Source organism: the organism of the source record quoted next, unplaced genomic scaffold (genome assembly GCF_019419815.1).
Source record: "Pyrus x bretschneideri cultivar Hongxiangsu unplaced genomic scaffold, Pyrus_bretschneideri_v1 Contig160, whole genome shotgun sequence".
Taxonomy (NCBI): domain Eukaryota; kingdom Viridiplantae; phylum Streptophyta; class Magnoliopsida; order Rosales; family Rosaceae; genus Pyrus; species Pyrus x bretschneideri.
The window spans coordinates 26,711-98,799 of NW_025999458.1; the positions used below are offsets into that span (position 1 = coordinate 26,711).

Here is a 72,089-nt window from a genome sequence, read left to right on the forward strand (position 1 = left end):
TAAAGTCGAGGGCAAAATTGTAAATTTATTTATTTGTAGAATGCTCCAGATTTTTGGAGCAAAATTTGGTGGATCCACATGTGTGGCCCAGATTAAAAGAAAGAAAAATGGGCGGTGGTGATGAATTATAAAGGAGAGAAAGGAGGGGTATGTGAGACCAATCTGAAGAGGAGAAAGAACTAAGGTGGCCAATCAGGAAAGAAAGAAAGGAGGGTAAAAGAGAGAGATGAATGGCACCCGACCTAGACCTCCATCCCCTTCACCCATATACCCATGGATCCGACCGGCGGTGCCGCTGGGTTCAAAGCCATTTCTGGCGATTCTCACCCATTTTTCAGGTGATTTTCACCCATTCACCACCACCAAACCTCATCACCATATACCAACATCCAATTCTAGCCAAAATTGACACGAAATGGTGGAGATTTCACAAAGAAACCCCGTGGGTGCCGCGAAAGACTTGCCCCAAATCCACCAATTCCGAAATGTTTTCCTTCAATTACCACCACCAATATACTTCCCTTGAGCCTAGAAACAATGCCCAATCATTAGTTAGAGCGTCGGAGTCGATTTGAGGACGAATCAAGTGTCACCCTTTATAGGGTTTCTGACGGATCGAGGGGAATTTGAGGTGTTTCCTGGCCAAATTGGCCTTAGTCACATGTATGAAACTTGTTTTACTCAAATCTTCATTCCTATAAAATTTGGTAGATTTTACAAATAGTTGAATTTTCCGGCAAGTCGAGGCGGCCAACCGCCACTTGCAACAGTGCGTGTGGCGATGCATGGGCCGAGACGTCCCCTGACGATTTGTCGTTGGTGAAGTTCGATTGACGATTTTTCGTCATTTGAATGTAATTCCATGAAGGTCCGCCGCTTGATTATTATAACAATCAACGATCTCACTGTTGGATCGTCACCAAACTTTGATACGTTATAATACGTAATATTTGAGGATATTAGAAACTAACGGATTGTGAATCCGACATACGGATCTTCAAAAATAGGATATGTAAGTTGTATATTCTATTGATAAGAATTCTAAGACATGATTTGATAATTGTTCGAGGCGGCAATCGTTCGTGACGCTTTGATATTTGTTCTAGGGAGTTGTAGAGCAGACTCCAGGTGAGTGGGCTTTTGGTTTTCTATATATATATGTATGTATACTTTACATTTTTCCCATAAATTATTTTAAATGAAATGTGATTGAAATGCCATGTCATATTTGCATTATATTTTAGTATATACATTGGTGTAGTCATGTATAATGTTGCATGATGCTGTGGAGTCCAGGTAAGCTAGGGGTGAGTACATTATGATGTTAGTGGTTGTGATGTATATGGTTATGCCTGGATGCATTTGGTACTCATTATCTTGCACCTCAATGTTAATGCTCCGCTTGAGGTCAAGGCCAACCTTCACGTGATCGTTCACCTCCCGCACCGTACGCTTACCTTGGATCCAAGGTAGGTGCTAGCCTATCGTACATACCACATTAGGTGGTTCCAACTTGTAGGTGACTTGCGATGCTTCGCACAGCCTTCACGTGATCGTAGCACTTAAGCGTATTTATTTACACCTAGCCTATCGTATAGACCATATTAGGTGATTCCGACTTGTGTGCAGGTTTAAAGCCGTACAGGTCACGTTAGGTGACTTCGACTGGCATATCATTTTACATTGATTTATTTCACACGGCTTACTTATTTCATTGCTGAGATACTTGACATGGTATATACTTGGTTTTCACTACTCTCGAGCATGATTTCTATATACGTATGTATTATTATTTTATGGGAAATTATACGGGTTTTAGGGCGAGTGGTTATAATGTTTTCAAAAAGGTTTTTATTAAAAACTTTATTTTTTGGCCCACTCACCCTTGTTTTTGCGCCCCTCCAAGTTTTAGCTATTGGAAGTTCGTATCAACGAGGATTTATGGCGAATCTTAATATAGGTGGCTACCTCTGAGGGTATGATCCTTACCCACACTACTGTACTTTACTTATGCTCTGATGTTGCGAGTGAAACGGGCTCGTTCCTGTTCGCAGTGCACTCTGGTTCTTAGGCACTTTTAGGGCTAAATTTATTCACATTGTCCACATCATTATACTTTATGGCTTCGTCACCTTCCAGGTGTCGGCCAGCACAGCTCAATTCGGAGTCCTAGTGGATATTTTGGGTCGAGGTGTGTCAGTTTGGTATCAGAGCATAAGTTGGGCAGTATTGCATTCATCACAAGCATGATGTAAGCATTTTTGGTTTTTTAGCCTAATTTTCAAATTTTGTTGCCTCGTCGAATATGAAAAATGTGTTAGCTTTTCCTAAGTTTTGGGGTAGTTTTGTCAACTTGTTGACATTTTAGAAGAGCACTTTGACGAATACCCTTAGATTTAAAGTGAAGAAATTCCCTGCCAAGGAAAGATGTAGATTTGAGGCAAGTTGATGGCCTTAAGCAGGGCTAATGTATGAGTAATTGTGTATCATCAGAGACTTTATCAACCAATTTCATCCCTATCCTCCAGCCATCAGTATTAAACTTTTCAAGATTAGAAATCTGAAATAGTTTTGATTCCTTGGCAGTATCCGTTAGAATACCACCTATTAGAATTCATGCGAGTCTACTTTTGTCAAGACTCTAGAAATGTCTCATGTGATGATGGTGCTAAAGTGGTAGCACTCAACGAAATAACATCTTAGGAAAATCACTTTTGGCCCTGATAGCTCTAATACTTTTGTGATGTTACTTTTCAATCATCAAGAAACCTTGTTAGCCCATTCTTAAATTACATCTTTCTACTTTTGGTAGGAGACAAAAATGGAATTGTTTAGTCCTTCGGCATAATTCATCATTTTTGAAATTTCTGACTCTTTGATATTTTAGTCTGCATCAACTCTGTTCATACCCTCAGTTTCACCTCCTGGTATTAAAGGTATTTTAGTTGATTTTGAGCCATTCGTCTGTTCCCCATATCATTTCTGATGTTGAGAAACTGTCCAGGAGGATCGCTTAGACGTCGAAACTTCCAGTTCAGATCATCAATCCTTAAATTACCCAATCAACATTCTATCGAGCAAATCGTCATTATCGGTGATTTATTATTCATAGAGCTATTGCTGTAACAAACTATTGTGAATTTTGAGTCAAGGAAAAATCTAAGTTTCCATCTGTCAACCCTCCTTAAACTATTGTTCAAATTGAATTATCTACCACCCATTTCGTTGCTAGTGCATGAGTAAGTTAAATATTTACACGTGTTCAGACATCGAAATTGTATATTCAATCCAGATATCTTGTACTCTAGATTTTGTGGACTTGTTTTGACCCTCAAATTCTTGAGTATTCTTTTAGTCTTCTCGACATGGTTTCTAGCTCAATCATTAAGGAATTCACAATAGGTCAACTTGGCAAATGTGTGCACCTGTTTCATATCAATGCTAGCAGAAATCATTGGAGTATAATCTTCTTACGAGTTTATTAGATTTACCAAAAAGAATTCCAAGTGGCTTTGAGGATTAAGTAGTAATTCAGCTTGATATTGGTGAAGGTATGAACATAGGTTGTGAGCTTGGTGATTGTGGTGTTAATTTTTAAGTGTGGCTCGAGACTGCTACTGTCATTCGAAGGATGTCGTCAGAAATATGGTTTCTCTAATTTAAGCTTTCATATTTTATACCCTTCGATTTGGAGAGCAACTATAGTGATAAGCCATGAATGAAGCTTTTCGCAATATGTGTTCGCCTCTACATATATTTCCACTGCTTCATTCCAGGTTCACATTGTTGTGGGAATGTGGACGTCGAAACACTTCTAGCAGATGGTTTGGTACGTTCTAGGATAGTATGGTATGGCGATCGAGGCATGAATCGGGCGATCGAGGCATACTCGCACATGAGAAGCAAAACGATATTTTGGCATCCGCGGGAACTTCTCACTAGCTTATTGAGACAACAATGGGTGATCGGCATTACAACATGCAGACTGTAATATATATGGCTTAATTGTTGGGTTCACTAAGCAAGTGGGCAAGACGACTCATCTACGGCAACACTTATTAGTTACCTATGGTTCGGGCTCATTCTCGAAGTTCGTGACACGAAAAATGTTTGGTGAGGTCCATTTTCATTTTGGGTTTTGATTTTTCTCATACAAATATTTTCTCACTAAGTTATTCTATTTATGTGGGTATTTCTGAAATTACAAATTTTGGGTGAGTTATTTGCACTCTTGGTGTTCAACCTTATGGGTTATACGAGTATTATATTACTATGTTATTAAGGAAGGAAAAAGATATGAGATTGGAGGCATGAAAGAGGAATAATTGCAATCTGATTGCGACGGAATGGCATTCTCTTTGATGCAACCACACTAACTTGATTTCTTTCTTATGTTTATATAAATATGTTCCTTCCTATTTTCAACTATCATCAAGTTATTTTAAATTTCAGGGACAAAATTTTCTTAAGGGGTTAGAATGTAACGACCCGTCCCCAATTATTACGATTTTTAAATGTGAATTTACGAAAATGCCTTTCGAGGCAAAGTGTTGACTTTTGTTGACTGTCGTGTCGTGTCATGTAAGGTTCATTTTCTTGGCGTATCCTCGTAGTACTCGTTGCTACAAACACGTGGGCGTAAATAGATTGTGATTTGGAGTTATAACAAATGGGTTATTAACGTTTAAAGTCGAGGGCAAAATTGTAAATTTATTTATTTCTAGAATGCTTCAGATTTTTAGAGCAAAATCTGGCGGAGCCACGTGTGTGGCCCAGATTAAAAGAAAGATAGATGGGCGGTGGTAATGAATTATAAAGGAGAGAAAGGAGGGCGATGTGAAACCAATCGGAAGATGAGAAAGAACTGAGGTGGCCAATCAAGAAAGAAAGAAAGGAGGGGAAAGGAGATAGGTGAGTGGCACCCAACCCAGACCTTCATCCCCTTCACCTATATACCCACGGATCTAACCGGCGGTGCCGCTGGGTTCGAAGTAATTTCCAGCGATTCTCACCCACTTTTCAGGTGATTTTCACCAATTCACCACCACCAAACCTCATCACCATAAACCAACATCCAATGCTTGCCAAAATTGACACGAAATGGTGGAGATTTCACAAAGAACACCCCGCGGGTGCTGCGGAAGACTTGCTCCAAATCCACCAATTCCGAATTGTTTTCCTTCAATTACCACCACCAATATACTTCCCTTGAGCCTAGAAACAATGCCCAATCATTGGTTGGAGTGTCGGAGTCGATTTGAGAATGAATTAAGTGTTACCCTTTATAGGGTTTCCGACAGATCGAGGGGGATTTACGGTGTTTCCCAGCCAAATTGTCCTTAGTCATAGGTACTTGTTCTACTCGTTGAGATCTTCATTCCTGTAAAATTTGGTTATTTTTAGAAATAGTTGAATTTTCCGGCAAGTCGGGGTGGCCAACCACCACTTGCGGCAGCACGTGCGGTGGCGCATGGGCCGAGACGTACCCTGACCTTCTTGGGTTAAATTTTAATACTCTTATTCCATTGGTGAAGTCCAATTGAAAATTTTCTGTCATTTGAATGTAGTTCCATGAAAGTCCGCCGCTTGATTATTATAGCAATCGACTATCTGACCGTTAGATCGTCACCAAAATTTTATATGTTATAATACGTAATGTTTAAGGATATTAAAAACTTACGGATTGGGAATCCGACGTATGGATCTTCCCGAATAGGATATGTAAGTTATATGTTTTATTGATAAGAATTCTAAGACATGATTTGTTAATTGTTCTAGGCGGCAATCGTTCGTGACACCTTGATATTTGTGCTAGGGAGTTGTAGAGCGGACTCCAGGTGAGTGGGCTTTTGGTTTTCTATATATATATATGTATGTATACTTTACGTTTTTCCCAAAAATTGTTTTAAATGAAATGTGATTGAAATGCCATGTCATACTTGCGTTATATTTTAGTATATGCATTGGTGTAGTCATGTATAATGTTGCATGATGCTGCGGAGTTAAAGTAAGCTACAGGTAAGTACATTATGATGTTAGTGGTTGTGATGTATATGGTTATCCCTATATGCATTTGGTACTCATTATCTTACACCCCAATGTTAGTGCTCCACCCAAGGTCTGGGCCAACCTTCACGTGATCGTTCACCTCCCGCACCGTACGCTCACCTTGGATCCAAGGCAGGTGCCAGCCTGTCATACGGACCACATTAGGTGGTTCTCACTCATGGGTAACTTGCGATACTTCGCATAGCCTTCATGTGATCGTAGCACTTGAGCGTATTTATTTACACCTAGCCTGTCGTACAGACCACATTAGGTGGTTTTGACTCTGTGTGCAGGTTTAGAGCCGTACAGGTCACGTTAGGTGACTCTGGTTGGCATACATTTTACATTGATTTATTTCACCTGGCTTACTTATTTCATTGCTGAGATACTTGACATGGCATATACTTGGTTTTCACTGCTCTCGAGCATGATTTCTATATACGTATGTATTATTATTTTCTGGGAAATTATACAGGTTTTACGGCAAGGGGTTATAATGTTTTCAAAAATGTTTTTATTGAGAACTTTATTTTCTGGCCCACTCACCTTTGTTTTTGTGCCTCTCCAGGTTTTAGCTGTTGGAAGTTCGTATCGACGAGGATTTTTGGCGAATCTCAGTATAGGTGGCTACCTCTAAGGATATGGTCCTTACGCACACTACTGTACTTTACTTATGCTCTAATGTTGCGTGTGAAACGGGCTCGTTCCTGCTAGCAGTGCACTCTGGTCCTAAGGCACTTTTAGGGCTAAATTTATTCACATTGTCCACATCATTATACTTTATGGCTTCATCACCTTCCAGGTGTCAACCAGCACAGCTCGATTTGGAGTTATAGTTGATATTTTGGGTCGGGGTGTGTCACAGAGAGGAGGGTTACAATACTTGAATGTGAAACACAATCTGAAATTGCTCCTAGGGTTGAAAATGTGACTAGTACTCCTAGTACTTCCAATGTCTTGTCACCAGCAATGCAAAGTGGAACTTGTTGCAGAAATAGCTAACTCAGTCAACTTCGACATCATCTACATGTGAATCATTTGGTAGCATTGATAGAAACATAAGTTATGTTCAACCTTATGATCACGCTCCACTAAAATGGAGAAAACTGGACGATGTGCTTGCAATGCAATCTGTGCATCTTAGAACCAAAAAAATATGAGGATGCAGTGTAAGATGAATCATGGATGAAAGCAATGAAAGATGAGATATCTATGATAGAGAGAATGCAACTTGGGATCCTGTTGATCGACCTGTTGACAAACTTGTGATTGGGGTTAAATGGGTGTTTAAGACTAAACTTAATCTTGATGGGATTGTACAAAAGAACAAGGCAAGGCTTGTTGCAAAGGGATATGCTCAAAAGCCATGGGTAGATTATAATGAAACATTTGCACATATGGCCAAATTCGATACAATTAGAACTTTGGTTGCTTTAGCTACTCAAAAGAGTTGGAAACTTTATCAGCTTGATGTTAAATCTGCCTTCCTCAATGGTTGCTCCAAGAAAAGGTTTGTGTGGAACAACCTGATGGTTTTGAAGTGCAAGGAAGAGAAGATAAGGTGTGTAAACTACACAAGGCATTTTATGGCTTAAAACAGGCACCTAGGGCTTGGTACGGAGAGATTGATACTTATTTCTCTCTTTGTGGTTTTGAAAAAAGCCTAAGTGAAGCAACTCTTTACATCAAGACAAAGGGAGAGTTTGAGATATTGATTGTGTCCATCTATGTAGATGACATAGTGTACACTAGCAATAGTAAAACCATGCTGGAAGAGTTCAAATGAGATATGATGGAAAAATATGAAATGACTGACCTTGGCCTACTTCATTTTCTTAGTATGGGGATTATTCAAATCACTCAAGCATATTTATTTAACAGAGAAAGTATGTTGCTTCTTTGTTGAGTAAGTTCGGTTTGAGTGACTGTAAACCAATTTCCACTCCACCAAAGATGATGGGAGTGGACCAACTTGTGAAGAACAATATAGGAAAGTGGTTGGCAGCCTGTTATACCTGACAGCCACTAGACCCAATATAATGTACGTTGCTAGTTTTCTTCCTAAACTCATGCATAATCCTACCAATAAGCACTATGGGACATCAAGAAGGGTGTTGAGATATGTTACAGGAACCCTAGAATATGGGCTGGAATTTGTGAAAGGAATGAATGTTGTTCTGATCGGATTTTGTGATAGAGACTAGGGTGGATCGATTGATGACAGCAAGAGTACATCTAGATATGCCTTTTCTTTTGGCTGTGGTGTTTTTTCATGGGCCTCAGTTAAACAAAACTGTGTAGCACTCTCAACAGCAGAAGCTGAGTACATAAGTGCATCTGAGGCCACTGCATAAGCAATTTGGCTTAGGTTCGTGCTGGAGGACTTTGGAGAACTTCAAACAGAAGCTACCCATTTGCAGTGTGATAACACATCTGCAATAGCAATTTTTAAAAATCCTGTGTTCCACCAGAAAACCAAACATATTGATCTAAGATATCATTTCATTAAAGACGCTTTGCAGGAAGGAATCATCGACTTGGTGTATATTGTCCTACAAATAAGCAAGTGCAGACATCTACACCAAAGCTTTGGCAAGGGACAGGTTCAACTATCTCATAGACAAACTTGGAGTAAAGTCAGCTCAAAACTTAAGGGGGAGTGTTGAATTGTAAGTTATGAGCTATTTTAGGAATAAGCCTTTTCCTAAATTGTGTATTCACTTAGTCTAGAATATTGACAAGTGTAAGGCAAAATGATGTAAGCCTATGAATGCGCATGAGAATCCCAGGTTATGATCAAATGAGTGGCTAAGATCATTTGGTTGTAATTGTGAAAATTCCAGCTATGTAACTAACTGGGATACTGACATATATTGCTCCATCCCCACGTTTTCAGTGTGAATGAAATGGAAACATTCCTCTACTAATTTGCAGGGAAGAGAATATCAAAATCACTCTTTTGTAAACCACTCTTATCTTCTTCTTCTTCTTAGATCATCTTTCTTTCTTTGAATTAGAAGTTTGCATCTTATAATTTCCAAGAACACTAACAACATCAACAACTGAAAAAAGGCAGATTTTATCAACTTAAAATAATTCTGTCTAAATATCCATTGATGAGAATGAGTTAATTTCCCACCTCCATAAAAAAGTAAGAAAATACAAGAATAAGGAAGAAAGGAAAACTTATCTTTTCTGTGGAGAGTCCAAATCCACTGAGAAACTGTCTTCATTCACAGCCCCTCCTTGAGACATGGTTGTCTTTCTAAATTCTGTTTCTGGTACATCTGATACTCTAAACCTGTTTAGTGTTTACCCTTTCTGTCTTATTACCCATATTACTGGACTGCGTCACAGATTGATGGGCATCAGTAGAAACCAATTCAATTTCAGAGTTAATGGCATGTGAAACTTTCTTGGATGGTGAGCTGTTTTATTCAATAACTAAATCTACATTGTTATTGACTTGAAAACCGTGCATGCTGTCCTTTTTCGACCTGGACTTATGTTGTGAGGAAAATTCATCATCATGCACTCCACCTTCATTTTTATCTTCTTCACTCTTATCTTCTTCACTCTTTCCAAACAAATCCAGGTAAAGGAGGAAAGTCAAAATAACTTTGTGGTACATGTTTCGTTCCATCTGCTTTGCTCCCTAGCTTTGGGGAGCTGCAGTTATGTGGCCCTGAAGTGTGCATGAAACAAGAAGAATCATATGCTACATTATTTGTGCTCTCCCATACACTGACAAGGTCAGCTGAATCGCTAGAACTCTTTTGTTGGCATGCATTGATGTATCTGTACAATTATTCTTCCTATTACAATAATTCTATAGTTTGTTAGTATTATCAAAAGATGAGACCTGGTTTGCCATCTACTTTCATAGCACAAGCAAAATATCAACAGGTTGAGATCGAGTGATATGCATGACAAGCTGTCACAGTTCTATTGATTTCATACGTGACTTGAGGAGAACTTCCTCACATCACATTGTTGAACATGGAGATTGACCGTGAGCATTGAGGTCATTTTAAAAATAGGAACTCAAGCCACTCAAGAGCCAAATCATTCGGTTGTTAACAAATCTATACGAGAGGTATAATTTGTTTTATATTGTATTTTTGTTTTTCAAATGTAGTTTTTGATAATGAAAGTGAAGTTCATTAAATTGGTTGATAATGTAGGTGGGAAAGGGCAGGGGCATGGGAAAAGGTAGAGGCATGAGAATAGTAGTATCTAGCTCACAGCCCACTCCACAAGTTCAAATGGTACAATCAATAGTCCTTTAGTTTTTGTATTGTTTATTCTTTACTCTCTTTTTTCAACAATAATTTGTGTAAATTGTGATAGAAGGAGTATGATTTGGATTTTATAGGGTGACTAAGCGTAAGCTGCTATCATTTTGTTTTTAACAGGTACAAGGCTGCATTGGTGTCACTTCTCAAGTAGTGCCACCACAATCACAATCACAATCTACCAACAAAAGATATAAATCACCTGTAAAGAGAGACAAATCCTGGAAGCCTTGAGTATGGAGGGAGTTTGTAGTTTGGATGTCATTGCACAAATGGAAGAAACAAGCTACAACCATCTCTTTTCTTCTTTTCTGTGAATTAGAACAGTTGAACATTGATTTTGCAGTTGAACATTTAGAGTTTGATCTTGTTGTTAAACATGTGGATATTGTTTTTTGATGTTGAACATTTGAATATTTTGCAAGTTATAATGCTGATCATGTTGAAAATCTCATGTAATGGAACATGGTATCTCTTTTTGGTAATTCTATTGATTTAGCCTTGTCTGCAGATATATCATACTTTGGACCATCCATTTCATTTATATTTAAAATGCACAATGTACAGTTTTTTTCCAAAAATTAACATAAGGGAAAAAGTCAGGGACCGTTTGCGATGATGTACTTGAATTTGGCGCCAAATCATTTTTAATAACGGATGAAGATTTGATTTCACTGCCAAAATCAGCAACATATGGGTAATTTTTTTTAGGAAAATGAGAGATAATGTGAAAAAGTAAGTGGAGAATTTGATTTGATAAAAATATTCTCAACTTAACAAAGTTTTTTAAACCAAAATGATGAATGATGAACAATCTCAGAAATCATTTCTATTGATTTTAAATCTCAAAAAATAAAATGATACGTTATACAAATTTCAAGACCATTTTGACTAAAATGCCATTTTTTAATTCCTTTTTTAATAGAGCATGTCATGAAACTGTAAAGTGTCTCGCTTTCCTACATTTCTCTTGGTTTCTGAAGGAAACTAAACTTCACACACATTTTTTAATTAGCCTATCACACATCCTTCTTTATTTCTAAACAATGAGTTGAATAAATCAATAAAAACAATGAACATGATTAAAGATAGGTGTATAAGAGGAAAAAAACATAGTATGTGTTTTATCATTTTCCTTTCTTAAAAGCCACGTTCTCAACTTATTCTTAATTTGAGCATGAAGTTGATACAACAGATTTGCATAAAATGATGTTTTGTACAAAACTACCAAAGAGTACCTGTGCGTTGCGGTGGAGTTCGAAAACATTATTGAATATGTAGATGTCTTGAAAAATATATGTGCCACAGAGTGGTATTTATATACATATATTACATCCATGTGTTAAGGAAGTGCTATTTACGTTCATATATTACATGGAAAAAATTGGGAATGTTGGTATGCCATCCTTAAGGATTGTCTTTCAAGAGCTATGGCTCTATCCCAGAGATTGTTTTATGTTTACAACTATACAAAGTTAAAACAATCCAGTTTTGTTTCACTAAAGACACCTAAATCTGTAACTCTGTTAATGACGTCTCCTTCATTTTGTACGACAACGTTGAACTGAAAATCAAAAGAAGAAGGAAATTAAAAACAGCATTTGATCACTTATGAATTGAATCACACTAAATTGCATATGAATTGAATTGAATGAAAATCTAAAGATGAAGGAAAATTTGTCATAATTTCGGTACACAAACTTTCACCATGCCAGATTTCATTTGTAGGCACCAAAACAAATTCATAAAATTAAGTTGGGTTTCTCATATTCTCTATTGGATCTTCACTATGCCAGATTTCTAAATTTTACATTAGGCGGGATTAATATGCACATCTCTAGCAGTATATAGTTCCCCTAAATTGATTTTTACTCAACATTTCACAGTATCAATGTAAATATGAGAAAACATAACCATCCTTAATCACAAACAGAGCAATACTCCAATGTCATGTATGTCACAATGCAGAATTCACTCAACTGAATGCGTTTCTAGTTGATTATATATCAAAACTAAATAAAACTATGAAGTATATGAAGATAAAATACATACCTGTCTAACAAAATCCCAGCATAAGGAGGCACATGGAAGTACTTAACGTGTGTTGCAACTGCCTAGCTGCTGAAACTCTTTCGGACCAAAGGACCCTGTAGACTACTCATTAGCAAAGACATCATGGTGTGTGTGCTGGATAATTCACACTAATAAAACTACAAAATCAATGAAAATTTTCACTCTGAAACTTGATCTGCTTTCATTGAAATAGAATCCAAGATCGTATGTGTTATTGCTAAAAAATAAAAAATAAAAAAAAAGAGAAGGTAAAATTCCACATCAAGCAGCAGGTATATAAATGCTCTTCTATGTAGATTCACCTATTAGCTCTGTAGTAACTCACACACACCATGCATATATAATGAATCACTTTCTTTTTAGCAAACAAAAAGAATATCGCGTATTATGTGTAATAAGACGTCCAACACCAATTAATATTTAGCAGAAATGTAAAGGTTGTTCATGTAAATTAAAGAGTTATGAATTAATTATCAAATATAGTCATGATCAAGCCCTCCTCTTTAATTTTATGATTAAAAACAACAAACTAACTCACATCAATAACAGTAAACTTTCAAAAGTGCTTTGTGTGTAAAATATGTACACCAAGTGAACATCGAAGCAGCTATCCATACATGTATATATATAAATAGAGGTAGAAATATTCGGAACTTAGCAGACCCTCTGGAGAGAAGACCGGGTTCATAAGGAAGACCATTACAAAGATGCCACCGAACCGGTGAAGACTAACAAACTAAAAGCTTGTTGACATCAATGTAGCCATATAAGAGAGGGTTTTGGGTTAACATTTTGCTGTGTTAACTTTTGATTAAATAACCGGTTGCTTGATACAATTTCTGTATGTGAGTTGTTTGCTTTTATGCTTTGATTGAATCAACTAAATTAGATAGTGCTGCATTTCTAGATGACCTCTCAAGCTTCCGCATCACAACTAAATTACATATATTCGATGCAGATGGCAATTTTAACTTTCTAGAATTGTGGAGTAGTGGTTTCTGAAGCTAACCATATAAGAAAATACGATTGGACAAAGTTGCATTCAAATTGAAAAAAGGAAAATAAGTCAGGAAACTGAATTTGTAAGGAAATCAAAGACATTTCGATTTGGTCATTTACATACAGCAATAGTAAAAATTACAGAAAACTATACCATCTCGCTTCGTTCATCTCCTGCAGGTGCTGAAATAGCACTTGGTTCGCGAGTTGGCGGTGCAAAATAAGAGTCGGGAACTGTTGGAGGGAGTGGAATGATTTTCTTCCCTTTCCCTGCTGCAGGCAAACATCAAAACCCACAACCAAGTTCACCAAAAATGCACAGAAAAATACCACTACCAAACTCACAAATTTAATCTAAGCATTCTACAAATCTAGAAAAAAAAAACACTAGATCTCAGATAGAAACGTCAAAAAACCCATAATTTAATGAAGAACCCTCCAAAGCCCTGAAATTTAAACGAATTTCTTTACAAAATCATGAAAAATTTACTAAAATTCAATTATATTAAATCACAAATTTGAATAAGATCTTCACATGCAATGGGCCTAGAAGGTATATCGGGTGATGATGAGTCATTTGAGACCAACATCGAGGCCAGACATCACCGGAATCGTCGGCGATTCCGATTACAAAAGTCAGCAACTTCGTGTTCTTGGATGAAGCAGCACGCTTGATTTAGGTTAGAGAAGTCAGCGGCAATGGTAGAGGTTTGTGAAATTGCGAGAAGCCGGTGGTTCGGGAAATCACGAGATTCGATGAGGTTTCTTAGGCAGCATCGTTCTTCTTCGATGAAGAGAGCTTGTAACTGGACGTGGAGTCGGACTAGCAGTCGGGAAGAATAGCTTTATGTTTGGTAAAAAAAAAAAAAAAAAAAAAACGACTACTGTTAGATCATCTCCGACTCTTGAATAAAAATTTAAAATTTTTAGCTTAAAAAATTCAAGTTTTAACCCAAAATAATTTTTGTGTTCCAACCATTTAATTAACCTGATATTATAAAAGAATGGATTTAAGATAAATTTTTCTACTCCAATTTTTTCTTTTTTTTCAAAGCATAGTAATAAGTGCACATTTAATGAAAATTTCAAATGGCAAGTATACCCCCATGTGTAGGCAAAATCCTAGCCCTATAGCAAGCCACTCCTCTTATAAATACCTCCATCTCCACCAAATTTTAGTAAGCTTTTTGTTAAGCATACAAGTCCTAAACACTTACTATTTTTAGAGAAACTGACTTAGGCATCAGAGATCTATTAGCCAACACCCCCCCCCTCCAACAACCTCATGAGACGTGAGGTTTTGGCCTTTAATCAAAAGTGTTGATTGTTTTGTCAATACAAATTCGTAGAGACTAAAGACGGCAGATTTTCACTATCACAAATTGTTGGTTTCATTGAGGGCTTGATTCAAATACTAGAAGAAGGCTCTTGCAATTTTTTTTGGAATTTTCTATTACGTTTGATTTCTCGTATGCTCCTAGTCATTGAAACTATTCCTAATAAAACTCCTTGATTAGTCATTGGAGAAAGAATACACACACTTGGACACTTGTTCTGCCACCTCATTCTCACAACATTACTGGATCTAAATGGGTGTATCGAGTTAAATACAAGGCAGATGGCAGTTTGGATTGATATAAAGCATGACTTGTTGGTAAAGGGTTTCTTCAACAACATGGTATTGACTACCATGAAACATTTAGTCCGGTCGCTAAATCAACAACTATCTGACTCATTTTATCTCTAGCTCTCCAGTTCAATTGGTTGATTACTCAATTGGATGTCTCCAATGCCTTCCTTCATGGTACACTTCATGAAGATTTGTATGTAGCTCAACCTCAAAGATTATAGATCCTCTCAGACCTCATTTTGTGTGCAAGCTTCACGAGTCTATATACGGTCTCAAACAAGCGACGCGAGCTTGGCACGATGAGCTCTATTGTAGTCTTGTAGCTCTCAGATTCCGTTCCTCTATAGCAGATCCTTCACTCTTTGTCAAGGTTGATGACTCACTCACTTTTATACTTGTTTATGCTGATGGTATTCTGATTACAGGTAACTCTTCTTCTCATTGTGAATTTTTTATCAACAAGCTCAATACTCAATTTGCTACGAAGAATCTTGGTCCGTTGCACTTTTTTCTTGGTATTCAAGCTCATCGAACAGCAGACACGCTCTTCTTGGTTCAAACCAAGTATGTCCAAGACCTCCTAACAAAAGCCAACATGCTAGATTCCAAACCATGTGCATCGGTTTCATCTGCTTCTAAACTTGCTCCTTCAAGACCCTATCATGTACAGATCATTGGATGGTGTTTTACAACACCTTACATGGACAAGGCCTAACATCACCTTTTTCGTTAATCAAGTTTGTCAACATCTTCAGATCCCAAAACAACTCATTTCACAGCCCTCAAGCGGATTCTCCGTTATCTTAAGGGGACTCCAGATCATGGACTTCTTCTCACCAAAGGTTCTACAAATATCACTACTTTTTTGAATGCCAACTAGGCTAGTTGTCCCATTGATAGTCTTTCTACATTTGGGTTCTACATATTCTTTTGAAACAATCTTATTTCATGGAGTGTGTGGAAATTTTCAGGTCGACGGGCCGAGGGCCCACTCCAACAACAACGATATTGTCCCCACTTAACCACCTGCACAATCCTCAGGTGTGGGGTTTTATCACAAAAGGCCTCGGTGTTAATTAGAGAGGGGTATTTCTATTTAAAGCATTCTTCTCTTCTCCCTCTGTCCGATGTGGGACTGGGGGTTCCAACACTCCCCCGCACGTAAGACCCCACTTATGGGTCACACGTGAATTTCCACACTTCGACAACCACGTGGAGCCATGTCGGGACTCACCCAATCACGCTGGGCCAATGGGGACCCACCCAAACACGTGGCATCTTTGGCCTACGTGGACAATCACGCGGGGCCAATGGGGATCCACCCAATCACGTGGTAGTACGGGCCCGTCCCCTGGCTCTGATACCATGTGGAAATTTTCAAGTCGACGGGCCGAGGGCCCACTCCAACAACACCGATATTGTCCCCACTTAACCACCTGCACAATCCTCAGGTGTGGGGTTTTATCACAAAAGGCCTCGGTGTTAATTAGAGAGGGGTATTTCTATTTAAAGCATTCTTCTCTTCTCCCTCTGTCCGATGTGGGACTGGGGGTTCCAACAGAGTGCGAAGAAGCAACCAATTGTTGCTTGGTCTTCAACCGAAAGTGAATACCATTCTCTAGCCCAAACAAATATCATGGATTTGCTACCTCCTCAATGACCTTCACTTCTATCTCCATAATCCACAGCTGCTCTTATTTGACAACACTAGCTGAAGTATCATGGATTTGCTACCTCCTCAATGACACCGCTGCTCTTATCTTAATCTTACTTAACGAGTCGGGTCACACGTACATAGATTGGCATTTAGATTGCACAGGTACCCTGTCGTGCTTCCTTTACACACAAGGTAAAGCAATTTTTAGCACAAAAAGAAAAACAGAGAGAAGTTGGAGAAAAGAACATGCTTCCAGTTTTTTATTTTTATTTTAATACAAGCGAGAATCAGAAGGAGGATTAGACATGTTTACTTACTTGGAATAGAAGAAGTCGTGAATCAAGTTTTAGGAAAAAAAAGAATGGGATTGTGATCAACTAGTTCCACAGTTTATCTCATCCCTAATTTTTCAAGGAACTCACACTTTTTACGTTTCCATATGTGCTAAACAAGAAAGTTTCAATACCGATGTTTTAATTAACGAAAATCAGTAAAGAATCACAATAGTTCTAACTCTTATTCTTGGTAAGTAAACAGTTAACTTACAATTTACCTTGCGATATTTCAACTTTTGTAAACTTAATTGTAAATTTGAAATTTATTTTAATTTTATATCTATGCTAGAGAATCTGTCTGCTAGAGGGAAAGATATCAATGGAACCAGATGAAAAAAGAAGGGAAATAATCTATCTTGTTTCCTTCTCCTCAATGTCCTCGTTGATAGTGGGCAAACGAGTAAGTTTACATACTCCTACTTAAACAAGGAGTCAGGAGTCCATCTTACTAGTATAAATACCTCCTTCATGAACAATACAAGGCACGCAATACTTTGAGCTCTAAGTCGAATTCAATTGTACGAGTTTACCTTGACTATCGGAGGGTTTTTAGCCAGTACCACATCATTGTCTTTTCGCCTTTAAGGATTTCGCAATTAGTTTGTCGATTACAATTGTAATTCCAAGGAGTGGAAATTTTTGCTAGAACAATGGCGTCGAAATCGAATTACAACATTCCAGGGCAAATTCCTGAAATTGTGTCCTTGTATACATTTGACAATGGACCTAAGGGAAGAAGCAGTGAAAAAGCAAAGAGTAGTAAAACAGAAAACAAGGAAACGGGCTCCTCATCAGCCAATGAAAAGAAAAGCAGCTCTAATGAACGACATGCCACTACTACAAAGTGAATGTCCGAATCTTTTAGCAAGGAAAAAACGACATCAAAAGCCTGAGTTTAATTTTAGATACAATAAAATTGTAGGACCGATTTTAATCTTAATGCATTAACATCTTGAAGTATTATAAAATTTAACATATTTTTGCTTTTGTTTCTTTTTATTTGCAAATTCTCTTTGACAAGTGTTTCAACTAGTGAATGTTTAGTTTGAATATTTTAGAATATATATTTGGTTTAATTTAATAAACATTTTACAATTGTTGTGGAATCAGTTAATATTTATGTTCAAAATGGGTCTTACATAAAATAGAGCTCTCTCTCTCTCTCTCTCTCTCTCTCTCTTAAATAGGTATTGATTAGTTCAAGTGTTGCGACATGTACCATGCATAAATCGACCAAACCAAATCAAACCATGCAAATTCTTTGGTCTGAATTTTGTTTTTTATGTTAAACCGGACGAAATCGAATCATGCCCACCCATATGTTCACCAAGGTATCGTTTGGTATGCAGACGGGACGGGACGGAACAGAATGGGACGGGACGGGACGGGACGGGACATGACGGAACGGGAGTAAAGATACCCTCGGATGGAAACAAGGAGGAAGAATAAGGAAACGGAGAGGTTATAATTTTGTGTTCCACAGATGTGGAACGAGTCGTTCCAGGGGGGTGAGGTGGAACGAAAATTCACCCAAAACTTGTTCCGTGGAACAGCTCGTTCCACCTGTTTTAGGCGCACCAAACGTGGGACGGAACGCCTTGTCCCACTTTGTTCCGTCCCGTCCCACGTACCAAACGGTACCCAAGTGAAACCGTGAAAGGACCAAACCGTCATTCTCTCACCTTTTTGTACAACCAAAAACTAATCTGCATATTATCCTTCGAATGTGTTTACTTTTATCAAAGAGACCATGCGTGACACACACAGGGTCCTTGTTGCTGCTGTAAAGTATCCCCTTCATTGCTTCTGTTCTTCTCTTCATTCTCATTACCCTTCTTTGACTCACTCTTCTTCCAGTTTTACCCCCAATTTTCTGGGAAAACAAATTCTATACTCTCGCCATTTATTGTTTTAGTCAATTACTAGCATTTTTAGCCCGCGCATTGCCATGGGAATGGCAAATGAATTTTAAGTACAATTAGTGTTGGGATAAGGGACTAAATGTGTTGAAGCATTGTGCGTAGATGCAAAATAAGTATTTGCATAATATATAGACCTGGTTTGGTACTAAGGTGATTCTGAAAAAAACTGCTATAAAAAAAAGTTGGGAGCTGTTTTTGTGTTTAGTAAACACTCAGCTTCAGCTTTTTTTCACAGTTTTGGATGAAAAAAAGCCAAAAACAAGAAGCTGCAAAACCTAGCTTTGAAAAATCGGTTTTTTTTCACATCTGTTTTACATAAAAGTTTACCAAACACTCTAATATTGCTTTTTTTTTTTTCAAAAGCACTTTTACAAAAAAGTTTACCAAACACTCTGCTGCTTTATTTCACAGCTGCTTATTCTCACAGCACAGCAGAAGCAGCTTTTTTTCAAAGCACAGCAATACCAAACCAGCCCATAGTAGTTGTTGACAAAGCTATTTACATATAACGAGTTGTTCAAACATTCAACAACTAAATCTCTTCTTAATGTTTAGCTTAGACGAAGTAAACACATCCCCTACAAATACAGAGAACTTAATCGTACAACCCAAAATAAAACAAAAATGCTTCAAACTTTCCTTCGTTTACGGCATTTTCTAGACAACCAAAAAACCCAGAAAACAAAAACCACAGAAAATGATCAATTGGGAGCTACATTAAAAGACACTGAAAAGAGGAAGAGGATTAGAGATTCACGGTTCTTACCCACATTTGAGTCAGTTTCTATCCCATGCAAAAAAAAAGACACAACTACTTCAATTAAAAAATGTAATAAACGGCAACCAGAAGGCTCTATGAATTCTTGCCAATTAAAGATTATTACCTGGCCTTGGCGAAACAAGGCCTTCACATTAGCTTCCCAATCACGCAATGCAAAGTCTGTGTCCAACAACGCTCCGTCTAGGTCTCCTAATTTCAACCTGCAGGCCTGAACAGAAAACTCACCTATCAGAGAAGTATTAAAGCGAGGCCTGATTACCATATTCATAGTTGTCTTTTTGGTTTCACTCATTTCAAGGATTCTTCATAGCAACTCAGAACCCACAGTAATTTTCACTTTGTCTAACAGGCTTAATTTAAGTATGATTAAGTTACTATCATACAATTTTAAGTACAATTAGTGTTGGGATAAGGGACTAAATGTGTTGAAGCATTGTGCGTAGATGCAAAATAAGTATTTGCATAATATATAGTAGTTGTTGACAAAGCTATTTACATATAAAGAGTTGTTCAAACATTCAACAACTAAATCTCTTCTTAATGTTTAGCTTAGACGAAGTAAACACATCCTCTACAAATACAGAGAACTTAATCGTACAACCCAAAATAAAACAAAAATGCTTCAAACTTTCCTTCGTTTACGGCATTTTCTAGACAACCAAAAAACCCAGAAAACAAAAACCACAGAAAATGATCAATTGGGAGCTACATTAAAAGACACTGAAAAGAGGAAGAGGATTAGAGATTCACGGTTCTTACCCACATTTGAGTCAGTTTCTATCCCATGCAAAAAAAAAAAGGACACAACTACTTCAATTAAAAAATGTAATAAACGGCAACCAGAAGGCTCTATGAATTCTTGCCAATTAAAGATTATTACCTGGCCTTGGCGAAACAAGGCCTTCACATTAGCTTCCCAATCACGCAATGCAAAGTCTGTGTCCAACAACGCTCCGTCTAGGTCTCCTAATTTCAACCTGCAGGCCTGAACAGAAAACTCACCTATCAGAGAAGTATTAAAGCGAGGCCTGATTACCATATTCATAGTTGTCTTTTTGGTTTCACTCATTTCAAGGATTCTTCATAGCAACTCAGAACCCACAGTAATTTTCACTTTGTCTAACAGGCTTAATTTAAGTATGATTAAGTTACTATCATACAATTTTGATGTCAATCACTACCACTCATAAATGTACACTTTCTGCAATAACCATAGTTCAACAACTTGTCATTTACACTGCTTAACTGAAATTGGTTTACTTATCCAGACAGTAAGTTTGCTTTCATTTCAAGAGGGTTTCCAAGAGAATTCATTTAACATCCAGTGCTTTCAAATTTGATAAATGAAAATTCTTACTGAGCTATTAGTAAATATCTTGGACTTTTGTCTCCCGCAAAGAGGAGCTCATCTCTGTTTAATCACAAAGATAATGTCATAAGATGATCAAAGAAAGCAAGGGACACTCTGTAGTGCAAAGCAACTGGTTTACCTTCATCTATTTCTTCCAGCTCGCAGCATATATCCACATACCACAAAACCTTGCGATACTTTCTGAGGGCCATCTTGTAGTCTTGCTTCTGTATAAAGATTAAAAAACATACTATTGGATAGGCAAGTCTCCGCCCTTCGTGTTCACATTCTCAACTGAGCGAACCACACCCATGCCCTTGATCACCTTCCCAAACGCAATTCCCATCCAGATGAGAAGTCCAAGTGGTGGTAATGAAAAACTGAGAGCCACTGGTGTCAAGGCCTTTATTAGCCATAGACAACATTCCTTTTCTCTCATGCTTTATGTCAAAGTTTTCATCTTCAAACTTCAACCCGTAAATTGACTCTCCCCCACTGCCATTTCCAGCCGAAATGTCTCCACCTTGTATCATAAAGCCTTTGATAACGCGGTGGAAACAAACACACTGCAACCAAATGCAATGCAATTCTTATTGCAACTCCACCTCATTAACAAAATTACACATTCTTGCAAATGGACAAAGAAATTAACAAAAACCGGTCAATGTAACAATTAAAAAAACAAAAACCCACCAACGTAACAAAAAAAAAAAACAAAAACCCACCAGTGAAACAATGAGAAAACAAAGACCCAGAAACAAAAAATTGAATCTTTTGAGAGAGAGAGACCTTGTAGTGCAGAGGAGCATTGCAAAAAATAAAAATAAAAATAGATACAAACCTGTTTAGAAAGCTAGAATAACCATCTTTCTGGTATTTAATTTTTAAACCATTGAGCCATAGCTGATGCATGTGTAAAAGTATGAGTAATTTAGTCAATTTTATGGAAAAATGTCTACAAAAAATATCTAATTTCAAAAAAAAATAAAAAGAAAAAAAAAAGAAAACGCAGACCAAAATAATTAAAGTTGGATAAACTCATTCATACCTCAATTTAATTTGCAGGTTAATTTTCTTGTTGAAAAACCTTGACCTGCAAAATCAGATTACATTCATCAACAAAAAGCAATGAATGTAAGAATGATAAAGCCACAAATCTCAGTTACAATTACAATAAGACAATAAAGTAAAAATAACCGTGTTCACCCCTCGACGAAACACTCAGAGAGTGAGCAAGCACACTTCCTCTATTCATGAAACCTCGTACAAAGTTCCAGTTTTCAATCTAAGATCTTCCCAGCGGCGTGGTTGGCGGTGGTGGCCGTAGATCCATCTCTGGCACTGGTATTGGCAGCTGATAAGGAACAAAGTCATCAGAAACTCCCAAATTTATCCATTTCTTAATTGAAATCCAGAAAAGAAAAAAAAATGCAAAATTTAAGCAATGTAGAGAAAACCCAGATCCCACCCCAAACCAACGCAAAAATGAAAGAGGAAAAAAAAGGGGTATTCAAGGAATCCATCATACTGTAACCGAAGCGAGGACGCTTTCCGACGGCTATATTCATCGCCGACGGCGGCGGTTGCTAGCCGTCATTATACCTCCAGTACGCATCCGCCATGTTTGAGTCTTGTGACCGTCACTACTTGCTTAGTTTGTGGGCTCCATGGCGAGAGACATGGGAGCGCGCCGAGGAGAGGAAGATTGTGGTTTCAGTAGAGGAGAAAGAGGAACTGAGAGGGAGGAGAGCGCAAACAGGAGTCAGTAGGGTAACCATCTGCTTTCCTTTCAACGCACTTTTCATCTTCCTCGACTCTCCACACAGCCGTCGTCCCCATCGAATGCAACCCATCTCATGGTCGGCCAACACGTGTATAGGAGGGCAACCAAACTTACGGACAAAATTACTCTCCTAACTTTTAAGAATTACCTTTCCAACCGAGGCAAAATCTGATCTTTTTTATTGTAAATAGCGTGAAATCGAGTGGCAAAGGTTGACTGCAGCTCTCCTCAATTTTAGAATGGAGAAAGATGTAGAGTTTGTTGTAGCTCAAGCAAAAAGCGTTATTCTGTAATCAAACCAAGTATTAAAAAGGAAAAATATAGGTTTGTTTAGTGTTATATAAATGCAATTTGTGCTGCAAAAGCAATTATTTGTGTGATCTACGAAGCCTCCATTTCGATATCAAACCCCACAATATTTTGCTAGACCAAAACTTCACACCAAAAATCTTTAATTTTGGTCTGACCAAGTTATGTTCCAAGGATCAAAGCATAGTGTCAATGACTACAGCGAGGGGGACCATGGGCTACATTGCACCCGAAGTGTTTTCCAGGAATTTTGGAAATGTGTCTTACAAGGCAGATGTTTATAGTTTTGGAATGCTGCTGCTTGAGATGATAGGAGGAAAGAAGAATATTGCTTCAACCACAGAGGACATACCAATGAAATTTACTATCCATAATGGATTTATAACCTTCTAGAGGAAGGAGATGGCCTACGAATCCATATCGGGGAAGAAGGGGATGGTAAGATTCCAAAGCAACTTGCAATTGTAGGGCTCTGGTGCATCCAGTGGTACCCGGTGGATCATCCTTCCATGAAAACGGTTGTTTAGATGCTAGGAGGAGGAGAAAACTTGAGGATGCCTCCTAATCCTTTTGTTTCTGCAGGTCCTACACAAACATCACAGGCAGGCATCCCCAAAAGGCGTCTCCTAGAGTTAGAAGCAATTGCTGAATTAGAGTAAACATGTAGATGTATACCACCAACCGGTAGTTCATAGATGAATTCAAGCACAAACATTTGTTAGTGTATAAGCCATGAGCTGATTACATTAGTAGTAATGTCTTGTATTTAGTTGTGTAATCACTTGAGTTATAAATTACCAAGTGTAGTGACATGTATTGCATTTGTCGATGTCTAGTGACATGTATTTGAATCCTAGAATCTAGCTAGATGTGTGGTTGAGATCTCATTGGTGTAATGGTGAGAATCCAGCTGCATAACTAAGTGTTATGTAGTGCACGATTTCGTGTGCAAGAGAGAGAAATAGAAGTATATCCCTGTGTGTATTTTGCAGAGAGAACTATCCATCATTCTCTCAAAATCTTCAGTGACTGTTCTTCATTCTTTCAATTTTTTTGTACACACACACATCCAAACTTTAACAACATTTACAGACAACAATTCTTTACTAATTAAATCACTTTAAAGTGAGAATTTAATTATTATAACATTATTGCACTTTCTTAACAATTTGACATTCACCTAGTTGATGATGAACATGTTAGCTCGATGTTAGAACACATTGGGTTCGATTTATTTTCTTTAATATCACCCACAGTCACAGACGCCTCTTGTGGGCACAAAGAAGGCCTAAGAAGCAATTGCAGACATTCAACATCTCTTCCAAGCATTTCGATGACTTTGTACATCGAAGGGCGATCACTTGGTTTCGTTTGAATACACCACAATGTGGTTATAATTAACCATCTTTCTCTTCCTCCTCTGTAACTCATTTTCAGACACCAATCGTTAGATTTCACTTCATATTTATACGACTTTAGGCCTTAACGACTATACATTGCACTGCCATTGTTGAAAATGTCTACTGGTTTTATCTATTTTACTGTAACATGTTTTGTGAGGTTGAATTCTGTAACACTATATTTTTTACCTGGAAACTATATATACATATCACTTACCATGTCATCCCTGCCCAAGTTTTTCTCTTCGCATTTAGTATGGTATACCAAAACTTGCCTAACAAAGCCCATTAATTCATAAGCAAAACTAATTATTCGGCCGTACTTTACTTCGAATGCTAGTCAGATGAAACAATATGAATCGTAAACTAAACACAATAGTTTGGGATGTAGTTAGACGTGTGTGGGTGCTTGGTGAATCAAGAAACTTCATGGATCTGGGATACCCCACGGTCAACACGCATACAATATAAGTTAGGAATGAAGACTGTCGTATCAGTTGGCTATACCAAAAGAGTTTTTGGCATCTAGAGGATTATTCTTACATAGAAAATTCCAAAGATGAGAAAGTTGAACTAATCAAATTTTAACAAGTTTGAAAAATCAACTATTTATATATAAGAAGATCCTGATTGATGTGTTACGTTGATTTGAAGAACGGTCTTGAAGTTATGGAGTGAGACATTCATTTAAAATCAACTATTTATATATAAGAAGATCTTGAATAATGTGATAAGTTGATTTGAAGAACGGTCTTGAAGTTATGGAGTGAGACATTCATTTAAAATTAGCAAAAGAATGTAACAATTAGAAAAATGGTTGTCTAAATGGTGGGGTACTTTTACTTTTTAAGTCTTTAAGGAACAAGAGTAGCAGGTTCCAAGTTGGAATAATGCAATTTTCACACAATTAGGACAAAGAAAGAAGTCTTACCTTGTAAGTGATAGAGATTCTTGTGTATGACTTACGACATCCCACACTTTTTCTGCGAGAGTGGGCCTTGGTGATACAAAATTACAAGGGGGATTTGTGTGTGTAGCCGATCTAGAGGCCATACACCAGATTAGGATTTCCTCCATCACGTAACTCAATGAGTCCCATAAAGTCATAATGGTTTGAACCAGTTTAATGACACTTCAACGTCTGACTAATGTTGTAAAAGGTTTGCAACAGTCAAATATCACTTTAGTCTGAGATAAAACACAAATGAAAGAAATTTTTCATATTTTATTTTACTTTTTCACTGGTATGACGAAATGTATGGCAAAACAAATCAAACTATTCTATTTCTGTAAAAATACCCAAATATGAATGAAATCAATTGCAATCGAAGACTCATATATAACCAAAGCATTGCTTTTATACTAAAAGGTGTGTGTCGATTGAACTAACTTTTTGGCTACATATGATAATTTTTTATTTAAAAAAACTGATATTTTTAAAATTACGGGTCAATTTTTTGTTATATTTGATACCAAGACAAATAATTCATCTATAAAATTTCAAGAACCACTGCTTCAATTACCTCACTAAACAAAATCATCCCAAAAATTCAAAACTTTATGCAAAAACCACAATAAAAATTTGATTAGGAGTTCAATACCAAGACAAATAATTCATCTATAAAATTTAAGGTAAGTGATTTTCACACAATTTTTCTTCCGTTGCACAACTATGTTTATTTCTAGCCGTAGAAATAAGTCCACCAAGGCCACAAATCCCTTCCAATAAGTCCACCAAGGCCACAAATCCGAGCTTTTAAAATTTGATCAAACGGTTACAAATAGGAGCTCACTTTAAAATTTATAATAATTTTAGCCGTTAGATCAAATTACCAAAAGAATAAGCTTGTCTCACTAGATATGCGCTGAAACTTTAGGCCACAAATCATCTCTTTCACATCCCGGCCCAGGGCGGATTACTTTTCGGGCCCGCTCCACCATCTTAGCACGATATTGTCTGCTTTGGGCTTACCATTCCCTCACGGTTTTGTTTTTGGGAACTCACGAGCAACTTCTCAGTGGGTCACCCATCATGGGATTGCTCTAGCCCCCTTCTCGCTTAACTTCGGAGTTCCTACGAAACTCGAAGCCAGTGAGCTCCCAAAAGGCCTCGTGCTAGGTAGGGATGAGAATATACATTTAAGGATCGCTCCCCTGGGCGATGTGGGATGTTACAATCCACCCCCCTTAGGGGCCCGACGTCCTCGTCGGCACACTACGACCAGGGTTAGGCTCTGATACCAATTTTCACATCCCGCCCCGGGGCGGATTACTTTCCGGGCCCGCTCCACCACCTTAGCACGATATTGTCCGCTTTGGGCTTACCACTCCCTCACGGTTTTGTTTTTGAGAACTCACGAGCAACTTCCCAGTGGGTCACCCATCATGGGATTGCTCTAGCCCCCTTCTCGCTTAACTTCGGAGTTCCTACGGAACTCGAAGCTAGTTGATAGGAGCATATTTATGCGACTTAAATGGCTTGTTCTCGTACATTTACGTTATGTTTCTTTAGTTATTTTAGTTCTTTATGCTTCTTTTGTGTGTTTTCAGGTTCTAAGGGCAAAGTATGCAAAATGATGCCTTTTGGAGCCTTTTGGAGCAAATTAGGGATTGGAATGGATATCATATGCTTGGAGCCAAAAGGATGGACGAAATTGAAGACTTGAAGTAGGAAAGTTAAATCCTAAAAAGACCTCATGTTTGAGCATCATTGAAAACTCCTACGCATTTTAGAACACAAAAACAACATTCCTAGCAACCTTAGGACATTGTCGTGTGTTTCCTTGTGTCTCCCTTCCTTGCCATGCAAGGAAGGGCTTTGTTCCCTATTTTAAATACTTAAACACTACCACTTATCATTCACCACATATCATTCACCACTTATCATATCATACATTCATTTATCACTTATCATAATCATTCACTTATCACTTAACATATCATACACTTATCACTTATCACTCATAATCATCTACACATTTCAACCATTTAAACACATGTACTTCACCTACAACATCCACCTACTTCACCTACTTCACCTACAACATCCACCTACTTCACCTACAAATGACATAGCCATATGTTCCCTCCACTACTCCTATAAATACCCTTGCATTCATTCATTCATGGAGATCTCATTTCATACACAACACACCACAAACACATCCCTTTCTCTCTTAGCCGTGAGTCTCCCTTAGAATCCAAAAACCATCTTTCCATTTCCATCACTCCTCACTCCATTCCACACTTCCATTCCCCCAAACCAACTATCCTTAGACCTTATGCTACAATAAAGAGGAAGAGAAGAGGGCCTAAACGTTCATACAATTCAAGTTTGAGTTGTTGGAATGTTTAGGTGTTTCTTTGATTTCAATGTTTAATTTTAATTCTCTTTGTTTTGTATGAGGAACTAAACCCCCCCTTAGCTAGGGGGTGATTCGAAATATATGTTTATGCTTGCATTTTGATTTGATTACTTCTAATTGCATTTCATAAGTTGTTGATTCAATTTGTTTAACCGTTTGATTGATAACTTATTTATGTATGTTTATTAAGAATGCGCGCTTAATTTTCATGCATGAATATGACGCTAGAATATAAGTGATTTTCACCTAATCGTTATGAACTTATATTCACAAGTAGTGGAGGTTGCTTATAAACAATCGCGTTAAATGAATTCTTGGCACGAGTTTCATGCTCATCATAGTAACGAATGCCTCGTCAACACTTATAGTTTTCATAATGCTTAATGATCTTTGATTGTATCTTTATTGTGCTGTTCACGTAAATGACTTTTGGAGAATGTTGTGAATTGCGTTGCGCTAACCCATCCAATTCATTAACTTAAGGAAAACTTGACGGTTAATTTAAGCGGACCTAATTAACCCGGGGTGATGAGTTTCATAATTTATCGAAAGATCAACTGGAAATCTTTTTATTATGCAAGTGTAACATATGTGGAGATGACCCCCTTAGCTATTCTATCATCCATTCATTCCATTTCATCAATTTCATATTTACATTCTGTCTAGTTTATTTAACTTGTTTCGTTATTTCAATTTTCGTATAAACTTAAATCCCCCTTTACTTTAATGTCAATTTAGTTAGAAATCATTTTAGTTTGTGTTTTCAAAAGCATTTTGAGTCTTTGGTTTGTCTTAGTGTTTTAAAGTTTAGTTTTACATTCTTTGAGTCTAGTTTAGTGTTTTATATTGTGTTTTTACGTTTTTGAGTCAAATCCAAGTGATTAACAATCCCTCCTAATCCCCGGTCCAGAACGATCCCTACTTATACATATACTATAATTTGACGAAAAGAGGGTTTAATTTGTGTGCGTATAAATCACGCATCAAATTTTGGCGCCGTTGCCGGGGATTAGAAAATTTGCTAATCCCTTGGATTGTTTGTTTCTGTATTGTCTTTTAGATTTAGTTTTTATTTGTGTTTTGTTTGTTAAGAACAACATGGCACTTGATAACGCTTCTCTTTTGTCACAGCTCATGGAAAGGTCCCAAATGCAAAGAGTTGATATATCTAATCTTCAATCAAGGAATAACGTGTTTTCCAATACTTACAATTCGGATTGGAGTGATCATTCAAACTCTATGTGGTGGGAACCTCAAAATGCTCAACAAGGAGGATATTGGCAGCCACCACAACCTCATATTCAATATGCCCAACCAAACTCAAGTTCGTCAATAGATTATAATCAAAAGCTTAATGAATTAATTTGTTTGGTGCAGGGCTCACAAAATCAAGACAATGAGGCTCAACAAGAAGGATATTGGCAGCCATATGAGGAGTTCTATTCAACGCCTATGCAGCCACCACAAAGGTTGGACCACTTGGATAAGCAAATTGGGCAGATCGCGGAGTTCGTAGGACAGTTTCGAGACCAAGGCGAACTCCCTAGTTCAACCATTGCAAATCAGAAGGGAGAATTTGAAAACACCAATGCTATCATGTTGAGAAGTGACAAGGAGGTTGGAACGGACCCTCAACCATCAAAATCAAATCACAAGGAAGAGGAATACACCCAACCCACGGAAAGGGTGGAAACACCTTTACTGGAGGCACCTATTGCTCCTATGCCATCTAATACAGGTATGGTTGTTCCAAATTTCATTATTTTTAACCCCGTTCCAACAAGTATCCCTATTCCTTGCAGATTCATGACTTCCAAGGAAGAAGAAGGTGAAAAAGACATCTTGGAAGCCCTTTCAAAGGTGACAAGTAGGGAATGTCATGAATTCATCAAAGAGGACGTTCTTGAAACCACAAAATCCAAAGAAGTTAAATTTGATGACATTGGACAAGTCATAACCATCACTTGCAATCTGGCCAAGTCCAATATCCCTGAAACTTTCAAAGGAGTGGTGTTTGTCATTGAGTTCTTGTCGGACAAAACAAGTAAGTTTTTTTCAAATTCCTTTACATTTTATACTAACTTGCTGTTTTTTATGAATCAGGCACCTACACTAGAATTCAAACCATTGCCGGTTCACTTCAAGTATCACCTTCCATTCAAGGACCAATTCCATGCCGTTTGATTTTATTTATGTTAAAAAAAAAAAAAAAAAAAAAAAAAAAAAAAAAAAGATACTAAACATGGAGAAAGATGGAGCCTTCACAGAGGATGTTTACGTGAAGCCCCACTACGAGGCGTCGAAGCAGAAGGAATAGAAGCGGAAGGCATAGGAGCAGAAGGCATAGAAGCATGAGGCATCGGAGCGGAAGGCATCGGAGCTAGAGCATTCCAGGCCTCAATACTTGGCCAAACGCTGGATGACCTAGGAAAAAGGTGCCTCTGGAGATAAGACGCAAGCCTTTGACGGTCATTGTGAATTCGACCCTCAGATTCTTGCAGCTCATCAAGCTTCCTCTTCATGCCCGCCGAATAGTTATTTGCAAGCACATGCAAACTTCTATTCTCGTACTTAAGCTGTTTGATTTCCTGCTTAAGACTTTCCACCTCTGCCATCAACGATTCCACTTGGCGGGACCGAGCAAGCAGGCGTTGGCCCATGTTGGACACAGAGCTCGCACACTGAACACTAAGTGCGAGGGACTCTTGAACGGCCAACTCATCGGACCGTCCTGACAGCAGCCTACTATCTTTTGGAGTGAGGAGGTTTTTAGCTACTATTGTAGCTGTTGTGGCGTCCTGCATCACAGAGTCTTCACCTGAAAGAGGACCGTTAGAAGATAAAAAAGAAGGGCGCCATACATTACCTTGACGGGGCGCAACCGGATCGCTGCTGAGACTCAAATCTAAGCTAAGGTTCGATGAGTTTGCCATTTTTTTCAAAAGTGTTCAAAGAGAAGGGGTGGATGGAGTTAAAATTTCACAAAGGGCCGGAGTCGAGTTTCAGGAATGGGAAATCTTCAGAGTGTGTGTGTTGGGGTGATTGATAGCTCTATAAAAAGCCAAGACGACGCGTCCACCGATTCAAAGAGCCGGATTTTCCGGCGTAATTTAGGCGACGCTCCCTCGGCTTTTCAGAAAACGCGTTCAACTTTGTCAAAAGATTTCTGACAAAGCTGAAAACACGTGGAGGCCATCATCGCATCTACACATCTTTAGCCGACAAGCGCAAAGTTCGGCGACGCTTTCTCTGCTTTTCAGAAGACGCGTGCAGCTTTGTCAAAAGGAGCCGCATCTGCACTACCACGTGTCGTTCAGAAAGCGAAGGGGCGTCGTTCAGAAATCGAAGGGGCGCCTGCTCAGAAATCGAAGAGGCGTATTCAAAGATCGAAGAGGCGCCACTATTTCAAAAAGCCGGATTTGCGGGATCAAAACGTTTGTCGACAAGGGTAAAAAGTACCACCACTTGATATTATCTCTATATATGTCGACCTTCGTCTTTTATGGCAGGGCAAACCTGAAGAAAATGCCCAACTCTCCCTCACCTCTGAGGGCGCACTCCCAGCAAAGCCTTTCAAAATACTCAATTCTTTCTTCTTCCCCAAAGATGATACCAGATGCTTGGAGTACATATGACCCAGGAGGAAACGGCGGATTGAAGCATGTGCTGATTCATTCACCGCTTCTTCAAAGCAAAGGTATCTCATATCATCAAGGTCAAAAGCAAAAGTATCTCATATCATGCTCTTTCCCTGTCTTTTTCTTTGTCCTTGTTCTTACTTGCATGGCAAAGTAAAAGAAGCAATCAGCCGGCACTTGGAGTCAGTCTTCCGATCTGGAGCCAACTGCCTGGAATCTATTCCTGATTGCTTACCTAGCGTTGCTCTCGAGTAGTCATCTTCAACGGTTGTTACACTTCCAGAGAAGGGACCACTCCTGCAAAGATTGAACAAAGAAACAGATAACAGGAGGAAGCTCAGACCTTCGGGGGAAACCAAAAGAACCATCCTGCTGCCCAGTTCAAGAAGTAGCACAAAGGAAAATCAACGATGGGCAGAAACCAGTTCAAGAGTAAGCCTGTGGAATCACAAAGATCAAAGCCTCAATGCAATCACCAAGGAGAAGAGGGAATTTACACTCCATAACCAGATTTGCGTCCCTAAACTCTTCTCTTTGTTAATTACATTATGCCATGTTTAATATGTTTAGTTGCTTTTTGTGTGTTTACTTATGTTTTGTGTGAATCTATGCTTAAAACATTGAGGACAATGTTTGATTTAAGTGTGGGGGGGGGGGGTAACTAAAGTGTTTTGATGCAAATTCGTAGGGTTTTATCCACCATAACTTCTAATGTTGTTCCTTGCTGTTTTAAGGTGTTTTTAAGTTGTTTTAGAGTGTTTTAGTGTGTTTTGTTTTATAATTCGAAAATCCCATAAAAATTTGAAAAATTGTTTTGAAAAACCCAAAAAGAGTTGTTTTAAAAGTCGTTTTTGTGTGTTTGTGTCTTAGGGTACCTTCCAACACAATGATAAGGATTTGGTTTATAATTGCATGACGGTTAGAAAGAATTATAAACATAGAGAAAAGTTTGATTTACTCTTGGTATATGCTTGGTTATGGTTATAATGTATGACTTCACATGCAATCATAAAAGAAAAATTCGTTTTTGTAACATGCTTGAAGGAAGAAACTCAAACAAACGCTACATCCCTGTGAGACTCGAGCCATTACTTTCTTTGGAGAGTTATTTTCTGTGATTCTTTATTTTCTAAAGTTGTTGCATGATCTCATTATTCCTTGCTTGGTTGCTACTTAGAATGCAATTGTATCATGATAGAACTAAATGCTAGAACTCATGCCCATTTCATTCAAAGCATGTTATTGATTTGCATAACACATATTCAAGAAGAAGTTGTGTAGTGACCACCACCATAGCCAAATAGCCTTACTTCCCATACTTCGTATATGTTGTAAGTTTTAACCCCGTTGAGCCTTGTTTAGCCTTTATTCTTTGTTTACCCACATTTTCCTCACCTAGCCTAGTTTAGGACAATCCCCACCCTTGTTCTTAAAAGATAGTGAGCATGACTTAATTGAATTCCTTTTGAGTTACATTATGAAAGAAAATAAGTGTGGGGGAGAGAATGTTTAAGTGTTTATGTTTTGAGATTCAAAAGAAAAGAAAAAGAAAAGAAAAAAAAAAAAGAGAAAAGAAAGAAAGAAAGAAAAAAGAGCTTAAAAAAAAAAATGAAAGAATAAGTGATTGAAGAAAGGTTCCAAAACACCAATTCTGGGCGTAAATTGTCTAAATTCTCCCTTTTTGTTCAAAAGTTGAGTTTTCATTCAAAAGTGAATTCTAAGTTGATTCAAATGCTTTGCTCACTATTTCTTTAAAAACCTTTGTTTTCCATATCCCTTCTTTGTTATCCACATACCCCAAGCCCCGTTACAACCCTTGACTTCTATCTTGAGTGTTGTGTATTTCAATTTGTGGAGTTTGAACTTGGTATGAGCATATGGTATCACTGGTTCTCACGTCTAAGTAGTAGCATTCCATTCATGAGATCATATCTAAACATGCTTATTAACTCCAGAAATTGCTTCCTTTGAAATACATATATGTGAGTGTTCGTTTTTATGATTACATCAATCTTCTCACATATACCTAGTGTAGGGTGTGTAGTCAGAAAATCTGTGTGAAAAACGAGAGTACATCTAGTAAGAAATTGAGGGAATTCTCTAAGGCATGTTACTACATTCAAAACATGGTTTTAAATGCTTAATTGTGAACTAGTATGTGGTGACTATGAGTAAGAATGTACTTAAGTGTAAAGATGGCTCAAATCTGTGAGAATAATGATTTTTAATTTGTCATGTGCATTGGAAGTCCCTGATACGATTGTTGGAAGGTGTAGGTTGTGTTTTGTTCTTTTTGTTTTGTTTTTCTGTTTTGCTCGAGGACTAGCAAAAGCTAAGTGTGGGGGTATTTGATAGGAGCATATTTATGCGACTTAAATGGCTTGTTCTCGTACATTTACGTTATGTTTCTTTAGTTATTTTAGTTCTTTATGCTTCTTTTGTGTGTTTTCAGGTTCTAAGGGCAAAGTATGCAAAAGGATGCCTTTTGGAGCCTTTTGGAGCAAATTAGAGATTGGAATGGATATCATATGCTTGGAGCCAAAAGGATGGACGAAATTGAAGACTTGAAGTAGGAAAGTTAAATCCTAAAAAGACCTCATGTTTGAGCATCATTGAAAACTCCTACGCATTTTAGAACACAAAAACAACATTCCTAGCAACCTTAGGACATTGTCGTGTGTTTCCTTGTGTCTCCCTTCCTTGCCATGCAAGGAAGGGCTTTGTTCCCTATTTTAAATACTTAAACACTAACACTTATCATTCACCACATATCATTCACCACTTATCATATCATACATTCATTTATCACTTATCATAATCATTCACTTATCACTTAACATATCATACACTTATCACTTATCACTCATAATCATCTACACATTTCAACCATTTAAACACATGTACTTCACCTACAACATCCACCTACTTCACCTACTTCACCTACAACATCCACCTACTTCACCTACAAATGACATAGCCATATGTTCCCTCCACTACTCCTATAAATACCCTTGCATTCATTCATTCATGGAGATCTCATTTCATACACAACACACCACAAACACATCCCTTTCTCTCTTAGCCGTGAGTCTCCCTTAGAATCCAAAAACCATCTTTCCATTTCCATCACTCCTCACTCCATTCCACACTTCCATTCCCCCAAACCAACTATCCTTAGACCTTATGCTACAATAAAGAGGAAGAGAAGAGGGCCTAAACGTTCATACAATTCAAGTTTGAGTTGTTGGAATGTTTAGGTGTTTCTTTGATTTCAATGTTTAATTTTAATTCTCTTTGTTTTGTATGAGGAACTAAACCCCCCCTTAGCTAGGGGGTGATTCGAAATATATGTTTATGCTTGCATTTTGATTTGATTACTTCTAATTGCATTTCATAAGTTGTTGATTCAATTTGTTTAACCGTTTGATTGATAACTTATTTATGTATGTTTATTAAGAATGCGCGCTTAATTTTCATGCATGAATATGATGCTAGAATATAAGTGATTTTCACCTAATCGTTATGAACTTATATTCACAAGTAGTGGAGGTTGCTTATAAACAATCACGTTAAATGAATTCTTGGCACGAGTTTCATGCTCATCATAGTAACGAATGCCTCGTCAACACTTATAGTTTTCATAATGCTTAATGATCTTTGATTGTATCTTTATTGTGTTGTTCACGTAAAGGACTTTTGGAGAATGTTGTGAATTGCGTTGCGCTAACCCATCCAATTCATTAACTTAAGGAAAACTTGACGGTTAATTTAAGCGGACCTAATTAACCCGGGGTGATGAGTTTCATAATTTATCGAAAGATCAACTGGAAATCTTTTTATTATGCAAGTGTAACATATGTGGAGATGACCCCCTTAGCTATTCTATCATCCATTCATTCCATTTCATCAATTTCATATTTACATTCTGTCTAGTTTATTTAACTTGTTTCGTTATTTCAATTTTCGTATAAACTTAAATCCCCCTTTACTTTAATGTCAATTTAGTTAGAAATCATTTTAGTTTGTGTTTTTAAAAGCATTTTGAGTCTTTGGTTTGTCTTAGTGTTTTAAAGTTTAGTTTTACATTCTTTGAGTCTAGTTTAGTGTTTTATATTGTGTTTTTACGTTTTTGAGTCAAATCCAAGTGATTAACAATCCCTCCTAATCCCCGGTCCAGAACGATCCCTACTTATACATATACTATAATTTGACGAAAAGAGGGTTTAATTTGTGTGCGTATAAATCACGCATCACTATTGAGCTCCCAAAAGGCCTCGTGCTAGGTAGGGATGAGAATATACATTTAAGGATCGCTCCCCTGGGCGATGTGGGATGTTACAATCTCCATAGCGTAAAATGGCAGGTTTGTGACAATATTAACCCTAACTATACCTCACAATTTTTATTTGATTACACTAGCATCCCTTGATGTTTTCTCTGTGAGTAATGTTAGGAAGACTAAATTTGTAAACTAAATGATATGTCACCAATAGGAATGAGTACATTTATTAACGCTTAAGTAATAAATCAATCAATAATCAACTTCTATGTCATTTAGTTTCCAAAATTTTGTCTACAAATTTAGTCTCCCTACCATTACCCTTTCCGTGTTCACACAAATCCCTTGAGGTTTATAATAATACCCCTTGAAGTTTCATATTGTTTCCATGAAGCCCATTCCGTGAAAATTTCATCCCAAAATGGATTATATCTTTAAAAAATTCTCCACAAATTTCTTATAGTTAATCACATAGTTTTCACATAACCCCTCACATTCATTGTTTTTTCCACAAAACTCCCTAAGCTTTTGTAAATAAGAACTCCTAAAGTTTTAAGATGCTTTCATAGATAAATCATTAATTATAATATAGTGTGACATAAGTTGTTCAAGAGCAAAAAGAAAATTTTTTAAAGTGAAAAAAAAAAAAAAAACACTTTTAGCTATTGCTATTGATGCTAGAAAATGGTTAGTCATCAAAGAACTTGTGTGGACACAAGTAGTTGAAACAGGTCAGATGAACCATATCCTAAGAGATAGGTTGGTTCACCTGTAATCGAGCTACATCCACTATGGTGTATTGATATTTGTGTGTGTATTACAATAGTTTTGAGACCTTACATACGTAGGGCAGCCTATTTCTCAAGGAAGGTCATGCTTGTGGCCTCATAGCAAAGGTGATGTGGCCTCTTCCAATCCAAATATATATATATATATATATATATCTTAGTTTCCGAGTCAAAATAAAAGTGTAAATAGTGTCGTTTGTTCAAAAAGAAAAAAAAAAAGACAGGCATTCATCCAACGACGGGATTGAAAATACGCCCTTATTTGTTGTTTATATGACATTTGTAGATCCAGTTGTCTTGGGTATGACTTCCATGCAAGCAAAGATAATCCAACTAAGTACTTCTTCACACACAGAAATTAATTTCACAGTTGGATTGAATTCGTAACTTCAAGTTTAGTAGATGTCAGACCAAAGTTCACCTTAGAAAATGCGATCACTTCGTGTTTCATACTTCATATCCGATTTCTGGTCCAAGTCCGACATGACAAATGCTAATGAAAGCGGAAAGCCCTTGCAAGTTTGCAACCAAGTCCAAAGTCCACAATCTTTACTTTTAATTGAGTCCAAATTCTTCAGCCCAATTCACATACAACCCAAAACCCAACCCACAAAAATTGAAATATATTGTGGGGAAATAGAAAGGTCCTTTCCCGGTTTCCCAATTTTCCTGGAAAATTTGGATGTGCGGGAAAACATGTTTAGGGCTCACTGCTCTCACACATCCACCAATCCCAAAATTTCCATCTATTCCGTTTCCGTCACTGTAGATCCATCTCAATTTCTCTTATCATTCGCCCCTCAAAACCCAAATCCCAAAAATACCCAAAAGATTTGTGGTATTTGTGAACAACGGCAACGGGTTGAAGCAGGATTCGAATTCCAAGGAGAGGGTAGAAGAGAAAGGCAAAGGTGAAGGAACTGGATCCGACGATGGTGGCAGTGACGATGATTTGGGGAAGAATCAACGGCCCTTATTCGGCAACATCAAATGGGGTGATCTCCTACTGGACCCAGATCCTAACAACGTCTTGGTTGTCGGATTGACCGGGCTACTGACGTGGGCGAGTTTGCAGGTGTTGTCCATCGCATTGGCTATGCTTGTTGCTGCTGGTAAGTATTCCTTCATTGTTGCTGTTCTTCTCTTCATTCTCATTACCCTTCTTTTGCTCACTCTTCTTCCAATTTTACTCCCAAACTTCTGGAAAAACAAATGAGGCGTTTTTGAACTTTAATTCTTAAAAAGGATTGAACTTTAATAAAAATTTGGTGTTAGATTACATATTCATTTTAGTCCTTTAATGAGTATATAATTCAAATTTATATTGTATATTTTTAATATTTAATAGATATCTTATTTAATGTCGTTACATAAATTTCAAATTTATTATTATACGTTTTTTAATTTTTTAATTTTGTTTAACTTTTTTAATTAATGTACATAAACGTTTGTATTATAATTTACTAAATTAATATACAGAAATGTATGTACTTGAATACATTGTAATGAATTAATAACACATAAGAAAATATGCAAAAACATAATTGCAGCGAAAAGTTCATATATAAACATATTATACTAATGTACTAAAATATCCGTAACTAAATTTAGTATAGTATAATGGTATACACCGAACCCCATACTATATTCATTATACACCAAACATCATGTTTATAGTAGATATCAACAACCAACATCAATATTTTATTCAATACTCTTATTTTTGTACCCTACAAAATTCATTTATTGTTATGTTTTGTATTATTGGAAGTGGTTATTTATTGACAAAATTAGTATCTATTAAATTATTGTGCATCAATTGGATGAATATAAATTTTTATTTTTGACGAAGATAGATATAACGGTTAACCGATGGGAAATCCGTTACCCGGTGGATATGGTTATGGATAATCCTCGATGGTTAATTTGAAATTATGGATACGGTTAATTTTCATGGTTATGAGGATGGATACAACATTTCTGTCCCCAAATCGAAACGTTGTCATCCCTATGTACATAAGAAAATATGCAAAAACATAAGTGTACTAAAAAAGTTTACCAAAATATTTTCTTTATTGTATAATATACTTATAAGAAATTGGTGATGGTAATGTTTTTTAGTGTTGTATAAATGCACTTTGTGCTGCTGAAGAAAGATGAATGCAAATTTATGATGAAAAACAATTATTTATTTGATTACTTCTAGTGCTGAACATAATAATTCACAATTTATGGTATCTTTAATAGTTTTGAACTATTCTAATTTGAATTGACGTTATCATGCCACTCAGTCACCACATAAACTGTTTAGTTGTTGAGCTAATGTTGGGTTATGCCAGCTGGCGAAGGCATAATACCCGTCCTTTGTGTCCAAGTTTAAAGAGCCTGTGCAATTTGGGAATGATTGGAGATAGTCAGAAACTCAGGTTTTCGTTCACCAAAACTAGAGCATATGGCGGTGCATGGGGGACTTTTGCGAATTGGATTTTTGTACAACGAGATGTCCTCAATGTTCTGGATCTGGTTCCAAGGTCCATTTGTTGATCATTATACAACGGTTCGATTACTTTGATTTAAAGGAAATCGTACCACCATTCAAATTTAGTTGATGGCAATCCAACCGTTGGATCGCTATGAAATTTTATATGTTATCATGCGTAGTATATGAGGACCGTAGAGACTTACGGATCGAAAATCCGATGTACGAATCTTTCGCATTAAAGAATCTTAGATTGTAGACTCTTGTATGGTAGTTGATAATCCAACTATTGGATCGTCATCAAATTTTAGTATGTTATTGTACGTATTAGTTAAGGACCTTAGGAATCTACGGATCGGAAATCCGATATTTGGATTTTCCGGATTGAAGGAAATTGTAGATTATTTATCTTTGTAGTAGACGAAGATCTGACTATTCGATCATTATGAATTACCATATGTTGTTGTAGGTATCATTTGAGAACCTTAGAAATTTACAAATAAAAAATCCAACCTCCGGATCTTCCTGAATTGAATTTGTAAGTTTGTCGAATTTATAAAAAAATAAAAAAAAGACTAAATGTGACATGGAGGACTATTTTTAGTTTTTAATCTTACATATTATTGCAAAAATTATCTTATTTAGGGATTAAAATAATGTTCTTTTATTTAACAAATTATACATATACTAAAACTAGGGTGGTTCGGTTTGGGATACCGAACCAAAAACTATATACCAAATACCGAACTGAAAAAGTTCGGGATGAGATTTCAGCAACGGAAACCGATCCAAAATTTTGCCTTTCCCGAATTTCGGTATTCCCGAATGTTTTTCGATTTTTTGGTATGGTTCGGGACGCAGCCAACACCAGCAATCTCCAATGGCTTCTTCACAAGCCTCCTCCTGAGAGATCTTAATACCATTCTCCTCTGCCACCTCCACCATTCTCAGAAAGCAACGACCATGGCGACGACTCCAATCCACCTAGCTCCCAACCCCACACCCACTCCTCTCCACAATCACATCTTCTCATGCCATTTCTGCACAAATCCTTTAGAACCCACATGCAAAAATCCAATCTTTTTCTTCGAGCACGGCGGCGACTCTGAGTCCACCTCGCTCCTAACCCCACATGGCCACACCCACTCCTCTTCACAATCACATGTTCTTATGCCATTTCTGCACAAATCCTTAAGAACCCACATGCAAAAATCCAATCTTTTTCTCTCGAGCTTCAGTGATCATCAAATGGAATTATTTGTTGTGGGTTATAAATCGTGCCTGCGCAGCGTTGAGGATTCATAACCCAAAGACGAGAGAGCTTTAGAGAGGATAAAGAGAGAAATGGGTCGAGGCCAGAGACGAGAGAGCTTCTTCCTATCTCTGCTTCCCAACCCGAAGACTGCTTCTCTCTCTCTGCCTCAAGAATCAAGATTCAAAACCAAAACAAAAGCTTAGTGCTTTTAGTTTCCAAAAAAGCTTTGTGCTTTTATCCCAAACCGACAAGGCATCGCCATCACATGCCTTTTCCACATTATTTTATTTTTGTTCCTTTGCTAGTGGAACCGAAAGGCTCTGCTTTTTATTTTATTTTTCATTGTTCTTTGCAGATGTAGCGCTGGAAAGTAGGAACCAAAAGCAAAAGAAGATTTCGGGATTTCGGGATTTCGGGAATACCGAAGAAAAGAAATCTGGAAACCAATTTCATACCGAATATTTCGGTATTTTTTGATATAGGATTATCAAAGTTCGGGATAGTTTCGGTTTGGGATTTTTCGGTTTGAGTTTGAGATTTTTTCGATTTGGTTTAGAATTTTCGGAAATTTTTTCCAGCTGTAACTAAAACCCAGTTTCGTAGGCACTGTTTTTCACTGTTCTGAACAGTGAAAGGGCGGAAATGCCCTCGAGTTTCTTCTTTGGATCGCTACTGTTTCATTTTTATACAGTAAAAAGTCGCTTTTGCCCTTCCGGGTCACGCGTCTTTCATCTTTGTTTTTCTACTTTACCTTTCCTCTTTGTTTTTGACCTTCCTTGCTGTGCGATTTTCTCCCTCTTCATCGTTCCCTCTTTTGCTGCCAAATCTTTGCTCTTTCTTCGCAGAATAGTCGTTAGAAGAGATCCTGACTTTAATTTTATTTTGGATTTGGATTCGGGTCTTCTCCGGTGTGCAACCCTTTGTTTGATTTTATTGGGTGTTTTGTTTCCGGTCTTCTCCGGTGACGAACCCTTTGTTGGCCAGCGTTTTGTTCTCATCTTGCCATCGTCGGTTTATGAAGAGCATGTTTGTAGGTTGATAAATTATGAAATCTATGAAAACTGGGCAGATTGATAAATTACATACGTGCTCTTTATTTGTAGAATTATGTACTTTATTTGATGCATGTTTGTAGAGCCAGTTTTAAACAAAAACACCTAAAAAATTCTCCCAGCAAGTAGTTAGCAATATTCCTGACTTTTCCAGTTCTGAAAACAATTAGATGCATACAAATTTATTCCTGCTTATTGTTGTTTTACAGCATAACCAGCTTTTCTGTATAGCAGGGAAGCTGTTGGTGATGGAGAGGGTGAAGGTTGCTCTACCTAAGGCCATGGAAATGAGGATAAAGGTCAAATATACCTCAGTTTATCACATTGAACTCTACTTCTGCCGAAGGTCTGCAATAATATCTACTACATACATATATATATATATATATGATTTTATATGATTAAGCTTTGAGAATTGCAGATTTGTAAACTATGAGTAGAGTTTTCCAGGCATATTTACTTCGAGTGAATACATTGTTGTTCATTCTGGCCGTCTTTCCAAAATCAAGCCCCTTGCTCAGTTGGACAAAGTTTGCATCCTTAGTTGTGCCATACCAACAGGTTTGGTGTCGTACTCAATGCTTTAGAGCCTTGAATTATGCATCCTCATCTGATACTACATATTGAATCGTTTGCATTATTATTGAATATTTTTTTTTTTACTATCAGGTTTGGGTTCCCCTCTCAATGTAGCAAAACGAAAAATTATCCTCAGTTGTTTATTGGTCTCGCTGTAAGTTTGGACAAACTTTGTTGATCCCAAATTCTTTGTTCTAATAAATTGCATTTACATTTTTTTTTTCCGTATTTATACTGATACATGGATGATCTAGGCTACTAAAGGTGGAAAAATTTCTGAGGTGCCAGAGTATTGGGGTGGAGTCGGTGGACTTGAAGCCCAAGAGGTTTGACGAAGGTATTTTATTTTTTATTTTTGACGTTTAGCTTTGGTTTAACAGGTAGTTTAGTGGGAAAACATAGAAACATATTTTTGCTTAAACATTCTTTCCCTGACCATAACTAAGAAATTTGGAGTAAATGAATATGTGAATTCGAGTGACAATGACAAACCAGTGCACAAGATAAAAAATGATTCGCTATTCTTATTATGTGTTGGACATGAATCAACATAGATAGTTAAGTTGTAACTTTAACTTATATTTTTATTTTCTTCTGCTTCTCATCTACCCAAGTCTACAATGTACATACAGCTAAGGAAAAGACCGAGACATCAACCAGTGCAGAAGCTCCTAATAGGACTAATTGCAGATAACACTACAAATGAGCACTACAATTTTAAGCTTGATGTTGGTATGTGATTTCCACTCCATCTCATCTTTTTTTTTTTTTTTTTTTTTTTTTAATGTTAGTTTAATTTTCAAACCTTTTGTACGTATCAAGTAATTCCCCATATAATTGAATAATGGCCTTTTTTTTTTTCTCTTTTTCACTCTTCCATCAATTCATTGGGTAAATAGATTGAAAAAATTTAGTTTTTTTATATTCAATTCTTACTGATTCCAATTCTTAATATATACCAAGAGAAAAATTCTGGACAACGCAAAAAGTAACATGATGACCAAGAAAAAGATGGTCATTCCCAAACAAGCAAGACCAAAAGATTGACCAGGAAAAATCATAAACACTGAGCAGATGTGTGGTGCCAAGCTTCTGATATGGACATGAATATTTTTCGTACTTGAACGATTTTGATATTATGAACTTCTGTACATGAATATAGCTTTCATAGAATCTCTATCTTTATAACAGTGAGGAATTGCACACTGCCAATCTCTATCTTAGGTATATAAATCTAATTTCAATAAATCCTGTTTTCTGTATGTACATATTATCAAAATATTTTAAACATTTGCAGCAATGCGCGGGCACTTTTGCTAGTTATATATACTAAAACTCAGTTTCCCTAACACTGTTCATTAACAGTGAACTCCCCAGAATGCCCCAAAATTGCTCTTGGTTGTCCGGGTTTTCCACTTTTTGGCCAGTGAAATGGCGACATTGCCCTCGGTGGCCACGCGTCTATCATCGCTAATCCTTCTCCTTCGATTTCTTCGTTGCTTTTTCTTTCCGTTCGCTTCTCTCTCTCCATCCTTAGCTTCTGCAAATTGTCTAACGTTTTTTCTCTTCCACGCTAGTGTTGTTCTTGGTGTCCACCCTTTGCAAGTTTCTCCGTCTGATTATTCACCTTCATTTTTCTTCTGGAAAATTGCTCGTTCATGAACGGTGGAGGGGCTACAGATTTCTGCCTTTTTCAATTCGATTGAAATCTGTTTTTTGCTTGCGTAGTCTTAACGTGTTTGGGTGATTTTTGCATTTTTTTAGCGTACGTGATTTCGTTTTTTAGGTGGTTCTCAATTGGATTCCACAGTAAAACCCAGAAAGGTATGAAAATTTCAATTTTTTTGGATTCTTAATTTATTTTCAGTGTTAATTTCTGATTTATTTTCAGTATTAATTCCTGAATAAATTATTATTTTTGATAAACCCACTTAGAATCTGATCTGGGTTTTGCTTCGATTCCATAGTAAAAACCTTGAAACTTAAAGGCATGAGGCACCTCCACGCCTCCCAATCTGCCGACGTTAGAGCGCTCACCACATGTTCGTCATTAATCCTCAAACAGTCGAACCCACTTCTCTCTCCCTCTCCGTCTCCGTATGTGTTTGCACTGTTGCTCCATCTGTATGTCGTTAGAAACTACTTGAGCAGCCGCGAGCTCAGGTAATTTACTCTTTTGTGTGTATTGGGTTGGTGAGTTATTGATAAAATCTGAAATGACTTGAAGATTTGATTTGGGTTTTGCATGTTTGTAGTTTTTAAAATTATGGTTTGTTTTTGGGACTGGAATTTGGATTATACATGATTTAAAAAAATTTCATATATATATGATTTGAGTTTAATTCAGGAAAATTATTATCTATGTTGTATATTTCCAAACTCAGTTATTGGTTGAATATACTCATTGGTTGAAGCCTGAAAGTAAAAGACTGCTCCAAGGCAAGGGAGAAGTGTCGCTTCTTCAGTATTGGGAAGCTTTCTTGAAGAATTAATCCAAGTGATGAGGCCATTTTTGATATATGTTTAAATGTTAACACTTTACAGATTTTCAGTTTCTAAACAATGAGATGATGCGACTGTTCAAAGTGCTTTTATCATTAAGGTGAGTGATTTTTGTTTTTTGCTTTTAGCCTTTTGTGATTAAGAAAGTTTAGTCATTTGTTTACCGACTTATTAATTGGTGAGAAGATGAAACATTTTGCTGCTGGTTGCTAACAAAGTAATACAATCTCACAAAAGAGTTTTCGTTTTTTTTCTTTGTTTGCTTGAATTATGTATTGTTTTTTTATAAAAAAATTCGTATATAGTTTTGGAAATTTTTATTTGGTTAGAAAAAGGGGAAGAATATAGGAAGAGGAGAATTACATGCTGTAATAAAAATGCTGCATTCTTATTTGTGTAATTGGATACAGGGTTGAAAAAGGAGTTGAGTGCTGTTGTTTGTGTCTTCATAGTTTCATCAAGATTTGAAAAACAATGAAAAGATATTATACTTATGGATGGAAGTAAAGCAAACAAAATTTTAACAAAAAATGCGACTGGGATGAGAGAGTATAGTAAGAGTTCATTATGGTAAAATATTGTTGTGCATGATTGTCACATCTCGGCTCGGGGCAGATCACTTCCTGGGTTCGCTCCACCACCGTAGCACGATATTGTCCGCTTTGGGCTTACCATTCCCTCACGGTTTTGTTTTTGAGAACTCACGAGCAACTTCCCAGTGGGTCACCCATCATGGGATTGCTCTAGCCTCCTTCTCGCTTAACTTTGGAGTTCCTACGGAATCCGAAGTCAGTGAGCTCCCAAAAGGTCTCGTGTTAGGTAGGGATAGGAATATACATATAAGGATCACTCCCTTGGACGATGTGGGATGTCAATGATAGTATTAAATAATCAGTTTGATAAATTAAAATGGTGTGATTAAATAAGATTATCTGTTGGGTGTACCTATATATGCTTAATAAATTGTTAATGAGTTTTTAATTTCATGTCATTATTTGCTCTGATGATTTTGTTTCGCTTTTGTATGTTTAAAATTGTCATGCTCTGTGTATTTGAGAATTTTTTTTTTTAATTTAAATTTTATTTCTGTGTATGGTCCAGTAAACTTCTGGTTCCCTAATCATTTGACTTAATTTTATTTCCACTTCTAAAAGTTTTTCCTGTAATTTTCTGTCATACAAGGATTGTTTTGTTGCAAAAAGCAAGGCCAATTTGTTTAGGGCTTGAAGATTTCTACATTCACCAGGTTTATCTTCGACTTCAGGTGCTTTGTTCCATTAACAACTTAAAGTCAGTTGCAACCAGAGTTTGGTTATGATTGGGTAAAATAAGCTGATTATCTGCCTATTTCATGAGGATATCAATAGGGACTATCTACCCAATCTTTTGTGTGTAAATAGTATGTAAATACACATCAAATATTATCTTTTGTATGTAAATTTATAAAAGATGTGAATATTAGAACGATGGCAATAGAACTGCCAATCCATATCGTTGTAAATAGATTTCTGTATGTATATAAATAGTATTGCATATTGTGTGTATTTAGAATTTTCTGCATGTTTTATACAATTTTAAAATCCGCAGCATTGCGCGAGCACTATTGCTACTCATTTCCTAGGCTTGAAGAATTTCAAAGTTGAGCAAAACTACGAGTTGCTCCTTTAGACAAAGATTTAGGATTTGAGCCAGCGTATGCGTATGACTCTGTATGAACTTGCTCCTGGAAATTCTTCCGGTTTTTTAGCCAGTTAAATAGGGGTTTTTGGGCACAATCTTGTGTGTGAATTTTGTTTTTATGGACCCTTATTTATTGTTATGTGAACGAACTTCATGTATGATTGTTTGAACCTTGGATTGCATCTAATATATATTAGATAACTCAGATATTTCATGTGTGTTGCTGTGTTTTTGCTTGACTAGCATCTTTGGCAGTTAAAACTGTTTCTAATATCTATCTGTTGTTAAATTTGGGTTTACGTTCGATAGAATTATGAATTCTTGTTCTATTATTCCATAGCAAACGATTCTGCCCGGTAGCGGTATCTGCTGGGCTTGTACCTTTTGTGGAACTAATATATCATATTACAAAAGGAAGACATGACATTAAAAAGGAGTACAAAGAAATAATATAAAACAAGCAAAAAACAACACCAAATGCGTAACCTTATAGCGGACTTATGAATTTCCTATCATCAGCTTGATGGTTTTAACAATCTCAACAAACCATTCACGCTTCCTTGTGATCACCACATCAGAAAGAACAACTCCCACCACCAACCCACTTCCGAGACCAGCCAAAACAAATTTCCAATCAAATTCAAACGAGCTCGAGTCATTTTCTTCGGTTTTTGAAGGCGACAGGCGAGGAGCCTTAGGATCTTCGCATTTCTTTGGCAAAGGATCTCCACACAATCCAGGGTTTCCTTCGTATGAACTGCTACCCATTGAAATAAGTTGGGTTCCATGCGGTATTGGACCTGTCAAGCTGTTGTTAGAGACAATGAATGTTTCAAGGAATGTAAGCTGCGCGAGGCTTTGAGGGATTTGTCCTGAAAGCTTGTTTTGTGAAAGGTCCAGTGATTCAAGCCACGTTAAATTCCCGAAAGATGATGGGATGGGACCAGTTAGGAAGTTACCAGATATATTGAATGACATCAGCCCCTTTAGGTTCCCAATAAATTCAGGAATCCTCCCTTCAAATTTGTTGCTTGAGATGTCAATCGCTACAAGGGCTTCTAGAATCTTCGGATAATATCTCTCCACACCTTTGCTAGTTATCGTGATTGAGTAATATTCCTCAAATAATATATTAGCATCGTCAGTTGTGTCTACCTTCATATATGTTGACTGGTTTCGAGTGACACCCCTCATGACATTCCCGGAAAAGATCTTTTGAGATGGAAATTTGCCTCTGAAACTATTAAAAGATAGATCCAGAATTCGTAACTCAGGGAAATATTCAACATTGTCCTGATGAGGTTCCTTCATCAGACCGTAGAACGCGTTCTGGTGCATTTTCAAAACTTTTAACTCCGGAAGAGCTCCCAACCAAAAGGGAAAAATATCGCTGAATTTATTGTATGACAGATCAATAAACTCAAGTGTCGTGTAGTTCCCCAACGACCTTGGTAGTTGCCCTCGCAATTGGTTATGACTAACATCAATCACCCTCAGACTGCTTGTGTTGGTATATATTTCAGGAAGAAAGCCGCTGAAAGAGTTGTTTCCAAGATATAAACCTAGCAGATCATCGCTGAAGTTTCCGAGACAGGGGGGAAGCATTCCACTCATATTGTTGTTGGAGAGGTCAAGGAACTGAAGAGAAGTCAGACTGCAGATCAACGGTGAAATTGCTCCATTTAGATTGTTATTCTTGAGCACTAAAACTTGTAGGTTAACCCAAGGAAAGGCATCTGAAGGCTGGACAATGCTTGAAAAGAAGTTGTCAGAAATGTCCATCCCCGCCAAAGTCTCTATGCTTGTGTTCAACATCCATTTTGGTACTTCATGCAAATTGTTGGAGGAAAGGTCCAAGAACACCAATGTTTCTTGATACTGCAGGAAACTTGGGAACTCTCTTATGTTGCACGAACTCAATCCTACAGATTTTAACTTTGGAAGTAGGCTTGCATTCGTACTTTCTGTTTCTGTGAAAATTTTCACTGTACCAGTCAGATTATTATCAGATGCATCAAATACCTCGAGATTGATGAGATAGGATAAGGAATTAGGTAATGGACCGGTTAACTGATTCGAAAACAGATAAAGGTATGTGAGGTGGGGGAGATTTCCTAGAGAAGGAATTGGACCGGTTAACTGATTCAAAAACAGATAAAGGTATGTGAGGTGGGTGAGATTTCCTAGAGAAGGAATTGAACCGGTTAACTGATTCGAATACAGATAAAGTACTGTGAGGTGGGTGAGATTTCCTAGTGAAGCCGGGATGTAACCGCTAAAATGATTATGGAAAAGTGACAGGACTTCGAGCTTGTTGAGACTACCGAGAGCAGAGGGAATGGAGCCACTAAAATCATTCATTCCAAGATGGAGCTCCTTTAGTTGGGTGAGGTTTGCCAATGAACTAGGGATTGGACCTTTAAAGTTATTTCTTGAAAGGTCTAAATGTATGAGCTGCCTAAGATTACCAAGTGAAGATGGAACCAAACCCGAGAAATTGCAGCGTGCCAAATCCAGCGTGTTTAATAAATCAAGCTTTTCGATTGAAGAAGGCAAATTTCCGAATAAGCTAGTGGAGCTAAGATACAGTGAAGTGAGAGGACTGCTTGTATTAAATTCAGGAAAATGACCAGTTAGACCTTCGTTGGAAGACAAATCAAGGGACGACAAGTTGGCCAGCTGTGAAATTTGGGAAGGGATTTGGCCAGAAAAGGAAGAACGAGAGAGATTAAGATGCATGAGCCCAGGGAAATTCCCAATGCTAGTAGGAATTCGAGAGGAATTGAAGTTGTTGTCAGCAAGGTTCAGCACTTGAAGATGAACAAGCCGGAAAAGGCTGCTGTTGGAGTTGATAGAGCCCAGGAGACAGCTGCTACTAAGATCAAGGCCAATAACATGACCCGTCCTCTCATCACACACAATGCCATCCCATGCACAGCAGCTGACGTTTCGTCCCTCAGCTAGTTTCCATTGCAAAATCTTTGGATAAGCATCATCAGAATACGAGGCAGATCTGTTAATGATGAAGCTTTCCTTGAATTGCAGCAAGGCAGACCTCTCCTCGTCATGACAAGATTGCTGCAATGAGGAAACTGATGAGCTAACAACCACGAGATGAAGCAACACAACTTTTGAAAGTGTATAACACATATTGGAAACAAACAAGCACCGGCGGAATCCCATTGTGTTTCGTTCTGCACTCTTCGATATTAGCATGAGAGTGAGGTTGTGAGAGAGGTTTTTTTATAGACCGGTCGTAGGGGTTCCGCAAGTTAGTTTGTCCCGAATGTTTCTTTCGCTCAATGCCAAGAGAAGTGATGATTACATGCCTATCATTCAGTTAGAAGCTATTACAACTCCGCCTGCAAGAAATCTAAACATTGAGTTAGAAGCTATTGCTGAATTAGAGTAACAATGATAGTTTCTTATAAAAAGAAATAATCCTGTTATGAAAAGTGTACAATTAAAAATTTAAAGTGCTAATAATAGTTTTTTATTAAAAAAAAAAAAAGAAAAAAGAATTTTCTTCAAAATAGGACTTCCTTAACTTTCCATGAGCTTTCGCTTCAACGTGTTCATTATTAGTTGAACGATTCAAGAAGTCCAAGTGAAGTGGACTCTACCATTGACCTGCAAGAAGTGCTACCATCACTATCCCATCCAAGTTTCCCATCAAAATGACCCCTTACAGTATGCATGTCAATAAAAAAGACTAGGATTCTCTTCCCATCCCTTTTTATCTCATCCTCTCACATTTTTTTATTTTGTCTTTTTTTTGTTATAAAAAATTAATATAAGATATTAATGTGACCGTTCAAATAGGAAGAGAGGGAAAGAGAGAGAGAGAAAAAAAAAAAAAGGAATCCTACTCCAACAAAATATAAATACAAAATAAACCCCTCTTCTTTTTATTCAAATAAATAACTCAATTTCTAGTAGACTCGAATTTGATGGCTGGTTCAAGGCAAATAATAGAACCACTTGCCTAAGCGTATGCGGCACGGTCAGCACTTTTTTTTTTTTTTTAATTTTTAAATTTTTTTTTAATAACCTGTCATTATCACGCGACATTCATATTTAATAATACATTATCATATGAAGAATGCTTTACACATAATAATGCAGTATTGGACAAGAAATGTCACGTGATGGTGAACAAGGACGAAGCCTTTACCGAGTGTGGTAGCTTAAGGATTTAAATTTTTATAAATGAAGAAACATACAATATTTTTTTCACATTATCAGCTAACCTAAGAAAATTTCCACATAGTGAGCCAAAAAATTTCATTATTAAACAAATACATGTAAATTGGAATCTAATTTTGTTCTCATTGGCCATATAGTTCTCCAAGGTGTGAGTGAGAACTATCCTCTTGGTGAATTGGAGGCTTGCCGTGAGCTGTTAAACAAAGATTGGAATTGTGAACTTGGTCATATTTACGATGAGATGCATTTTGTGGTTGAGGAATTAGCTAACTTGAATTCTCTTGGTCTAGTTTATTTCGCTCAAACTCCTACCTCTTGCCATCTCTTGGTGTCAGATGTTGCTAAAATCTTTATACCTTGTGATGTTTTGCTTTAGTTTCTCTTTGTTAGGTGCTAGCCCCATTTGTTTACCAAGAAAAATACGTATTAAAATTTAAACGACGCCAAACTTGAAACAAATATGTCCGAGAAGTGATTAGAAAAAGAGTGTAAGAAAAAGAGATGGCTTATGAATTGTAAGATGAGAATTGTTATTAGCACTCAAAAATCTCATTCTACACTCCCCACATATGTATTTTCTTTCTAATTATAGAAAGTTTAGAGTTCAAAATAAGATTTTGCTAATAAGAATTACATGGTAAGATATAATCTTATATAATTAAACTAAGATAATTAGACTTAGTGGCTAAGTATATAGTACACTACATTAAAAAATTAATGAAAAATATATGTAAAATTTTCTTTTTTCACCAAAAGTTAATTTGTATATTGCATTAATTTGAATATTGGTACAAATGATAGGAAAGGGATCATCTCTGGATCCCTTCCTTGTAATCCACTAAATTAAGGAATTCATATCGTTGAAAATTGATTTAACGGCCGAAGTTATTATAACTTTTAAAATAGACCCTTATTTGTAGTCGTTTGATCAAATTTCAACAGTACGAGTCTTCTGATTTGGTGGATTAAAAAGAAGGGATTCGAAAATGATTCCTTTCCCACAAGGTAAGATCTTATACAAAACCTATGTGCTATTCTAACTAAATAGAACCTATAATAAAGCTAATTACATTTACATCTCACAATCACTTTATCCCAAAAATTGATAATTTCAGAAGCTACAATCACTCTCAATCAAATCGTGTGATTTCTTTTCCTTCAACATTTAGCCTGTGGTACCTTTTAATGTGGCTATAGACAGTACAAATGGTTGATACATAATTCTGCCAGACTGGAAGCACCAAAGCTGGTTAAAACCTGAAATTATGAAGTGAAGGGCCTCCATAGATTGCTGACACTTGGAGCATGGGGTGGTGCGCCTCCATACATGGCTAACACTTGGAACATGAAGTGAAGGTCCTCCATAGCTGGTTGTCCTGGAACTTAGGGTGTGAATGATCTCCATAGTTAGCTGACACCTAAAACATGGTGTGAAAGGTCTCCATAGTTGGCCGCCAGAACATACGAAGTGGGATTCTCTCTCTTCTCATTCATATTCTCTTCGTTCTTCTTTTCTTATACGCTTACTTTTTATCTTATTATTTTTATTAAAAAAATATAAAATATTAACGTGATTTAACGGTAATGTTTATGTACGGTGGACAGCCTTAAATATTATTATCATTTATCATGACAGCCGTAAAAGAAAAAATAGGACAAAGGAACCTAGGAAGAGCCACCAGTATTGACAACTCAGGGTTGAAAGTAGCTAGAAAAATGGGTTTCGCACAGACTTTTCGCACAGACCGTATGCATGTTATTAATATGGACATGAAAGCCACACAAAAAGAACTTGTGAAAATGAGACTCTATTAATCAGTCAACACCAACTCATGACACTCATGAGCCAAGTCGCACAATTGAAAACAAAGTGACCGTGTTACATAAGGTAAATATTGTACAATTATTCAAGTTTTTTGCAATTTTTTTATATTTTTCGTTGGAAATAATCCAATATCAGTTCATATTCAATTACATCTTCGCCATCTAGAGTAATGATTTGTCCAAGAACACCATCATTGATTGGTGGTGGGGTTCCATATTGATTATCGTGAGGTCTTTCTTGTAGTCAATATATTCATAAGTTTTTTCTCAATTTATTCTTTCATGAATTGTTGAGAATGAAAAAATGTTCAAGTAAATAAGTCAATTTATTCAAATAAATAACTCAATTTCTAGTAGACTCGAATTTGATGGCTAGTTCGAGGCAAATAATAGAACCACTTGCCCAAGCGTTTGCGGCATGGTCAGCACTTTTTTTATTTTTTTTAATAACCGGTCATTATCATGTGAAAGGGTTACGTGCTGTAGTGATACATCCTCATGTGAAAGTGGCACGTACTATCCCTGTTAAACTTCTCCTACACAAGAAGCAAACAGCCTAATTGACCATAAATGTAAACATAAATATTTAAATTTTCACCGGATGAACTAACTTAAAGATTTAAATTTTTATAAACGAAGAAATATACAATACTTTTCAGCCTAAGAAAGTTTTCACAGGGCATGCTAGAAATTTTCCATTATTAAACAAATACATGCTAAAATTGTAATTTGATTCTGCTCTCCTTGTTCATGTGATTCTGCAAGGTGCGAGTGAAAACCATCCTCTTGGTGAATTAGTAAAGGCTTGTCATGAGCTGTTAGAGAGAGATTGAAATTGTGAACTCTATCATGTTTATCATGAATTGAATTTTGTGGTTGATGAACAAACTAATTAACTTGAGTTTGTCGTATTTTCTTGGTCCAGTTTATTCGAACAAGCTCCTGCCTCTTGTCGACATATCTTAGGGTCGGACACTGCTGGAATATCTAGACTTTGTGATGGTTTGCTTTAGTTTTCTCTTATGGGTGTTTAACCTCGTTTGCTTACCAAAAAACAAATACTTGCTGAAATTTAAACAAGGCCAAACTTGATGCAAATATGTACACGAAGCGATGAGAAAAAGGGTGTAAGAAATAGAGATGGTTAATGAATTGTAATATATAATCTTATATATAATTAAACTAAATAATTAGGCTTAGTGGCCAAGTATATATTGTGCGCTACATTTGAAAATTAATGAAAATTACATGCAAATTTTTTTCTTATTTTTTTATTAAAAGCTACCTAGGCTTTAAGCCATGGTACTCTATACGTGGCTTTGCAAATGGCAGTGAACTCGTTCCATATAAGTTCTTCTCCTCTATTGAACCTGGCCATAAGCAAATTTATCGTTTCATTTAGTTATATCTTTTTGTGTCTATGGCATTATTGGACTCCATGAAAATCTTTTGTTTCATCTAGTTATATCTTTTATAACGTTTGTCACTCGAGTGTAGTAGAAACATACGAATATGTTTCAAATTATTGGTGCTAAAATCAGACAGTCCATATATCATCCCAATATTTGTCCCGAATGTTTCTTTTGCTCAATGCCAAGAGAAGTGATGATTATATGCCTATCATTCAGTTAGAAGCTATTACAACTCCGCCTTCAAGACATCTAAACATTGAGTTAGAAGCTATTGTTGAATTAGAGTAACAATAATATTGGCTTATAAAAAGAAATAATCCTGTTATGAAAAGTGTATAATTAAAATTTTAAAATGCTAATAATAGTTTTTATTATTTAAAAAAAGAAAAGAAGGAAACCAAAGAATTTTCTTCAAAGTAGGACTTCCCTAACTTTCCATGAGCTTTCGCTTCAACGTGTTTTATTAGTTGAACGATTCAAGAAGTCCAAGTGAAGTGGACTCTACCATTGACCCGAAAGAGGTGCTACCATCACTATCCCATCCAAGTTTCCCATCAAAATGACCTCTTACAGTATGCATGTCAACAAAAAAAAGATTAGGACTCACTCCCCTCTTCTTTCCATCCCCTTTCATCCCCTCCTCTTATATTCTTTTATTTTGTCTTTTTCTTGCTATAAAAAATTAATATAAGATGTTGACGTGGCTTAACCGTGACCGTTCACATAGAAGGAGAGTGAGAGGAAGAGAAAAAAAGATGAAAGAAAATCCTACTTCAACAAAAAATAAATACAAAATAAATCAGTTTTATTCAAATAAATAACTCAATTTCTAGTAGACTCGAATTTGATAGCTAGTTTAAAGCAAATAATAGAACCACTTGCCTAAGCGTATGCGGCACGGTCATCACAATTCTTTTTTATAAATTTTTTTATATTTTTTTAATAACCGGTCATTATTACGTGGCATTCATATTTAATAATACATTACGCATAACAATGCAGTATTGGACAAGAAATGTCACGTGATGGTGAACAAGGACGGAGCCTTTACCTAGTGTGGTAGCTTAAAGATTTAAATTTTTATAAATGAAGAAACATAAAATATTTTTTTCACATTATCAGCTAACCTAAGAAAATTTTCATATGGTGAGCCAAAATTTTTCATTATTAAACAAATACATGTAAAATTGGAATCAAATTTTGTTCTCATTGGCCATATAGTTCTTCAAGGTGCGAGTGAGTACCATCCTCTTGGTGAATTGGAGGCATGCCGTGAGCTGTTAAACAAAGATTGGAATTGTGAACTTGGTCATATTTATGATGAGATGCATTTTGTGGTTGAGGAATTAGCTAACTTGAATTCTCTTGGTTCAGTTTATTTCGCTCAAGCTCCTGCCTCTTGTTATCTCTTGATGTCAGATGTTGCTAAAATCTCTATACCTTGTGATGTTTTGCTTTAGTTTCTCTTTGTTAGGTGTTAGCCCCATTTGTTTACCAAAAAAATACGTATTAAAATTTAAACGACGCCAAACTTGAAACAAATATGTCTGAGAAGCGATTAGAAAAAGAGTGTAAGAAAAAGAGATGGCTTATGAATTGTAAGATGAGAATTGTTATTAGCACTCAAAAATCTCATTCTACACTCCTCACATATGTATTTTCTTTCTAATTATAGAAAATTTAGAGTTCAAAATAAGATTTTTAAAGTGCTAATAAGAATTACATTGCAAGATATAATCTTATATAATTAAGCTAAGATAATTAGACTTAGTGGCTAAGTATATAGTACACTACATTAAAAAATTAATGAAAAATATATGTAAAATTTTCTTTTTTCACCAAAAGTTAATTTGTATTTTGCATTAATTTGAATATTGGTACAAATGATAGGAAAGGGATCCTCTTTGGATCCCTTCCTTGTAATCCATTAAATTAAGGAATTCATGTTGTTGAAAATTGATTTAACAGCTGAAGTTATTATAACTTTTAAAGTAGACCCTTATTTGTAGTTGTTTGATCAAATTTCAACAGTACGAGTCTTCTGATTTGGTGGATTAGAAAGAAGAAATTCAAAAATGATTCCTTTCCCACAAGGTAAGATCTTATACAAAACCTATGTGCTATTCTAAGTAAATAGAACCTATATTAAAGCTAATTATATTTACATCCCACAATTACTTGATCCCAAAAATTGATAATTTCAGAAGCTACAATCACCCTCAATCAGATCGGGTGATTTCTTTTCCTTCAACATTTAGCCCATGGTAGCTTTTAACGTCGCTACAGACAGTACAAATGGTTGATACGTAATTCTGCCAGACTGGAAGCACCAAAGCTGGTTAAAACCTGAAATTATGGAGTGAAGGGCCTCCATAGATTGCTGACACTTGGAGCATGGGGTGGCGCGCCTCCATACATGGCTGACACTTGGAACATGGAGTGAAGATCCTCCATAGTTGGCTGTCCTGGAACTTAGTGTGTGAATGACCTCTATAGTTAGCTGACACCTAAAACATGGTGTGAAAGGTCTCCATAGTTGGCCGCCAGAATGTACGGAGTGGGATTCTTTCTCTTCTCATTCATATTCTCTTCTTTCTCCTTTTCTGACATGCTTACTTTTTATCTTATTATTTATATTAAAAAAAATTATAAAATATTAACGTGATGTAACGGTAATGTTCATATACGAGGGAAGAAAATGAGAAAGAAATTAGAAAAGAAGATAATCCTCCTCCCTAGGTGGACAGCCTTAAATATTATTATCATTTATCATAACTGCCGTAAAACAAAAAATGGGACAAAGGAACCTAGGTAGAGCCACCAGTACTGACAACTCAGGGTGGAAAGTAGCTAGCAAAATGGGTTTCACACAGACTTTCCGCACAGATCGTATGCATGTTATTAATATGGACATGAAAGCCACACAAAAAGAACTTGTGAAAATGAGACTCTACTAGTCAGTCAACACCAACTCATGACACTCATGACTCTACTAGTTAGTCAACACCAACTCATGACTCTACTAGTCAGTCGCACAATTGCAAACAAAGTGATCGTGTTACATAAGGTAAATATTGTACAATTATTTGATTTTTTTGCCAAGAACACCATCATTCATGGGTGGTGGGTTCCCATATTGACTATCATGAGGTCTTTCTTGTAGTCAATATATTCATAAGTATTTTCTTAATTTATTCTTTCATGAATTGTTGAAAATGAAAAAATGTTCATTAAAATTCAAGATCTAATAAATCAAATAATTCATAATGCATTCATAAATTAATGAGTTTTTGACTCCTGAATATCCAACCAATTAAATAATTATTTATAACATATTCTATTTTTCTTTAACAAATAAGACAGTAATTGTTAGCGTTTTTCTAGACTTTTACGTAAACTTTTATGAAATAAATAGTCAATTATCTTCTACACTCATGTTGTGAAAAATGATGCACGTCATCATGATGGATCGAGCGCTACTTCATCAAACAATCTTACAACCCTTCCTACCAATTGCTCAACGAGTTTGGAGGAAACAAAAACATCACTCCACATACTTTCTGCACCTCTCTTAACATCTTGTGAAGTCCTTTTCCTTTTTACTTTGTGAACGTGACACTATTTTGACAAATGATGTCACGGTTCTATTGATTTCATAGGTGACTTGAGGAGAACTTCCTCACAACACATTGTTGAACATGGAGATTGACCGTGGGCATTGAGGTCATTTTAAAAATAGCAACTCAAGCCACTCAAGAGCCAAATCATTCGGTTGTTAACACATCTATACGAGAGGTATAATCTCTTTTATATTGTATTTTTGTTTTTCAATTGTAGTTTTTTATAATGAAAGTGAAGTTCATTAAATTGGTTGATAATGTAGGTGGGAAAGGGCAGGGGAATGGGAAGAGGGAGAGGCATGAGAATAGTAGTATCTAGCTCACAGCCCACTCTACAAGTTTAAATGGTACAATCAATAGTCCTTTAGTTTTTGTATTGTTTATTCTTTACTTTTTTTTTCAACAATAATTGTGTAAATTGTGATAAAAGGAGTATGATTTGGATTTTATTGGGTGGCTAAGCGTACGCTGCTATCATTTGGTTTTTAATAGGTACAAGGTTGCATTAGTGTCACTTCCCAAGTAGTGCCACCACAATCACAGTCTACTAGCAAAAGATACAAATCACCCGCAAAGAGAGACAAGTCTTGGAAGCCTTGAGTATGGAGGGAGTTTGTAGTTTGGATGTCACTGCACAAATGGAAGAAAACAAGCTACAACCATCTCTTTTCTTGTTTTTTGTGAATTAGAACAGTTGAACATTGATTTTGTAGTTGAACATTTAGAGTTTGATCTTGTTTTTAAACATGTGGATATTGTTTTTTGATGTTGAACATTTGAATATTTTGCAAGTTATAATGCTGATCATGTTGAAAATCTCATGTAATGGAACATGGTATCTCTTTTTGGTAATTCTATTGATTTAGCCTTGTCTGTATATATATCATACTTTGAACCATCCATTTCATTTATATTCAAAAGTGCAAAATGTACAGTTTCCTTCCAAAAATTAACGGAAGGGAAAAAGTCAGGACCGTTTGTGATGATTTACTTGAATTTGGCGCCAAATTGTTTTTAATAATGGATGAAGATTTGATTTCACTGCCAAAATCAACAACATATGAGTATTTTTCTTTTTTTTTTTTAGGAAAATGAGAGAAAAGGTGAAAAAGCAAGTGGAGAATTTGATTTGATAAAAATACTCACAACTTAACAAAGTTTTTTAAACCAAAATAATAAATGGTAGACAATCTCATAAACTATTTATAGTGATTTTAAATCTCAAAACTAAAATGATACGTCATTCAAATCTCAAAATCATTTTGGTTAAAATGCCATTTTTTTCGTTCCTTTTTTAATAGAGCACGTGATGAAACTGTAAAGTGTCTCGCTTTCTTACATTTCTCTTGGTTTCTGAAGGAAACTGAACTTCACAGACCTTTTTTAATTAGCCTATCACACATCCTTCTTTATTTCTAAACAATGAGTTGAATAAATCAATAAAAACAATGAACATGATTAAAGATAGGTGTATAAGAGGAAAAAAACATAGTATGTGTTTTATCATTTTCGTTTCTTAAAAGCCACGTTCTCAACTTATTCTTAATTTGAGAACTTATTCTTAATTTGAGCAATGAAGTTGATACAACAGATTTGCATAAAATGAGTACCTGTGCGTTGCTGTGGAGTTTGAAAACATTACTGAATATGTAGATGTCTTGAAAAATATATGTGCCACAGAGTGGTATTTATATACATATATTACATCCATGTGTTATGGAAGTGCTATTTACGTTCATATGTTACATGGAAAAAATTGGGAATGTTGGTATGCCATCCTTAAGGATTGTCTTTCAAAAGCTATGGCTCTATCCCAGAGATTGTTTTATGTTTACAACTATACAAAGTTAAAACAATCCGGTTTTGTTTCACTAAAGACACCCAAATCTGTAACTCCGTTAATGACGTCTCCTTCGTTTTGTACGACAATGTTGAACTGAAAATCAAAAGAAGAAGGAAATTAAAAACAGCATTTGATCACTTACGAATTGAATCACACTAAATTGCATATGAATTGAATTGAATGAAAATCTAAAGATGAAGGAAAATTTGTCATAATTTCGGTACACAAACTTTCACTATGCCAGATTTCATTTGTAGGCACCAAAACAAATTCATAAAATTAAGTTGGGTTTCTCATATTCTCTATTGGATCTTCACTATGCCAGATTTCTAAATTTTACATTAGGCGGGATTAATATGCACATCTCTAGCAGTATATAGTTCCCCTAAATTGATTTTTACTCAACATTTCACAGTATTAATGTAAATATGAGAAAACATAACCATCCTTAATCACAAACAGAGCAATACTCCAATGTCATGTATGTCACAATGCAGAATTCACTCAACTGAATGCGTTTCTAGTTGATTATATATCAAAACTAAATAAAACTATGAAGTATATGAAGATAAAATACATACCTGTCTAACAAAATCCCAGCATAAGGAGGCACATGGAAGTACTTAACGTGTGTTGCAACTGCCTAGCTGCTGAAACTCTTTCGGACCAAAGGACCCTGTAGACTACTCATTAGCAAAGACATCATGGTGTGTGTGCTGGATAATTCACACTAATAAAACTACAAAATCAATGAAAATTTTCACTCTGAAACTTGATCTGCTTTCATTGAAATAGAATCCAAGATCGTATGTGTTATTGCTAAAAAAAATATAAAAAAAAAAAAGCAAAATTCCACATCAAGCAGCAGGTATAGTAACTCACACACACCATGCATACATAATGAATCACTTTCTTTTTAGCAAACAAAAAGAATATCGCGTGTTATGTGTAATAAGACGTCCAACACCAATTAATATTTAGCAGAAATGTAAAGGTTGTTCATGTAAATTAAAGAGTTATGAATTAATTATCAAATATAGTCATGATTAAGCCCTCCTCTTTAATTTTATGATTTATTGTATTTTTTTTTTTCCATGATAATGAGATACTCTCGTAGAAATTAGGGTCCACAAATTCGATTAATGGTTAAAAACAACAAACTAACTCACATCAATAACAGTAAACTTTCAAAAGTGCTTTGTGTGTAAAATATGTACACCAAGTGAACATCGAAGCAACTATCCATACATGTATATATATAAATAGAGGTAGAAATATTCGGAACTTAGCAGACCCTCTGGAGAGAAGACCGGGTTCATAAGGAAGACCATTACAGAGATGCCACCGAACCGGTGAAGACTAACAAACTAAAAGCTTGTTGACATCAATGTAGCCATATAAGAGAGGGTTTTGGGTTAACATTTTGCTGTGTTAACTTTTGATTAAATAACCGGTTGCTTGATACAATTTCTGTATGTGAGTTGTTTGCTTTTATGCTTTGATTGAATCAACTAAATTAGATAGTGCTGCATTTCTAGATGACCTCTCAAGCTTCCGCATCACAACTAAATTACATATATTCGATGCAGATGGCAATTTTAACTTTCTAGAATTGTGGAGTAGTGGTTTCTGAAGCTAACCATATAAGAAAATACGATTGGACAAAGTTGCATTCAAATTGAAAAAAGGAAAATAAGTCAGGAAACTGAATTTGTAAGGAGATCAAAGACATTTCGATGTGGTCATTTACACACAGCAATAGTAAAAATTACAGAAAACTATACCATCTCGCTTCGTTCATCTCCTGCAGGTGCTGAAATAGCACTTGGTTCGCGAGTTGGCGGTGCACAATCAGAGTCTGGAACTGTTGGAGGGCGTGGAATGATTTTCGTCCCTTTCCCTGCTGCAGACAAACATCAAAACCTACAACCAAGTTCACCAAAAATGCACAGAAAAAACACCACTACCAAACTCCCAAATTTAATCCAAGTATTCTACAAAATCTAGAAAGAAAAATACTAAATCTCAAATAAAAACGCCAAAAAGCTCCATAAGTTTAATGAAGAACCCTCCAAAGCTCAGAAATTTAAACGATTTTTTTTTTTTACAAAATCATGAAAATTTTACTAAAATTCAATCGTATTAAATCACAAATTTGAATAAGATCTTCACATGCAATGGGCCTAGAAGGTATCTCGGATGATGATGAGTCATTTGAGACCAACATCGAGGCCAGACATCACAGGAATCGTCGGTGATTCCGATTACAAAAGTCAGCAACTTCGTGTTCTTGGATGAAGCAGCACGCTTGATTTAGCTTAGAGAAGTCAGCGGAAATGGTAGGGGTTTGTGAAATTTCGAGAAGCTGGTAGTTCTTCAACCAGGATCCTCGCCGGATGCATTCCCTAGGGATCCTAGGGATCACGCAATCCTGTCCGTTTATCGTATATCGGGCGGTCAGTTTTCGTTAGCTACTATTTATATTTGAATTTTAAATTTTAAATTTTAAATGATTTCTGACCGCATGATATATGATGAACAGACACGATTGCGTGATCCCTAAGATCCCTAGGGAATGGATCCGGCGAGGATCCTGGTTCGTTCGTGAAATCACGAGATTCGATGAGGTTTCTTAGGCATCAGTCGGGAAGAATAGCTTTATTTTTGGTAAAACAAAAAAACAAAAACAAAAACAAAAAAAAACAAAAAAAATGAAAAAAAAAATAAAAACACTACTGTTAGACCATCTTCAACTTTTAGATAAAAATTTTAGTAAGCTTTTTGTTAAGCATACAAGTCCTAAACACTTACTATTTTTAGAGAAACTGACTTAGGCATCGGAGATCTACTAGCCAAACCCCCCAACCTCGTGAAGCGTGAGGTTTTGGTCTTTGATCAAAAGTGTTGATTGTTTTGTCGATACAAATTCGTCAAGACTGAAGACGGCGGATTTTCACTACCACAAATTGTTGGTTTCATTGAGAGCTTGATTCAAATACTAGAAGAAGACTCTCGCAATTTTTTGGAATTTTCTGTTACGTTTAATTTCTCGTACGCTCCTAGTTATTGAAACTATTTCTAGTAAAATTCCTTGATTAGTCATTGGAGAAAGAATACACACACCTGGACACTTGTTCTGCCACCTCATTCTCACAACATTACTGGATCTAAATGGATGTATCAAGTTCAATACTGGCAGTTTGGATCGATATAAAGCACGACTTGTTGGTAAAGGGTTTCTTCAACAACATGGTATTGACTACCATGAAACATTCAGTCTGATCGCTAAATCAGCAACTATCTGACTCATTTTATCTCTAGCTCCCCAGTTCAATTGGTTGATTACTCAATTGGATGTCTCCAATGCCTTCCTTCATGGTACACTTCATGAAGATTTGTATGTAGCTCAACCTCAAAGATTATAGATCCTCTCAGACCTCATTTGTGTGCAAGCTTCACGAGTCTATATATGGTCTCAAACAAGCGACGCGAGCTTGGTACGAGGAGCTCTATCGTAGTCTTGTAGCTCTCGGATTCCGTTCCTCTATAGCAATTCCTTCACTCTTTGTCAAGGTTGATCACTCACTCACTTACTTTTATACTTGTTTATGCTGATGGTATTCTGATTACAGGTAACTCTTCTTCTCATTGTGAATTTTTTTATCAACAAGCTCAATACTCAGTTTGCTATGAAGAATCTTGATCCGTTGCACTTTTTTCTTCGTATTCAAACTCATCGAACAGCGGACACGCTCTTCTTGGTTCAAGCCAAGTATGTCCAGGACCTCCTAACAAAAGCCAACATGTTAGATTCCAAACCATGTGCATCGCCTTCATCTGCTTCTAAACTTGCTCCTTCAAGGCCCTATCATGTACATCATTGGATGGTGTTTTGCAACACCTTACATGGACAAGGCCTGACATCACCTTTTTCATTAATCAAGTTTGTCAACATCTTCAAATCCCAGAACAACTCATTTCACAGCCCTCAAGCGGATCTCCGTTATCTTAAGGGGACTCCAGATCATGGACTTCTTCTCACCAAAGGCTCTCCAAATATCACTGCTTTTTCGAATGCCAACTAGGCTGGTTGTCCCATTGATAGTCTTTCTACATTTGGGTTTTGCATATTCTTTGGAAACAATCTTATTTCATGGAGTTTTGAAGAAGCAACCAATTGTTGCTCGGTCTTCAACCGAAAGTGAATACCATTTTCTAGCCCAAACAGCTGCTGAAGTATCATGGATTTGCTACCTCCTCAATGACCTTCACTTCTATCTCCATAATCCACCGCTGCTCTTATTTGACAATCTAAGTGCTCTTGCTCTTGGTGCCAATCCTATTTTTCACGCAAGAGCAAAGCACCTCGAGATCAACTATCATTATATAAATACTAATGTTTCACTCTTTACGATTCGAGGTTTAGGTCTACCGTTCCTCAGCTTTGTTTTTCATCACTACCTTGCACAGGACTGTTGTTGAGGAAATGCATAACCTTATAATAAACTCACAGAATGGTTTTCTGCTTTGTGTCCTCAACTTTGAGTAAGCATGCACCACCAACCAGTCCTTTGCATCTTCTACTATCTTTTATTTTATTTTAGTTTGCAACATTACTTCATCGATTTTTCGTACACGTTCAGATTAATCATAACAATGAAGTTTGATTTGGCTATATGTTTGCATTGGCTGTTATATTCCATGGATTGAGAAGTTGATTTGCTCCAACAATATCATTAGATTTCATGCGTATCTGAACAGAATCTCTTAATTCCATAACAGGCCGTGGACCAGCGATATCAGTTATCGAATTTGATAGCAGTATCTCTCACCAATAAATGGAATGTTGGGTTGCAACTTTAATTTGAATCTCTTCTCTTCTAATCTATGATCCTTATTCACAGCTCTGGTTTTAGACTACACTTTCCATAGTCTCCGTAAATTTGTACTAGCTAGCAGATTATTTATGCCCCTTCTTTTCATGTTGTAATTAGCTAGCTACGGAAAAGGATCCTTGCCGGATCCCTTTCCTAGGGATCCCGTGATCTCATCCGTTCATCGTAAATCGTACGGTCAGTTTTCGTTAGATACTATTCATATTTAATTTTAAATTTTAAATTCTGAAATGATTTCTGAACGCACGATATACGATGAACGGATAAGATCACGTGATCCCTATGATCCCTAGGAAAAGATCCGGCAAGGATCCTTTCCCAGCTAGCTACTGCCCAAGGAATATTATTCTTCTTATTTTATGGATTAAAAATTCTATTAAAAATAAATAAATTATACAATTGTTTTATAACATGATTTCCACTGTGTCCTACCATGTGTGATCCTGTCATATATTATCACACATAATAATAGACCTGGCATTTTAGACCCAACATGTTAACCCAACCCCACCAATCCGTTAAATTAGTATTCGGGTGGATACTTAACGGGTCGGGTCACACATACATAGACTGGCATTTAGACTGCACAGGTATCCTGTCGTGCTTCCTTTACACACAAGGTAAAGCAATTGTTAGCACAAAAAGAAAAACAGAGAGAAGTTGGAGAAAAGAACATGCTTCCAGTTTTTTATTTTTATTTTAATACAGGTGAGAATCAGAAGGAGGATTAGACATGTTTACTTACTTGGAATAGGAGAAGTCGTGAATCAAGTTTTAGGAAGAAAAAAGGAATGGGAACTCACACTTTTTACGTTTCCATATGTGCTAAACAAGAAAAGTTTCAATACCGATGTTTTAATTAACGAAAATCAGTAAAGAATCACAATAGTTCTAACTCTTATTCTTGGTAAGTAAGCAGTTAACTTACAATTTACCTTGCGATATTTCAACTTTTGTAAACTTAATTGTAAATTTGAAATTTATTTTAATTTTATATCTATGCTAGAGAATCTGTCTGCTAGAGGGAAGATATCAATGGAACCAGATGAAAAAAGAAGGGAAATAATCTATCTTGTTTCCTTCTCCTCAATGTCCTCGTTGATAGTGGGCAAACGAGTAAGTTTACATACTCCTACTTAAACAAGGAGTCAGGAGTCCATCTTACTAGTATAAATACCTCCTTCATGAACAATACAAGGCACGCAATACTTTGAGCTCTAAGTCGAATTCAATTGTACGAGTTTACCTTGACTATCGGAGGGTTTTTAGCCAGTACCACATCATTGTCTTTTCGCCTTTAAGGATTTCGCAATTAGTTTGTCGATTACAATTGTAATTCCAAGGAGTGGAAATTTTTGCTAGAACAATGGCGTCGAAATCGAATTACAACATTCCAGGGCAAATTCCTGAAATTGTGTCCTTGTATACATTTGACAATGGACCTAAGGGAAGAAGCAGTGAAAAAGCAAAGAGTAGTAAAACAGAAAACAAGGAAACGGGCTCCTCATCAGCCAATGAAAAGAAAAGCAGCTCTAATGAACGACATGCCACTACTACAAAGTGAATGTCCGAATCTTTTAGCAAGGAAAAAACGACATCAAAAGCCTGAGTTTAATTTTAGATACAATAAAATTGTAGGACCGATTTTAATCTTAATGCATTAACATCTTGAAGTATTATAAAATTTAACATATTTTTGCTTTTGTTTCTTTTTATTTGCAAATTCTCTTTGACAAGTGTTTCAACTAGTGAATGTTTAGTTTGAATATTTTAGAATATATATTTGGTTTAATTTAATAAACATTTTACAATTGTTGTGGAATCAGTTAATATTTATGTTCAAAATGGGTCTTACATAAATAGAGCTCTCTCTCTCTCTCTCTCTCTCTCTCTTAAATAGGTATTGATTAGTTCAAGTGTTGCGACATGTACCATGCATAAATCGACCAAACCAAATCAAACCATGCAAATTCTTTGGTCTGAATTTTGTTTTTTATGTTAAAACCGGACGAAATCGAATCATGCCCACCCATATGTTCACCAAGGTATCGTTTGGTATGCAGACGGGACGGGACGGAACAGAATGGGACGGGACGGGACGGGACGGGACATGACGGAACGGGAGTAAAGATACCCTCGGATGGAAACAAGGAGGAAGAATAAGGAAACGGAGAGGTTATAATTTGTGTGTTCCACAGATGTGGAACGAGTCGTTCCAGGGGGTGAGGTGGAACGAAAATTCACCCAAAACTTGTTCCGTGGAACAGCTCGTTCCACCTGTTTTAGGCGCACCAACGTGGGACGGAACGCCTTGTCCCACTTTGTTCCGTCCCGTCCCACGTACCAAACGGTACCCAAGTGAAACCGTGAAAGGACCAAACCGTCATTCTCTCACCTTTTTGTACAACCAAAAACTAATCTGCATATTATCCTTCGAATGTGTTTACTTTTATCAAAGAGACCATGCGTGACACACACAGGGTCCTTGTTGCTGCTGTGTAAAGTATCCCCTTCATTGCTTCTGTTCTTCTCTTCATTCTCATTACCCTTCTTTGACTCACTCTTCTTCCAGTTTTACCCCCAATTTTCTGGGAAAACAAATTCTATACTCTCGCCATTTATTGTTTTAGTCAATTACTAGCATTTTTAGCCCGCGCATTGCCATGGGAATGGCAAATGAATTTTAAGTACAATTAGTGTTGGGATAAGGACTAAATGTGTTGAAGCATTGTGCGTAGATGCAAAATAAGTATTTGCATAATATATAGACCTGGTTTGGTACTAAGGTGATTCTGAAAAAAACTGCTATAAAAAAAAGTTGGGAGCTGTTTTTGTGTTTAGTAAACACTCAGCTTCAGCTTTTTTTCACAGTTTTGGATGAAAAAAAGCCAAAAACAAGAAGCTTGCAAAACCTAGCTTTGAAAAATCGGTGTTTTTTTCACATCTGTTTTACATAAAAGTTTACCAAACACTCTAATATTGCTTTTTTTTTTTCAAAAGCACTTTACAAAAAAGTTTTACCAAACACTCTGCTGCTTTATTTCACAGCTGCTTATTCTCACAGCACAGCAGAAGCAGCTTTTTTTCAAAGCACAGCAATACCAAACCAGCCCATAGTAGTTGTTGACAAAGCTATTTTACATATAACGAGTTGTTCAAACATTCAACAACTAAATCTCTTCTTAATGTTTAGCTTAGACGAAGTAAACACATCCCCTACAAATACAGAGAACTAATCGTACAACCCAAAATAAAACAAAAATGCTTCAAACTTTCCTTCGTTTACGGCATTTTCTAGACAACCAAAAAACCCAGAAAACAAAACCACAGAAAATGATCAATTGGGAGCTACATTAAAAGACACTGAAAAGAGGAAGAGGATTAGAGATTCACGGTTCTTACCCACATTTGAGTCAGTTTCTATCCCATGCAAAAAAAAAGACACAACTACTTCAATTAAAAAATGTAATAAACGGCAACCAGAAGGCTCTATGAATTCTTGCCAATTAAAGATTATTACCTGGCCTTGGCGAAAACAAGGCCTTCACATTAGCTTCCCAATCACGCAATGCAAAGTCTGTGTCCAACAACGCTCCGTCTAGGTCTCCTAATTTCAACCTGCAGGCCTGAACAGAAAACTCACCTATCAGAGAAGTATTAAAGCGAGGCCTGATTACCATATTCATAGTTGTCTTTTTGGTTTCACTCATTTCAAGGATTCTTCATAGCAACTCAGAACCCACAGTAATTTTCACTTTGTCTAACAGGCTTAATTTAAGTATGATTAAGTTACTATCATATTTTAAGTACAATTAGTGTTGGGATAAGGGACTAAATGTGTTGAAGCATTGTGCGTAGATGCAAAATAAGTATTTGCATAATATATAGTAGTTGTTGACAAAGCTATTTACATATAAAGAGTTGTTCAAACATTCAACAACTAAATCTCTCTTAATGTTTAGCTTAGACGAAGTAAACACATCCTCTACAAATACAGAGAACTTAATCGTACAACCCAAAATAAAACAAAAATGCTTCAAACTTTCCTTCGTTTACGGCATTTTCTAGACAACCAAAAAACCCAGAAAACAAAAACCACAGAAAATGATCAATTGGGAGCTACATTAAAAGACACTGAAAAGAGGAAGAGGATTAGAGATTCACGGTTCTTACCCACATTTGAGTCAGTTTCTATCCCATGCAAAAAAAAAAAGGACACAACTACTTCAATTAAAAAATGTAATAAACGGCAACCAGAAGGCTCTATGAATTCTTGCCAATTAAAGATTATTACCTGGCCTTGGCGAAACAAGGCCTTCACATTAGCTTCCCAATCACGCAATGCAAAGTCTGTGTCCAACAACGCTCCGTCTAGGTCTCCTAATTTCAACCTGCAGGCCTGAACAAAACTCACCTATCAGAGAAGTATTAAAGCGAGGCCTGATTACCATATTCATAGTTGTCTTTTTGGTTTCACTCATTTCAAGGATTCTTCATAGCAACTCAGAACCCACAGTAATTTTCACTTTGTCTAACAGGCTTAATTTAAGTATGATTAAGTTACTAATACAATTTTGATGTCAATCACTACCACTCATAAATGTACACTTTCTGCAATAACCATAGTTCAACAACTTGTCATTTACACTGCTTAACTGAAATTGGTTTACTTATCCAGACAGTAAGTTTGCTTCATTTCAAGAGGGTTTCCAAGAGAATTCATTTAACATCCAGTGCTTTCAAATTTGATAAATGAAAATTCTTACTGAGCTATTAGTAAATATCTTGGACTTTTGTCTCCCGCAAAGAGGAGCTCATCTCTGTTTAATCACAAAGATAATGTCATAAGATGATCAAAGAAAGCAAGGGACACTCTGTAGTGCAAAGCAACTGGTTTACCTTCATCTATTCTTCCAGCTCGCAGCATATATCCCATACCACAAAACCTGCGCTACTTTTGAGGGCCATCTGTAGTCTTGCTTCTGTATAAAGATTAAAAAACATACTATTGGATAGGCAAGTCTCCGCCCTTCGTGTTCACATTCCACTGAGCGAACCACACCCATGCCCTTGATCACCTTCCCAACGCATTCCCATCCAGATGAGAAGTCCAAGTGGTGGTAATGAAAAACTGAGAGCCACTGGTGTCAAGGCCTTTATTAGCCATAGACAACATTCCTTTTCTCTCTGCTTTATGTCAAAGTTTTCATCTTCAAACTTCAACCCGTAAATTGACTCTCCCCCACTGCCATTTCCAGCCATGTCTCCACCTTGTATCATAAAGCCTTTGATAACGCGGTGGAAACAAACACACTGCAACCAAATGCAATGCAATTCTTATTGCAACTCCACCTCATTAACAAAATTACACATTCTTGCAAATGGACAAAGAGAATTAAAAACCGGTCAATGTAACAATTAAAAAAACAAAACCCACCAACGTAACAAAAAAAAAAAACAAAAACCCACCAGTGAAACAATGAGAAAACAAAGACCCAGAAACAAAAATTGAATCTTTTGAGAGAGAGAGACCTTGTAGTGCAGAGGAGCATTGCAAAAAATAAAAATAAAATAGATACAAACCTGTTTAGAAAGCTAGAATAACCATCTTTCTGGTATTTAATTTTTAAACCATTGAGCCATAGCTGATGCATGTGTAAAAGTATGAGTAATTTAGTCAATTTTATGGAAAAATGTCTACAAAAAAATATCTAATTTCAAAAAAAAAAAAAAGAAAAAAAAAGAAAACGCAGACCAAAAAATAAAAGTTGGAAACTCATTCATACCTCAATTTAATTTGCAGGTTAATTTTCTTGTTGAAAAACCTTGACCTGCAAAATCAGATTACATTCATCAACAAAAAGCAATGAATGTAAGAATGATAAGCCACAAATCTCAGTTACAACTTACAATAAGACAATAAAGTAAAATAACCGTGTTCACCCCTCGACGAAACACTCAGAGAGTGAGCAACACACTTCCTCTATTCATGAAACCTCGTACAAAGTTCCAGTTTCAATCTAAGATCTTCCCAGCGGCGTGGTTGGCGGTGGTGGCCGTAGATCCATCTCTGGCACTGGTATTGGCAGCTGATAAGGAACAAAGTCATCAGAACTCCCAAATTTATCCATTTCTTAATTGAAATCCAGAAAAGAAAAAAAAAATGCAAAATTTAAGCAATGAGAAAACCCAGATCCCACCCCAAACCAACGCAAAAATGAAAGAGGAAAAAAAAAGGGGTATTCAAGGAATCCATCATACTGTAACCGAAGCGAGGACGCTTTCCGACGGCTATATTCATCGCCGAGGCGGCGGTTGCTAGCCGTCATTATACCTCCAGTACGCATCCGCCATGTTTGAGTCTTGTGACCGTCACTACTTGCTTAGTTTGTGGGCTCCATGGCGAGAGACATGGGAGCGCGCCGAGGAGAGGAAGATTGTGGTTTCAGTAGAGGAGAAAGAGGAACTGAGAGGGAGGAGAGCGCAAACAGGAGTCAGTAGGGTAACCATCTGCTTTCCTTTCAACGCACTTTTCATCTTCCTCGACTCTCCACACAGCCGTCGTCCCCATCGAATGCAACCCATCTCATGGTCGGCCAACACGTGTATAGGAGGGCAACCAAACTTACGGACAAAATTACCTCCTAACTTTTAAGAATTACCTTTCCAACCGAGGCAAAATCTGATCTTTTTTATTGTAAATAGCGTGAAATCGAGTGGCAAAGGTTGACTGCAGCTCTCCTCAATTTTAGAATGGAGAAAGATGTAGAGTTTGTTGTAGCTCAAGCAAAAAGCGTTATTCTGTAATCAAACCAAGTATTAAAAAGGAAAAATATAGGTTTGTTTAGTGTTATATAAATGCAATTTGTGCTGCAAAAGCAATTATTTGTGTGATCTACGAAGCCTCCATTTCGATATCAAACCCCACAATATTTTGCTAGACCAAAACTTCACACCAAAAATCTTTAATTTTGGTCTGACCAAGTTATGTTCCAAGGATCAAAGCATAGTGTCAATGACTACAGCGAGGGGGACCATGGGCTACATTGCACCCGAAGTGTTTTCCAGGAATTTTGGAAATGTGTCTTACAAGGCAGATGTTTATAGTTTTGGAATGCTGCTGCTTGAGATGATAGGAGGAAAGAAGAATATTGCTTCAACCACAGAGGACATACCAATGAAATTTACTATCCATAATGGATTTATAACCTTCTAGAGGAAGGAGATGACCTACGAATCCATATCGGGGAAGAAGGGGATGGTAAGATTCCAAAGCAACTTGCAATTGTAGGGCTCTGGTGCATCCAGTGGTACCCGATGGATCATCCTTCCATGAAAACGGTTGTTTAGATGCTAGGAGGAGGAGAAAACTTGAGGATGCCTCCTAATCCTTTTGTTTCTGCAGGTCCTACACAAACATCACAGGCAGGCATCCCCAAAAGGCGTCTCCTAGAGTTAGAAGCAATTGCTGAATTAGAGTAAACATGTAGATGTATACCACCAACCGGTAGTTCATAGATGAATTCAAGCACAAACATTTGTTAGTGTATAAGCCATGAGCTGATTACATTAGTAGTAATGTCTTGTATTTAGTTGTGTAATCACTTGAGTTATAAATTACCAAGTGTAGTGACATGTATTGCATTTGTCGATGTCTAGTGACATGTATTTGAATCCTAGAATCTAGCTAGATGTGTGGTTGAGATCTCATTGGTGTAATGGTGAGAATCCAGCTGCATAACTAAGTGTTATGTAGTGCACGATTTCGTGTGCAAGAGAGAGAAATAGAAGTATATCCCTGTGTGTATTTTGCAGAGAGAACTATCCATCATTCTCTCAAAATCTTCAGTGACTGTTCTTCATTCTTTCAATTTTTTGTACACACACACATCCAAACTTTAACAACATTTACAGACAACAATTCTTTACTAATTAAATCACTTTAAAGTGAGAATTTAATTATTATAACATTATTGCACTTTCTTAACAATTTGACATTCACCTAGTTGATGATGAACATGTTAGCTCGATGTTAGAACACATTGGGTTCGATTTATTTTCTTTAATATCACCCACAGTCACAGACGCC

At 36.7% G+C, this 72,089-nt stretch overlaps 1 protein-coding gene and 5 long non-coding RNA genes across 7 annotated transcripts; 1 reads left to right on the top strand and 5 right to left on the bottom strand.

Annotated features, from left to right (window-relative positions):
• Positions 1 to 12,295: 12,295 nt before the first annotated feature.
• LOC125475862 lies at positions 12,296 to 14,273 on the bottom strand. Its single transcript, XR_007257250.1, has 3 exons — positions 13,951 to 14,273; positions 13,570 to 13,685; positions 12,296 to 12,490 (listed from the first exon to the last, which is right to left on the bottom strand). It is a non-coding gene; the product is annotated as an uncharacterized LOC125475862 (long non-coding RNA).
• A 7,065-nt stretch (positions 14,274 to 21,338) lies between these two features.
• Positions 21,339 to 22,450, bottom strand: LOC125468131. The gene is made up of 3 exons (XR_007257249.1): positions 22,289 to 22,450; positions 22,140 to 22,184; positions 21,339 to 21,657 (listed from the first exon to the last, which is right to left on the bottom strand). It is a non-coding gene; the product is annotated as an uncharacterized LOC125468131 (long non-coding RNA).
• A 21,396-nt stretch (positions 22,451 to 43,846) lies between these two features.
• Positions 43,847 to 46,053, top strand: LOC103929510. The gene is made up of 3 exons (XR_007257251.1): positions 43,847 to 44,181; positions 44,563 to 44,620; positions 45,703 to 46,053. It is a non-coding gene; the product is annotated as an uncharacterized LOC103929510 (long non-coding RNA).
• A 645-nt stretch (positions 46,054 to 46,698) lies between these two features.
• Positions 46,699 to 49,383, bottom strand: LOC125475864 (receptor-like protein 35). Its single transcript, XM_048581218.1, has one exon. It carries the CDS (start codon positions 49,381 to 49,383, stop codon positions 46,699 to 46,701), a length of 2,685 nt encoding a protein of 894 aa, XP_048437175.1.
• Positions 49,384 to 58,956: 9,573 nt separating this feature from the next.
• LOC125475863 lies at positions 58,957 to 61,441 on the bottom strand. 2 transcript variants are annotated; one of them, XR_007257253.1, is made up of 3 exons: positions 60,890 to 61,441; positions 59,687 to 59,781; positions 58,957 to 59,198 (listed from the first exon to the last, which is right to left on the bottom strand). It is a non-coding gene; the product is annotated as an uncharacterized LOC125475863 (long non-coding RNA). The 2 variants fall into 2 exon arrangements; XR_007257252.1 differs by having other exon boundaries at positions 58,958 to 59,173.
• Positions 61,442 to 69,261: 7,820 nt separating this feature from the next.
• Positions 69,262 to 69,973, bottom strand: LOC125475861. Its single transcript, XR_007257248.1, has 3 exons — positions 69,935 to 69,973; positions 69,787 to 69,831; positions 69,262 to 69,374 (listed from the first exon to the last, which is right to left on the bottom strand). It is a non-coding gene; the product is annotated as an uncharacterized LOC125475861 (long non-coding RNA).
• Positions 69,974 to 72,089: the final 2,116 nt, after the last annotated feature.

Excerpts from the sequence above, each read along its gene's own strand:
- LOC125475864 (XM_048581218.1), bottom strand. The coding sequence starts at position 49,383 with ATGGGATTCCGCCGGTGCTTGTTTGTTTCCAATATGTGTTATACACTT.